At 45.5% G+C, this 72,089-nt stretch overlaps 1 long non-coding RNA gene across 1 annotated transcript; it reads left to right on the forward strand.

Moving 5' to 3' along the window:
• The first annotated feature begins 20,406 nt into the window (after window positions 1-20,406).
• LOC122683908 lies at window positions 20,407-38,456 on the forward strand. Its single transcript, XR_006337870.1, has 3 exons — window positions 20,407-20,553; window positions 37,310-37,312; window positions 38,446-38,456. It is a non-coding gene; the product is annotated as an uncharacterized LOC122683908 (long non-coding RNA).
• Window positions 38,457-72,089: the final 33,633 nt, after the last annotated feature.

Below are 72,089 nucleotides of genomic sequence, written 5' to 3' on the forward strand. Positions count from 1 at the left end.
TGGAAACAGTGACAGACTTTATTTTGGGGGGCTCCAAAATCATTGCAGATGGTAACTGCAGTCATGAAATTAAAAGATGCTTGCTCCTTGGAAGAAAAACTATGACCAATCTAGACAGCATATTAAAAAGCAGAGACATTACCTTACAGACAAAGGTCTGCATAGTCAAAGCTATGGTTTTTCCAGTAGTCATGTATGGATGTGAGAGTTGGACCATAAAGAAATCTGAGCACTGAGGAATTGATACTTTGGAACTGTGGTGTTAGAGAAGACTCTTGAGAGTCCCTTGGACTGAAAGAAGATCCAACGAGTCCATTCTAAAGGAAATCAGCCCGGAATATTCATTGGAAGGACTGATGCTGAAGCTGAAACTGCAATACTTTGGCCACCTGAAGAACTTACTCACTGGAAAAGACCCTGATGCTGGCAAAGATTGAGGGCAGGTGGAGAAGGGGATGATAGAGGATGAGATGGTTGGATGGCATCACCGACTCAATGGACATGAGTTTGAGCAAGCTCTGGGAGTTGGTGATGGACAGGGAAGCCTGGTGTGCTGCAGGCTATGGGGTCACAAAGAGTCGGACACGACTGAGTGACTGAACTGAACTGAACTGAAAGCATGTACTGTGTTTCTAGTCAAGTGGAGCATTTACATAAACGCAAAACTTATCCACATTTCAGTTCTCCTGATGTGGCACCAAGGCAGGAGTGGCTCCATCTTGGGCTTAGAAACTTATTTCAGTACTGTTTTAGTAGGTGATGGTTGGGTCTAGGCTGTGAGTCACACCCAGGCTTCTGTAGGCTGTGGTTTGAACAGCCATTCCACTTTCAAATCCTGAGCAGCACTGGAATGATCCGAGCCATGTGTGCGATGCTGAGCCTAGAACCGAGGCAGAGGTCTGTCCCTCAGTCTAGTTTTAAATTCTTCGTCTGCTGCTGTAGGTGAGATCCGTGCTAAGGCACTTTGAGGCTGAGCCCCGGAATTGTTTAACACTGTGTGGGGGTGCTTTTCCAGGCTCTTCTCCCTCCACACTCTTTTCAGTACTCTTCAGGTCCCTAAGGTTCCCCTTTTTGATCCCTGAAAACCTAGGGTTTATTTATCCTTCTCTCCTGTGCACTTCCCCAAACTGTGCCCACAATTAAGGCCAAGTGATGTGAGTACATAAACACATGAAAAAAAAGATACTCACCCCATTTTCTTAAGGCCAGAGCTCCTCCGATGAAAGAGGAAGCTTCCTTCCTTTCCAGGTTAGGCTACTTTACCAGCTGTTGTTACTCACGAGACAACTTTGCTGCCCCTTGAGCCTGAACTAGGGAGTTTCTTCTGGAGTTTCTTGCTCCATCCAATGCCCGTGTCTAAGTTTCAGACCGTGAGAAATGGTCCAGTGCATCAGTTTGGTGGAAGTCTGCATTCTGGTCTTCTTCCCCAATCCACCCGGTAGTATGAATTTGCTAGAATTCCCAAATAGCTGAGGCCAGCATTCCATCTGGGTCTTAGAGATGAATTCAGTGGGGGTTGGGGGGTGCCAGGTGAAGTGTGATTACTCCATCCTACCTGGAACTCGATCCCTAACTCATGTGCTCAGCTTGCCTACTTCACACCTTGTAATTCAAGCGCTCCCCCTCCTCTACGTGGACATGAACTTGACAGGGTTTCCACATGCACTACTCCATGTGTTTCTCACACGAGGCTCAGCTCATATTATTCCACAGCTTTCACAAAGATGGAAATTCAAAGAGCCTAGAGCCACATAGCTGGCATGCCTCAGAAGAGACTCAAATGTGCTCCTTCAAATTCCAGGTATAGCCATTTTAGTGCCTCTCCTTGAATTCTTTATAAGCAACACAATCCTCTGGGACACATCTTCTTATGGGACCGTGACTCTTCTCTTGGGGCAAAAAAATCACAATTTCCACATAACCCAGAATTTTCTTTCACTAGACTTGAATGTTAATGATGATGATGATTTAAGAGTTTGAACTAGGTAAAGTCCAAAAAATAATTATTTGTGGAAAATATGTGTATCTACCCTCCTATAAAAATCCCTTATCAATATGTCCATTAGGACAAAAGTATAACTACTGTCATACCTAATTCCCAGATCTTGATATTTATGTATTTATTCTTCATATAGCCCGCATAGCTTACCCTTGGGGAACTTTATAATGAAGACTATCAAGATCTCAGATTGGGTTTATCAAACTGTATTTCTCTAGTAGAAAATACCATTTCATTTCCTTGGAGTCTGACGAATAAGTAAAAACTGAGATCTTTTTCTTTTATAGAAAAAAAATATATTACTGCCAGTGGAAGGCTAATAGTAATTTTTAAATTTCTAAAACAGAATACAGAAATTAATCAATACGTATTTTCCAATTTTTGTAAATGTGTCAACCTTCCTAAATATCTTCTTTTCAAATTGAGAAGTAGAGATTTTATATATACATATATATTCTTTTTTAGTGAAATTGAAAATGGAAATTTCAGTTGCTTAAAACTCTGAAAATGAAAACTCACTCACCAGAATTCCCCTGATGAAACTCGCTGGAGGCATTTGCTGTCTCTGAATTTTAATAACCCTCTTTTTAAAAAAGCTTTCTTTTCTATCACCCACATTGAATGTGAGCATTTGTTTTCAAGCTCTTGTTTTGCCTCTGCGTAATAAGAATAATAAATATGGCATCTCTGTCTTGCAGCCCGAGGCTTAGAGAAGTATGCCCCAGAAAGCCTTCCACATCCTTTGATAAACACTCCCAGAGGGCTTCCTGCATGCCTTGGAAGCTGCCACGGGTAGTCTTTGCATTTTTTCCTTTCTAAAAGGATGAAACTGAAAAATGTATTACAGAAGGAAAAGAAGAAGATTTGGCATGCGATTCCTTAATGGAATATCAGCTTTGGCACCGGAGGGAAGAAAGCTATAAAAGGGATTCAGGAGAATCTTTGTTTTAAATAAAGATGTGTGTTCTCAAAAAGTAAGGAAGGAGAAATGATCTAACCCTTCCACCTCTGCTTCGAGAAAAGAGCCATGTATCACCACCATGTCAGGGATGCACAGATGGTCCTTTGGGAGGGTGGGGGGCAGTGACCTGCCTTCCTTCCCCTCTCTGCCTCCTCATCTCCTGGGTGAATCCTCACTCCCATCCCTTCCAAAGAACCTCTTGGCAAGAGTGAGTCAGAGGCATTATGGGGCAGGGCTGCTCGTGTGAATAGATTTCTCGATGGTTATGTCCTCCGTTGTAAGGTCCTCGTCTGCTTACCAGAGGACACGGTTGTCATGACAAAATAAAATATACACGACAGCGACGTGGCTTGGCTGACGTCCAGCAGATGCTCACGGTTCCTCTTGCATTTGTACCTTAATCCAAGGAAATCCAAACAAGAAAAAAATGTCCCTGTGTGCCAAACCACGTCGTCTCCAAAGTCCCTTCTGATTTTTAACATTTTATGAATTAAGAAGACTATTAGGAGTGACATTTAATGCAAATTATTAATTATAACACGTATGTTGAGTTAGTTGCTCAGTCATGTCGGACTCTTTCCGACTCTGTGGACCCATCAGAGCCCTCCAGGCTCCTCTGTCCATGGACTCCTCCAGGCAAGAGTACTGGAGGGGGTTGCCGTTCCCTTCTCCAGGGGATCTTCCTGACCCAGGGATCGAACTCTTGTCTTCTACATCTACTGCACTGGCAGGTGAATTCTCTACCACCGGCACCACCTGCAAAGCCCCAATATATATTTTATATTAAATATAACATATACTAGTGATATCAAATTTACCAGATTCCTCTAGCATGTTTCATATATAATATACGCCACATTAATACATATATAAGGGAAGCCCTGGTGGCTCAGATGGTAAAGAATCTGCCTGCAATGCAGGAGACCCAGGATTGATCTCTGGGTCGGGAAGAGCCCCTGGAGAAGGGAATGGCAACCCACTCCAGTATTCTTGCCTTGAGAAGCCCACGGACAGAGAAACCTGGCAAGCTGCAGTCCGTGGGGGATGCAAAGAGTCAGACACAACTGAGAGACTACACTTTCACTTTCATTGCATATATATTCTATATATACATATCTCCAAACATATATGTGTCACGAAATTATGTGTACATATAATGCATGTGTATATGTGTGCAATGTATATGTATGTGTATGTATATATATATGAATATACACACACGAGATGAGTACTTTTATAGTGTTTGATTACTTTGCAAAATTGTTTTAAATGGTTTATTCTAAGTATTTAAAACATTTACTCTTTGAATCTCATTGAAGCTGAACTACTTCATTGAGTCCACAGTTTCATTAAATAAAGATTCTATTTAGCAAAGAAAAGCTTTAGGCTGGTCAAATTATAACTTCTGAATCAACTGGCACTTAAATGCTGAAATCTAACTCAATTGCTAATCAAATTTCATTTTAAACCAAGGAGGAACAGGGGAAAACAACTCAGACTTCTGTTTGAAAACTGAAACTATTACTTTGTACTGAACCATTGTTATGATAATCTAACCATCACTTAGAACTGATGAAGAAAGTGAATTAAGGTTGGCACCATGACATTCATGTTGGATGTTATTACACTAGCGTCTGGAGAGACAGATGCATCCATTTACTGATCACGTTGATTGCTAGGACAGCAAGTCCTGGAAAGACCACAGAACTAAGGAGACTGGGGCTGGGAACCCCTTCTGTCCTGCAGGGGTCAGCCCGTGCAGACAGCCACTTCTCATTGGTTTTCTTCTGAACATTACAGGGAAAACTCATCTTTTGTCTTGATTATTACAGAATTATAGGTTCTTTATAGAAAATTCAGAAGTAAAAAGAAAAACAATTAACTTATCCCTATCTCATTACCTTGATATAACCAGTGGTAATGATTTGATAATTTGGTGCATTTCTTACAAGTGTCCTTCTATGAGAAAAATACATATGTATATACACATGTACGTAGAGACAGACACATAGATTTATGTTCTGAAAGTGAAGCTTGCCTAAGTTGGTGCTTGGCTTGTTGGCGTGTTCGTCCGTTCGCACATCTGTAACACGAGGGTTTCATGTGTGTGTGGTACTCGGATGTCCATCCCTGGAACTGAGGAGCACAGCCTGGACAGGAGGCCATGAGCCGTCGGAGCCGCGGGTGTGGCGTCAGGAGCCCCGGAGGAGGAAGCCTGTGCCTCTGCGTGCTGAGCCCCTGCTGCTGGCCCAGTCTACGTCTCTGCAGCCCCCTTCATCACCATGTGGCTCTCGGTTTAAAGGCAAGGAGGTGAGTGGGAGGTAAGCCCATTGCATAGCTCTGCAGACCTGCAGTGTAGACTCCTGAATGTTTAAGTTAGCTCATCTTAGAAAGTACAGTTTTTATCAAGATTGAGCCCAAAGCATGTTTTCATCATACAGCCACATTCTTCCACATTCAGCGGGTAGCCCCTGGCAGGTCTTAAAGTTGTGAAGCTGAACTGGAGGGGCCATGCAGAGCTCCTGTGAAAAGGAAGTGCAAGTGTTAGTGGCTCAGGCATGTCCGATTATTTGTGATACCAGGGACTATAGCCCGCCAGGCTCCTCTGTCCATGGAATTCCCCTGGGGAAGAATATTGGCTGGGCTGTCCTTCCCTTCTCCAGGGGAGCTTCCCAATCCAGGGATTGAACCCAGGTCTCCTGCATTGCAGGCGGATTCTTTACCACTGAGTCACCACCGCTGCTAGATACACAAAAAAGCTGATTCTCTGCCATCATCCAACAACTTCTGGAGCAGGAGACTGGAAGTAATAAAAAGCAAATAAGAACAAGGGCAATGGATTAATAATTTTTTATTGATAATGAGCAGGGGATTTTCTGAGGTGATCCAAGATCATATAGAAGAGATGGAAAAAACACTCCTATAAACGACACAGCAACACGTATTTTACTTTCAAACACAAAACAGAACTCAAAAGGCAGCAAGGGAAAAGCTGAGCCTAAAGCTCTTTCCTATTTATCCCTCCCAGCCCATCAGGGTTGATTCATGTGCCCCTGAGTGCAGGGCGTATGATGGGGTCTCCTCCGAGGAAAGAGAAACAGTAAATATGCATCACTCTGAATAGCGCTCGCCATGGGGCCCCCGAATGTGAATGCATGGCCATCTCACAGCTGGGTGCTGCCACCTCCAGTGTGGTCCACAGAGCCTCCCTGCGTGCCCTCCCACCAACATCCCGGGGAGCCCCGAATCCCCACACTCGAGGTGGATTCAGCGGGATCAGTCTTCTTAAACTGCTGTCAAGCTGAGGACAGAAAAATGTCATTGTTGCTTTTGTCCCATTTCTGTTGTCATCAGCACAGCCCGTCTGGATCTCTGCTGCTACTGCCGGCTACATGCTTTGTTCTTTAACCCGTGAGGTTGTCTTTATATATATATTTTATGACTATCTTCTGGACTCTGACTAGGACCCAGGCGTAGCGCTAAGGACCTCATACACGTTACTTGGTGATGTGGTGAAGTCGCTCAGTCACATCTGACTCTGCGACCCCATGGACTGTAGCCCGCCAGGCTCCTCTGTCCATGGGATCCTCCAGGCAAGAACACTAGAGTGGGTTGCCATTTCCTTCTCCAGGGGATCTTCCCGACCCAGGAATCGAACCCAAGTCTCCTGCATTGCAGGCAGATTCTTTACTGACTGAGCTATGAGGGAAGCTGCATTACTTAATTGGATGCAAAGAACTGACTCATTGGAAAAGACCCTGGTGTTGGGAAAGATTGAAGGCAAAAAAAAAAGAAGGTGGCAGAGGATGAGATAGTTAGATAGTATCACCGACTCAATGGATGTGAATGTGAGAAAACTCTGGGATACAGTGAAAGACAGGGAAGTCTTGCATGCTGCAGTCCATAGGGTCACAAAGGGTCGGACATGACTTAGAGGCTGAACAGCAATGACTTCATTGGATCTTCAAAACAACCCAAGGACGTAGAGTGATCGTTATTGCCCCATTTTACAGATGGACAAGCTAAGGTTCAGGAAGGTTGAATTTCTCGATCAAGATCACGCAGTTAGGGACTGTGCATGCCTGGCAAGCAGTAATTCCTCGTTAAATAGTAGCTGATACTATGGCTGTATCGTTGTATGATTGTTCTCGCTCTTATTTTTTAACAGACTATTTTTTAGAGCACTTTGGGCTCACAGTGAAATTAAGGGCAAGGCACAGAAGGTTCCACTATGCCCCCGTCCCCCACACAGGCCTTCCCTGCGTGTGCTCCCCAGTAGCTTCCCTGGTAGCTCAGTCGGTAAAGAATCTGCCTGCACTGCAGGAGACCCAGGTTCGATCCCTGGGTAGGGAAGACCTCCTGGAGAAGGAAATGGCAACCTACCCCAGTATTCTTGCCTGGAAAACAGAGGAGCCTGGCAGGCTACAGTCCACGGGGTCACAAGAGTCAGACATGACTTAGCGACTAAACCACCACCTCCCCCATTGTCAACACCCCACACCAGCTGGTACATCGTTACAATTGATGAACCTACATTGACCGTAATTGTCACGCAGAGCCCATAGTTTGCACTAGGGTTCACTCTCAGGGCAGTACATCCTACGGGTTTAGACAAGTATTCAGTGACATGCCTCCAAGTCACAGCATTGTGCAGAATCGTTTCACTGCCCTACAAACGCTCTGTGCTAGCTCTCATCCTTCCCTCCTCCCAAACCTTGGCAACCACCGGTCTTTTCGCTGTTTCCGTAGTTTGCCTTTGCCAGAATGTCACAGAGTTGGAAGCATACAGTATGTGGCCTTTCAGATGGAGTCTTTTCACTGAACCATATGCATTTAAGTTTCCTCTGTGTCTTTTTGTGTCTTCAGAGCTTATTTCTTCTAGTGCTGAGTGAAGTTTTATTATCTGGATGCAATACAGTTTATTTATCCATTCCCTGAAAGACATCTTGCTGGCTTCTAAGTTTTGGCAATTATGAATAAAGCTGCTATAATCATGGGTATGCAGGGTTTTTGTGGACATAAGTTTTCAATTCATTTCTGTAAATACCAAGGATCATGATTGCTGGATCATATGGTAAGAGTTTGTTTCGTTTTCCAAGAAATGACCAAACCGTCTTCCAATGTAGCCGAACCATTTTGCTTTCCACTAGCGATGGATAAGAATTCCCATTGCTCCATCCATACGCTCCCCAGCCTCTGGCGGTGTCAGTGTTTCGGATTTTGGCCATTCTAATATGTGTGTAGTGGTATCTCATGGTTATTTTAAATTGCAGTTTGCTAATGAGATCAGATCATGAGCTTCTCGGCATATGATTATCGTCATCTGTATATCTTGTTTGGTGAGGTGTCTGTTTGGGACTTTTGCCTATTTTTTAACCAAAATTTGTTTTCTTGTTGTTGTATTTTGTGTCCTTTGTATATCTTGGATCAAAGTCTTTTATCAGACAGGGCTTGTGCAAGTATTTTCTCCCTCTTTGTAGCTTGTTTCTCATTCTTTTGACAGTGTCTTTCTCAGACCAGATATTTATTTGCTTGTTTGGCTTTCTTTAATTTTTAAATGAATTAAATTGGCGGGTAATTGCTTCATAATGTCGTGTTGGGTTCTGCCATAGGACAGTGTGAATCAGCCATAATTATGTGTATATTCCCTGTCTCTGGAGCCTCCCTCCCCCCTCCCACCCCACGCCTCTAGGTTGTCACAGAGCTCCAGACTGGGATCCCTGTGTTAAATAGCAGCTTGTTGTTTGGAATTTTAAATGAACCCTGGATTATCAGTGATTTCTTCCAAGGATCATGTCATTGGTGCTGTGTCTAAAAAGTCATCTCCGTACCCAAGATCACCTAGATTTTTCCTGTTATTTTCTTGCAGTTTTATAGTTTTGTGTTTTACACCTTGGTCTACCATCATTTTGATTGAAATTTTGGTAGAGTCTGTGTCCTGATTCATTTTGTTTCTTGTTAATATCTTAACCATTTGTAATTTTCTCCATTGTATTACCTTTATTCCTTTGTTAAAGATACAGTGAGTGTATTTACTTGGGTCTCTGAGTTACTTTATAAAAGAGACTTTAGGAATAAACAGTAACTTCTTATCAATTGGACATGTTGCAACACAATTGCATTGCAAATTTCTCTAGATGGTTGCTTGTTTTGTTCATGGGAAATATTAGACCAAAGGTTTTTAACTTCTAAGAGCATGATCCATTAATCATTTAAGTCTGTATTATAAAATACTATTCTGTATTCTCTTTGGACTGTTTCATCTTCTTTTTATATTATGCTGATCTACATGATAGCCATTTTGTATGATGCAAAGTAGGAAGATATCAAACTTAAATTTCCCATATTGAGAGTCAGTTTTTCTACAATAGACAAAACATGGTCCATATTCTCCTAGCTTCATTACAATGAAATCTGTATCAAACATTTACCATAAGGAGGAGTTTTCCACAAATGTTCCTCATGGGTTTTATAATGTCTGTACCTTCTACATAAATGCTGTAATTAGCTTGTCCAGTTCCTTAAAAAGTCTGTTGCTACGTTGATAGGTATTCCTTTGATCTATAGATGGATGTGAGAGATGCTGACGTGTTCACGGGCTGAACTGCCCCCACTCAGGAATCCAGTATGACCGCCCTGTAACTCATACTCCTTTACTGTTTTCCAAAAATGTTTGTGGACTTCATGTGCATTTCACGTATACTTGAGGGATGCTTTTATTTTGGTGGAATTGGGATTTTTTTGTTCTAAAATGTTCTAATTGCTGATTTCTGCACAGAGACAAGTTGCTGTTTATAGTCCTTGTAGCTGGCTGCTTCACACGGTTGGCAAAGAGCTTCTAAGCCTCCTCCCAGCTTTCCTGGACGGCTAATTACACGGTTGGTAAATGTCACTTTCCTCCGAGGTATTTATTTATTTATTTTATTGTCATCACTGTGGTTAGAACATGGTCAGCGGGGACCATGAGCATGAAAAGCAGAACTCCTTGGCAGACACATGATTCTAACATCTCTTTTTAGGCACATGGAACATTTAGTTCAGGAGTCTAGCAGGCAGCCTGCGTCAATTTAAAGAACTCTCCTTCTATTCCTCCTTTGCCAAGTCTTTTTGAAGACACGGTGGTGGATTTTACCCCACGCTATTTTGGCATCTGAGATAATCATATGCACATAAATTTCCTATTTGAAATGCTAATGTCATTAATTCCATTAATAGATCACCCAACCTTTTAATAACCTTGAAGGTAAGTATTGTTACACCTCCTCTGGCTGATCACCACACTGATGCTCGGAGGAGGTAATTAACTCGCCCGTGGTACAGCTACAAAGTGATGGAGTTGAGATGAAAGCAGGCTTATCTGGCTCCGAAGCTTCCAGATTTATCCTGGCCGCAATCTCAGGGCTACAGTATTTAAGCAACCCTTCAGGCTGCGGACACAGCTGTGCTGAGAAGGAAGAACTGCAAGGGGATATATGTGTGGGAAGTGTCCCTGGAGGGAGCCTGTGGGCTGCCTGGGGGGTTACAGACTCACCTGGGGCCCCGGGGCAGCTGTGGTCCAGTCGGTGGGCGAGCGATGGGGGGATTCTTGTAGGGATTCCTCAGCCCCTGCTGTCTGAAATGTCTGCAGGGCCCCCTGCCCCTTCTGAGAGCCCTCCCGGGAGCATCTCCCAGCCCAGTACCATGGCCTCATCAGGGGCAGGGGAGGGGAGGGGGGGAAGATGGGTCCCGCTTTGGGCCAAGGATGGCCGATCTCTCTCACTCCTCCCACTCAGCGTGAGGCAGCCAGCATCCTCCCTAAGCTGTGGGCCTGACGCTCGCTGACACTGGCCCCTGGTTTCTGTTGCGTGGGATGTAGGCAATTCCAGGAGTGGAAGCCCCACCCTGGACCTGGATCTTCTTCCTCCCCAGCAGTTTCTTTCACTCATCACAACAGGGGCCTGGGCCCCTCTGGTTAGCACGCTGACCTCCCCACGGTCAGCTTGACCATCCCAAGGGGAGGTTTCCATCATCCACTCGTTCACCTCGTACACCACCACCGCCCCCCCACCCCTCCACCCACCCAGGCACGCTGGCTGCTGAGCAGACAGGATAAGGAGAACCTACATCTCACCCAGGATGGGAACGTGTCTCAGATTCCTACAAGCTTGGAACAGTCAGAACAAAGCTGGGGGCTTCAGTTTGCTGCCTTCCCTGACCTCCATGGGCTTCTGTCCTCAGAGTTAGTGTGACATGCAAGCCTTTCCTCTTCAAGGGTTTACAATTCAGGCTTGATGTTATTTAGTCAGTCATGTCCGACCCTTCATGACCCCATGGACTGCAGCACATCAGGCTTCCCTATCCTTCACTATCTCCCAGTGTTTTGCTCAAGCCCATGTCCATTGAGTCAATGATCCCATCCAACCATCTCATCCTCTGTCGTCCCCTTCACGTCCTGCCCTCAATCTTTCCCAGCATCACAGTCTTTTCCAATGAGTCAGCTCTTTGCATCAGGTGGCCAAAGTACTGAGTTTCAGCTTCAGCATCAGTCCTTCCAGTGAATATTTGAGGACTGATTTCCTCGAGGATGGACTGGTTGGATCTCCTTGCAGTCCAAGGGACTCTCAAGAGTCTTCTCCAACACCACAGTTCAAAACCAGTTCAAAACTGTGGTCTCCACAAACACAGTTCAAAAGCATCAGTTCTTTGGCACTCAGCCTTCTCTGTTGTCCAATTCTCACATCCGTGCATGACTACTGCTATGCAAAATTTCAACTTGTCTCCAATGTGGGTGCACCTAAAGCAGCATTGATGTCGCCCTAGTGACCATGGCGTGAGTGTATGCTTGCTAAGTTACTTCAGTTGTGTCCGACTGTTTGCAACCTCGTGGACTATAGCCCTCCAGGATCCTCTGTCCATGGGGTTCTCCAAGCAAGAACACTGGAGTGGATTGTAGACCTTCCTGCAGGGGATCTTCCCGACCCAGGGATTGAACCCAGGTCTCTTGCATCTCCTGCACTGGCAGGCAGGTTCTTTACCTCTAGTGCCACCAGGGAAACCCAGAAGCCGTGGCAAGTAAATATAAAAATTGGTGGCTGCAGGGACTAATGGGGGTAGGAATACGTGTGGAAACACGCTTGCTCACACAGGCATGCACACGTGCACACAGACACACACACAGACACACGAGCACTGTGCAGTAAAACACCAGCTCGCTCCGAGCTCGGGCACACCCGGTGACTCTCATTTAATTTCCTCGCTGCCGAGAAGCTGGTGGGGGGCTCTCGCCTCTGCCTGATCTTTATTTATGCCTTTCTCTTGGTTGCTTTCTCCCGGCGCTGGTGCGCCCGGGTCGAGCTCCGCAATCACGTCCATTACGACCCAGTGGCAGCAGAGCACGCTGCGTGCTGCTGGATGTCGGGGAGAGGGAGCAGAGATTTACTGAAATGGTGTGATCTCATTGTCTCGATGGCCTTTTGCAAAATGAGGAAGGAAGTCTTCCAGGCGGCGTTTCATCATTACCGTGTGTCTGGTTCTCACCTTCGTCTTTCTGACGTCTGCTCTGCTGGGTCTCCCAGGACAACGCAATCCCTCCAGATGGCAAGCCCTGGGTAGGACCTGTCGCCTTCCAGACAGCGGGCAGTGCCCAGCCCCAGAATCCAGGCTCGCCTCTGAAAGATCTCAACCATGACAGTAACAATAGAACTTCCAGTCCAGGCTGAATCCCAGATATAAAGATTCCTCTTTGACCAAGGGCTGCTTTTCCAGCAATGCCATGTGCTTGTCTCAGCCCAGATTTCTTTTCTCTGCATTCCATGTCTACATGGTCAACACTCCCCAAAACACCAATCCTGCTGTAGAGCCAAGACACCCAGATGGAGCCCGGCTGCCCTTGGTGTCGGGGGCCAGTGTCACTCCTGGACCCCATGCTCAGCCCTGTGGTCACCAGCGTTCATGTTCTCCCAGCGCTGAGCACAAGCTGTGTCTGCCAGGCCGAACCCAGCCCTGCACCCTCCCTGGCCATCCCCCCCTCCTCCAAGGCTGCCAGACACTGCTGGAGGTGCCCGGAATCTCCCACCAGCCGAGTAAGGGCGCAGAGACCCTTATCCTGCCTGGCCGCGGCGAGGTGAGAGGCAGGCGGCAGGAGCCATGAGCGGAGAGTCTGGGACCAGCTCCCCGGGGTACGGATCAGGGAAGCCTCAGCTGGGGGTTGGTGCGCAGCTCAGCGTTTCTCAGTTAACCTCCATGCCCACGTGTGGTCCTGCTGCTCCCGCCCCGGCGTGGGCCGCGGTGGGAGGCTGACCATGCATTCTGCAGAGGGCTCGCGTGTTCCTCTGAATTGCCGTCCCCCCAAGCTCCCTCTTACGTCCTCAGGGTCCGAGTCAGAAGCTGCCAGCTGCATTAAAGCCAGCACGCAGCAAGGGATTCTCTGAATCATGCCCACCAGGAGACGTGGTCCACATCCAACCATGAGACCCTGACGGAGCCGCTGGGTCTATGACGCTCTGACACATGCAACGCCGACCCCCATGGAAGGAAACATCCCTTCAGATTTTTAGCACCTTAGCGAGGAGAAGCTCTGATGTCATCAAGGAGCTGCGGGGGTTGGGGGGCACCCGCCGGCCTCTCCACCTTATTGAGTCAGCATCGCAGCTCCCCACTCAGTGAGGGACCACTGCCCCCAACATCTCAGGGAGGCAACATTTCCAGAGGTGGCAGGAGACCCAGGCCCAGAGGAATGACCCCCTTCCCCTTCCAGGGGACCACCCCATCGCCCACTGTGGAAGCCTGGCCTCTGCAAGCCCAGCCTGGCTCTCAAAGCTGTGTTCTCAGAGGATTTATAACACAACCCTGCACGGTCTAACCTCTCTGGTTCACGTCAATTTCCATAGATATCTTCAGTAGTTCTACTTTCCTTTCTTACACCCTCCAAGTGTTCTTTAGACAATGGCAATCTCAAATATGAAACAAGCCGCCTTGTCTGCAGAACCGAGACAAGTCCACAGACATCGAGAACGGACAGGTGGTTGTCAAAGCAAATGGGGGCAGGGGAGGGAAGGACTGGGGGTCTGAGATGGGCAGGTGCAGACTGCTGTATACAGGATGGACGAACAGCTGTCCTCCTGGACGGTGAAGGAGTCTTTGGGCCTTGAAAAGAAAACAACGATCTCAAAGGCCCTTGCTGAATCATCTAACTTCGGGGAGAACAAAACCGAACTTTACGTCCTGCTCTGAGGCTGGTTGCATCCACCTGGGACTTATCACCCTCTGCCCAGAAACCTCCCACCCCCTACATCTGCCTGGGACTTATCACCCCCTGTCCAAATGCATCCATCCAGCTCTGAGGCTGGTTGCATCCACCTGGGACTTATCTCCCTCTGCCCAAAACCTCCCACCCCCTGTTCAACTGCAAATGCATCTCAACTAAAGATTACCCAAAACGTCCCGCCTGACCAACGTTTCCCTGATCGTTTCCACAAACCTCCCTTTAAATATGAAGCCTCCCTGATCCCTCTGGCGCTCAGCCTGGTCGTTAGGCCGCCTGCCGCCCCTCCTTGCCTGAATAGTCACCTGCCTCCATTGAGGTCGTCTCTACTTCTTTTCAGCCTCTGCCCAAACTATACCTTACAGACAGAACAGGGAACTCCAGTCAGTATCCTACGACAAACCAGAGTGGAAAGGGAAAAAAAACAATCCCTGAGATTAAAAAAAACCAGACAGGCCATAGGAGCCGATCAGGCTCACCGCCTCTATCTTTAGCTCCCGAGGCCCTCCTCTCCCTTTCCCCTCACGTGTCCCCCACCTCCTGTGTGCGGAGGAGAGACCAGTGTTCTGCCCCCTCGTCTCAGCTTGGGGGACCCAGAGGCATTCCTCAAGGAGAGAGTCCTGCTCACGTCAGGGACCCCTCTTCGGGCAGTAGACAGTGATGGACACGCCAAACCCGGGACATAATTTGGGGAAAAGCCATCACCATGCTTTTGTTTCTTTCTGGGTGTTTGCCCATTGATAAAAATGCTGACTAAGCAAGGAGCTCGGGGTGAAACAGAAGTCAGAATTCAGGCCCTGGGGGAGCAGCCAACCCAAGCAGCTTGGTGACTTCCTCTATTTTTTGCTTAAAAAAAAAGGCTGATGTCACCCTGACCTATTTTCCTCATTGTTAATTTATAGAGGAGCCATGGAAGAGAAAATTCATGAAGACAAGGACTGTCAGGGCTGGAAGGAACCTAAAAGGCCTCTGTTTCTGTTTCCATTCCCTCATGGAGGCGGGGGAGGAAGCAGAGGTTGAGGAAAGGCAGCGAAGTCAGGAGCAGGGGTCTCCCCAGGAGCGGGGCCCTGGTCCCAGCCCAGAGTCTCTCTCTAGACAGAGCGGCCGCTGGCCCCTGACTTTGGCTTCATGCCACTCCCCTTGGGTGCTAGCTTGTAATAGATTTCCTCATTTTAAAATAAACCTTGAGAGGTAGACTTACAGATAATCTTCGGATTTTCTTTTCTGCTGGGTGTGATTCTAGGGTCATCAAATTTTCAAAAGGCAAAGCTTGGAATTTTAAGGGAAAATGGTAAAATTTTACAATTTTGAAAGATAGCACAGTTGATTAAAATTACCCCTGTGTCCCTTCTTATCTGAATGAGGGGAAATTTGAAGAACATCCTTGATGGACAGTGATGTCCTTTGTCTCCCTTCAAGGCCATCACTATGACATGTGGGGTGGAACTTTCTTCCTGCCCCTCAGGGGTCTGAAAAGTCTAAGAGCCAAGGAAGACCATTGTATTATGTGTGGAATAGAGACTGAGTAATAATATTTGGAGAAGTGAAATAAACCCTCATCTTTTGATGTTTATTGCTTTCTAAAGAAAATCCTTATTCCTTTAATTCGCATGACTCCATTAATAATGTCTAGCTATTAAAAAGAATTTCTTTCGGTAGAAAAACATTATTCTTTATGTGAATCAATTATTTCCTGTGCTCAAGTCACCTTGGGCCAGAACATAATGAATATTTGTGAGATGGGAAGGTCAGACATACTGGAACTGAAATTCCTTTCAGGGCTGAGAATGAACGCTGCCCAAGACTAGGAATCCTGAGACGCGTGATAGCATCAGGCGTCACGGAAATGCTGACACAATGATGCCACATCCACCAGCCCCCTTACCAAGAGATCACAGAGTCTCCAGATGAGTGAAGGGTCCCTGCTCGTTAGAGGTTTATTGAGGCTTCCTCAACCAGGCACCCCCACTTTAATGTCCCACCTGTTTCTGTGTATCTTTCCCGCAGACTGATGGAGAGATGAAACAGATGCCTGGTGGGTCTTCAGTCTTTCTTAGGACAGGACTTGTGCCCAAGAGCCTCAAGTCACTCTAGACATGGCCCAGAAAGGTAAAGTGTCAGCACAACATGCTGGGAAATCACCCACCTTTGTTCCTTCCTTTCATGTAAAAAGAATGATTGATAACGGTTCAAGAAATAAAAGACAGCCCCTATTTAAAAAAGGTCATTAAACGCAAAAACCACAATGAATAAAGTGCTGCAATTGTAAACTAATGGTGAAGGCAGCTCCTTTCCTTCTGGGAGGGACCATTCCTAGAACAGGAGGGCTGGCAAGGCATCTGCAGAGATGAGCCTTGAACACAGCCGCCCCCTCAGAGGTGCTCACGGATCTCCTCCCCACTCACCTTTACTGAGGCAGCCATTCCCCGCCCCAGCATCATCACAGAGGCCTGAGTGCTGAGTGCAACCTGTGATCTCCCTGACCCGGTGCAGACTGGGGAACTGCCTCACTCAAGGTGCAAGCTAGGACCTGTGATCTCCTTGACCCGGTGCAGACTGGGAAACTGCCTCACTCAAGGTCCAAGCTAGGACCTGTGATTGCCCTGACCTGGTTCACACTAGGAACACTGCCTCACTCAAGGTGCAAGCTAGGAAATGTATTTGCTCTCAAAACAGCCCAACTGATGAGCATGCGAGGAAGGGACCACGTGAAGTTTATGTATAGGGTCCGGGTTCCTGGGCACCGGCATCACCAGGGGAGCAAGACCACCACCCAGTCTTGGCACCTCACATCCGCTGCCTGCACTGCCAGCCGCCCCAGACCTAAACACAGAGAGGCCTGTGAATGCAGTCCTGTCCAGGGCAGCCTCCAGAAGTTGGGGAATCGGGTTTCATAGACCCCCACCCATGTCCTCTGCCTGACTTTCTGTAGAAAAAAACTCTAGTCCAAATAAATGTAACCAGAGAAGTGAGAGAATGCAGAAAGGCAAACAGTTAAGCAAGACAAGATAATACTACTTTAGCCACTAAACCAAGTCAAGGATCTTTAGTTCTTCCTCGAGGACTAGAGATAATATTCTGAGCCGTGTCCTTGGGGCTTTGGGGGTACCCCGAAACCCCACCAGGTGGGAGCAGTTAACGGTGTGTGGCCCACAAGCACGCAGAGGCCGGATGGGTTGGAACCAGGAGGTTGACGACGCTGACTCCGGATTACTTCACCACCAACCGAGCAGAAGAACGTCCCTGAGCTGATCGCGCCCTGCTCCTTGAACACTCCTCACGACCCTCTCTAGGTCGGGACACGGAGTTTTGAGGGGGTTAGCCTGCTGTGACTTCCCTTTGCATGCCAAAGCAGTAAAGCTAATTTATTTCTTCTTCTTCACCCAAACCCCCATCTCCGTGTTTCTCTTCGGCTCCTGTGAACAGAGGACAAATTTCAGCAGCGCTCAGCCCCAAGTGGAGCCTCTCCCCAGGGTTCTGCCCTCATCCCTTTTCTCTGGCGTCCCTCCCTCGGGGGCATGTCTGTGCTGGGAGATGGGCAGTAGTGGACTGACCTCTCCCCAGCCGGTCCCAGGGAAGCTCTGCTCCTGGAAGCCCCCCTCTGACATCTCCATCTCCAGGGTGTGCTCACACACCGCAGCTAGACCAACCTCCCCGATGGTGTCTGCTGCACCTCCCACCTTTCATACCCCCTGCCCCGTCACACTGATCTCTGCCTGGGCGTGATCCTGACCTCCACCTCCCCCCCATCCCACTTCCAGTGAGCTGCCCAGTCCAATGAAGGCTCCTGCCCGAGATCCCAGCTGCCACACACTTCTCCCTGAATTCCCGCCCTGCCTGCCAGCTGCTCCTGTGGATATCAGGCTTCTCCAGGAAGCGCAGACTATCTCTGTGCACACTCATGTTCTCTTTTTCTCTGAAGCACATCTAAACAGCTCATGACTTACAGCGTAACGTACACAGAGAGATAGGTAATTGAGAAGAGTTAAAACATCACACAAAATGCGGCTGCTCTTTGCAACATCATTACAAAACAGGCATTAGACTAAAATAAAAGTGCAGGTCCTCAACTATCCAAAGATTCTATGAGATGGAAGATAAAAACCTGAGTATCAGTGAGCTGCATATTCAGCTTTGGGAGCCCGGTTAAGCCTGGATGGGGCCACCATTCACGAGTTCCTCCTAAAGAAAGAGCTTAGCACTCCTGCTTGCTTAGTGCTAAACTTGGAAATCAACTCTGAATATTCATTGGAAGGACTGATGCTGAAGCTTCAATACTTTGGCCACCTGATACAAAGAGCCGACTCACTGGACAAAAACCCTGATGCTGGGAAAGATTGAAGGCAGGAAAACAGGGTGGCAGAGGATGAGATGGTTGGATGGCATCACTGACACAGTGGACATGAATTTGAACAAATTCTGGGAGATGGTGAAGGACACGGAAGCCTGGCGTGCTGCAGTCCATGGGGTTGCAAAGAGTCAGACGTGACTGAGCGACTGAACAACAACAGAAAACTTGCAGGAGAAAGAAACTAAATGTTCAAAAACAGCGAGTGTGACGACACGCGTACTCGGAGGCCAGGCGGGGCAGAGAGAAAACATGAAATCGGGCTTTCCGCTGGGCTGTTAGTTTAACAAGCTTTTACAAGTCTGCCCTGAATCTCAGGAGGGAGGGGTGCAAAAATTGATTGCATAGTTCCTCATTTTAACCACTTGGGACCCAGCCCAAGGTCCTTCCTCTGGCATTTATTGCTGATCTGGAAGGGAAAGGCTACAGTGTTGCTGTGGAAACCATTATGGGAGGAACAGATAACACTTCTATCTGAACCAGAGAAGATGCATCCAGGCATAAACACAGGCTGGCGTCGGAAGTCCTGGCCATGCCCACCCCTTGCCTTCCCTCTTCCTGCACCATCTCAGCTTCAGCCTTGATCCCCTCTTGCCCTGCGCCCTACCTAACCAGTTACCTGGTCTCCCAGCAACCACTCTCGGCATCATCTCCCACTCCTGTTCTTCAGTGAGCTGCACACGTGTCCAATCATTCCAACCCTGCCCTGGCGCGAAGACCCCGCCGTGCAAACATCTCTATTTCCATCCTCTCAGCTGCTTCATGCCCCTCGGGGTGCAGGTCTCCTTGGCAACTCAGTCCAATTCTTCCTGCCTCAGGGCATTTGCACCTAGCACCCCTCAGCCTGTAACATCCCTGGTGGTGAACCAGGAGTTTCTATTTTGTTCATCCTGATATTCTTGATCCCCAACAGAACTGCTGGCAATGTGGTGTTGGAAGCATGAAGGCAATAAGAATGCACCGAGCTGGGGGAAGCTTGCAATGATCAGGCTAAAACAGACAGTGGGGAGCATTTGGCTCAATCGAAGGGAAGTGTCTCAAATCCTGGGGAGTCCAAGGACAGATAAGAGAAGGTAAAGGTTTCTAACCTTGTCAGTGTTGGGTGACTGTGCTTAGTCGGTCAGTTGTGTCTGACTCTGTGACCCCATGGACTGTAGAGCGCCAGGCTCCTCTGTCCATGGGAATTGTCCCAGCAAGAATATGGAGTGGGTTGCCATGCACTCCTTCAGGGGATCTTCCTGACACAGGGATCGAACCCAGGTCTCCCGCATTGCAGGCAGATTCTTTACCATCTGAGCCACCAGGGAAGCCCAAGAATGGTGGAGTGGGTCATCTATAACGCTCATCAACTGGTTTAGTAAAAGGGGCCCATCTGCAGAGAGGGCTTCCTAGTTTTACAACTAATGATAATGATGACCATCCAACACATGCCTCTGGACGCTTATCCCCTTCTCTAAACTTAATTTGATAGGTTGTTGTTTTACAGTGGCTAAGTCATGCCTGACTCTTTGTGACCCCCATGAGCTGCAGCACACCAGGCTTTGCTGTCCTTCTATATCTCCCAGAGTTTGCTCTAATTCATGTCCATCGAGTTGGTGATGCCATCCAACCATCTCATCCTCTGTCGTCTCCTTCTCCTCCTGCCCCTAATCCCTCCCAGCATCAGGGTCTTTTCCAATGAGCTGGCTCTTCATAACAGGTGGCCAGAGTATATACTGGAGCTTCAGCTTTAGTATCAGTCCTTTCAATGAATATTCAGGACTGGTTTCCTTTAGGATTGACTAGTTTGATCTCCTTGCAGTCCAAGGGACTCTCAAGTCTTCGCCAACTCCACAGTTCAAAAGCATCAATTCTTCGGTGCTCAGTATTCTTTATGGTCCAACTCCCACATCCTTACATGACTACTGGAAAAACCATAGCTTTGACTATATGGACCTTTGTCGGCAAAGTGATGTCTCTGCTTTTGAATATGCTGTCTAAGCTGATCATAGCTTTTGTTCCGAGTGTCTTTTGGTTTCACGGCTGCACTCACCATCTGCAGTGATTTTGGATCCCAGAAAATAAAAGCTGCCACTGCTTCTACTGTTTCCCCATCTATTTGCCATGAAGTGATGGGACCCAATGCCATAATCTTAGTTTTTTGAATGTTGAGTTTTAAGTCAGCTTTTTCACTCTCTTCTTTCACCCACATCCAGAGGCTCTTTAGTTCCTCTTCACTTTCTACCATTAGTGGGATATCACCTACATATCTGAGGTTATTGATATTTCTCTAGGCAATCTTGATTCTGGCTTGTGAAACTGATGGGACAAAGGTCTTATTCCTTGGTATTTTCACAGACAGAGGCTGGGGCACAGGAGAAAATAAGCAATTGTTTAATTGATCCCTTTGCTATGTTGCAGCTTTATGACTTCATACAGTAAACTCAGCCAGCCTCTATCGTTTGTGCTAGTAATCTAATTCAGTGTCTACTGGTAAAAGTTCACCTTGAACGTGGGGATATACATCACCTCCGTTTCTCAGAGCAGCTCCGGTGTGGTAAGAGCCGAGCAAAGAGGCACCTGGACACAGGGGTCCCAGCCATCACCTGGCCCAGGTGCTGAACCTGCAGATTCAGCCTCCCCGGGGCCGTCCTGGAGTTCCCAAAGCTCTGAGGGGTGAGACTGTGATAGAAATGGACGGCCTTGAGTCTCCTGGGAGGTGTATCATCAGTGGCGCACCGCTAATAGTAACGGGACTGCGATGTGCTCAGCTACTCCTAATAGCACATGCTTTCATTCTAGTCATGACTAGAACAATTAATCACACAGGATATAACCCAGACTTCCAATTTCCACGGTGCTATCTATTAATTTTAAATTAATGCTGTGCCCTTTGTCAATGAGCTGCAGGTGCTTCATAATAAGAGAATAAACATAAGTACATAATGTAAGAACACTTTTGGCATCCACTATTTTTTTCTTTTTTACAAATGAGAGATGAAGCCAGCTTCCAGCTCTGATTTAAATGTGAAGTCAGAGCTGCAGCTTCTTCTTTTTATTGAGAAGAAAGAGCCCTGGGTGGGGGGAAGGGATTGCCCCCCATCCCCAGCCAGTCTCCCCCAGTCACCAGCCCTGTGGCCCTGGGGGGCTGGCCCCACCCTCCACGCGCCAGCTTCATTCTGCTGAGCAAAGTATGAGTGGCTTGGCTTTGTTCTCTCATGGGTTTTTTGCAAGTATCTTGTGAGATTGTAGTTGTTGTCCAGTCGCCAAGTTGTGTCCATCTTTCTACAAATCCCTGGACTGCAGCATGCCAGGCTTCCCAGTCCATCACTGGGAGTTTGCTCAAACTCATGTCCATTGAGTCGGTGATGCCATCCAACCCTCTCATCCTCTGCCGTCCCCTTCTCCTCCTGACCTCAATCTTCTCCAACATCACAGTCTTTTCCAGTGAGTCAATTCTTCACATCAGGTGGCCAGAGTATTGGAGCTTCAGCTTCAGCATCAGTCCTTCCAATGAACACCCAGGACTGATCTCCTTTAGGATGGACTGGTTGGATCTCCTTGCAGTCCAAGGGACTCTCAAGTGTCTTCTCCAACACCACAGTTCAAAAGAATCAATTCTTCAGTACTCACCTTTCTCTAAGGTCCAACTCTCACATCCATACATGACCACTGGAAAAACTGTAGCTTTGACTGTATTTTCAGGCTTTATTATCATAGAGCCTATTTTTCCCAAACTATACTAAAAAACTATAAAGACTATAGATTATAGGAATTACAACTTTATACAGAAAAATCCATATAGAAAAAAAGTGCCTTGAGATTCCTCAGTCTGTGTTTAGAATCTCAGCTAAAACCAAGGTAACTGTCTCCAAATAACTTGCCTGAAGCCCCTTGACTCCAGCCCCTCTGATCACGTCCCTGTTTTCCTTTCCTTGTTCTGTGTAAAGAACAAGAAAGCTGGTTGCGGGCATGATAGTGAAATGGTTGGGTCCCATGAGTCATTTTTAAAAGGATTTGTTCATTTCAGCACATTTGAATAGGGCCCAACTCTTACTTTATATGAATCTCTACTGAAGCATAACAGATATGCCTGAGTAACAACTGAGACTTCATCTGTGTGTGCATATCAGTTATCTGTTTCCATGTAAAAAAAATTCTGCAACCATAACAGCTTAGGACCACTGTATATATATATCTTATATCTTTAGTTTTTTTTTTAGATTAAACTTTAATTGATATACAAAAGCATACATTTAATACACACATCTTTGTGAGTATGGAGATATGCATGCACCGATGATTGAGGGCAGGAGAAGGAGGCGACAGAGGATGCAAGGGTTGGAGGGCATCACCGACTCACTGGACATGAGTTTGAGCAGGCTCTAGGAGACAGTGAAGGACAGGGAAGCCTGGTGTGCTGCAGTCCATGGGGTGGCAAAGACTCAAACTTCACTTAGCAATTAATTGAACAACAATGACACTAGCACAACACCCATTGTACCCACCACTTCCAAAGCAGGTTCTTGTGTTCTTTTTTGTGTGTGTGTGGTTTCTTTTTTTTTTTTTGGTAAAAGCATTTAATATGAGATTTATCTTCTTCACCTGTTTTTAAGAGCACAATACTGTATGAATTCAACCACACTGTACTATCCCACAGGGTCTGTGGGTCAGGAATGAGGAGGGCACAGCTGATTGACTGGGTCCTCTCATTACAGTCACAAGCCTGCGAAGGATTGGCCGGAAGTAAGTTCGCACTTGGAAGTACTGGGAAGGACCCACTTCCAAGCGCCCTCAGGGTGTGGGCAGAAAGCACTCCTTGTAGCTCTCAGCTGGGGCTGCCCTCAGCTCTTTGGCCAGTTACTTCCTCAACCAGCAAAGGCTTCTCTAGAGCCAGTCTGCTTAGACCGCTTCAGATAATACGGTATAATCCCGGAGATGACTTTTGCCATATTTAGCTGTTAAAAAGCAAGTCATATCTCTCACCTGTATTCAGAGGTGTAGCTACCTTCTGCAGGGGATGAGGAGATGCCTTAGAGATCTGGCCTCCTTTAAAGGGCATATACATCCCACCCCGTGTGAAACAGATGGTTGGTGGGAAACTGCTGCGTAGCAGGGGGAGCTCGGCTCAGGGCTCTGTGATGACCTGGGGGCTGGGACGAGGGGAGGGAGCCTCTAGAGGGAGGGGACACACGTCTACTGGTAGCTGATTCACGCTGATACAGCAGAAACCAATACTGTGTTGTAAAGCAATTACAGTGCAATACAAAGGGGACTTCTAGAAGCTCCAAGGCAAAGCCCCACCCTCACATAAATAATCACCAAACTTTGAATGGTTTATTTCTACAGTTTTCTGAAAGTAAGGCTTACCTGTATGAGAAGGCTTTTAGATGGGAGCATGTTGCAAAAATGAACCCTGCGAGAGGCCAGTGTCACACACACACACACACACACACACGCCTGATTCAGTGTATTGTGACAGGCTTCTACCAACGTGATGTGCAGGTGTAGGGGTGGAGGGGTCCCAGATCGACAGGAGGGGGCTCTTTCTTGCACTCCTGCATGCTCAGTCACTGGCTGGGAGCTGCCTGGGGTGACTCCGGGGGACCCTCCTCCTCCACCCTCCTGCTGGGCGCAGCGGAGCCAGAACTCAAAGCCCATTTCCCTGATCTCACACTAAACGGACCACGTGCTTTTCAGATGTTATTCCTGTGCTTTAGGCATTCCACTAGAATGCTGAAAACACACTCTAATTTTTAAGGCTTCAACTAGGCAGTGCTTTTTTTGAGAGCTTTGATTTACAAAATTGGGAGTTGGTTTACAGTTGATTTCAGAACTTTCCATAACGGAGTCATGGGTAGGGAGAGGGTGTTATTTAGTTTTCAAGACTCCAAGATCATTTCACTGGGAAGCTAGTCGAGACCTCCCCTGGGAAATCACATCTAGGGAATTTTGCTTTCTTGGTGTTTTATTAGGTTTTGTTTTATTATTTTGGTTTTGGGATATTGAACACGTAACCCACAGGATTTTCTTATATATATATTCTGATTGTGTATATATATAGAGAGAGCAAGATGAGGAAGGCATATACACATACATATGATATATGGTCTATATTCAGCTTATGTGCACATCTATACATATGTATATATGTATGTGTGCATATTTTTTTGACTTTTTAAGATTTTAAGTTGGAAGCAAGTGAAATAGGAAAAGACAAGTCTCCTGATGCCTCAAAATCCTACTTCTAAGGATAACTGTTTCATAGACAGAACAGACTGTGATAGGTTGTTTTGTAACCTAAATGAATGAGGATAAAAATTATTCAGAAAAGAACAATTCTGAAGGCAAGCCTTAGTCATTTATAACTAAAAATGTTTAGTAAGAAAAGCTTATCATCTGAATGTATATTTTCTTTAAAGCAGTTGGGGGTTTTTCTTAAACCAGCCAGTGGGCAGTGGTTCACTGACCCTCACAGCAACTGTAGGAAGCAGGAACTGTTAGTGCGTCATTTTAGAAGTCAGGGACTCAGGGCTTAAAGAGAAGATGGGACTTGCCCTAAACTACATGGTCCAAATGTGAGCATGTGCTCAGTCGTGTCTGACTCTGTGACCCCATGGACTGTAACCCGCCAGGCTCCATGGGATTGAGGTCCATGGAGGTCCATGTAACAGAGGTCCATTGAGGTCCATGTAACAGAGGTCCATGGGATTCTCCAGGCAAGAATACTGGAGTGGGTTGCCATGCCCTCCTCCAGGGGATCTTCCTGACCCAAGGATCAACCCACATCTCTCGTGTCTCCTGCATTGGCAGGTGGATTCCTTACCACTGCACCATCTGGGGGGAAGCACTCATGGTCCCGAGGTTTAGCATTTTTTCTCTGTTTTTAGTTAAACTTATTTGTAAACATGTAAGATGATAGAAGCATGGGTATTGCAGAATAGAAGTTGGAGGTAAGGATACTAACCATGAAAGCAATCTAAAAGGCTTTCACTCTTTTAAACAGTTTTCCCAAGCTATTTTAAAGAACAACCTATGGAAAGCTGAAGGTAGCGACATGGTTGATCTGCTGATTATATCCTTCACATTTTCCCACTTGAGTGAGGAGAGCTGATCTTTGCACTTGTGAGCAGAACACATTTGCAGATTAAGGATCAGGGTTTTAAGTGGTGCCGTTTGAGGGGTGTAACTGAAGAACAGCTGGGGCAGAAGTACGCCATCGGTGCTGACACGGCCACAGCCTGCTCCTTCGGGGCACCGTCTACATTTAGGGAGGCAGCGTTGGTCAAGAAGGGAGCTTTCTGTCACACAAAGCCTGTGTGGGATCCTGCACCATAAGCGGAGATGCACAAGCCGGTGTAGTGACTACTAACCAAGCTGAGCAGAGCAAAGCTCATGAAATTGTCATCACAGGTCAGTTTGGGTCCTGTGTGGAAAGAACGTGAGACACGGTGCTGAGATGCATCCTTGCAGCTGCACTAAGGATTCTCTTTCTGATCCGGCAAGCTTGGCTCTTGTCAAGGGGAGTGCCATGTTTGCAGTGGAAATGAGAGGCGCTTGTGACCCTGTGTGGCTAACGCCTGGGTTCCTCTTTACAGATTTCCACTGAATGCAGCATTCTGATGACCTCCACACGGTAACACAAAACCAAAGTCCACAATGTCAGAAGCCCGGAGCTCTCCTGAGCTTACTCAAAACCCAAAAGACACCTAGCTCACTCTTTCCAGAGGAGAATAAGCCATAGTTTAAGGAAGCAGGCTCCAAATGGGCCACTAATATTCAAATCAGAGATTCTGAGTCTGACAAAAGAGCCTAATTTGGGAAAGACAAGAGCACCATCCTCAATCGGGAAAGCCCATCCTTACGTGGAGAGGGCCATCATTACGTGATCAAAATACCCTTCCCCCACCCCCCTAGCTTGATGGATATAATTGACATTTAACATCATGTAAGTTTAAGATCAATTATGTGATGATTTGATGCATGTATATACTGTGAAATGATCATCACAGTAAAGTCAGTGAACACCTCCTATACAACAAGGTTAATTGTTTCACCCAACATAATAATAACCTTTCTCTTTTGGTTTAAGAACATTTAAGATCTACTCTCCTAGCTACTTTCAGGTATAAAAAAATTTCTAACTACAGTCACCATGCTGTACATTAGATTCCTAGAACTTACCATATAATTGAAAGTTTGCACCCCTTGACTAACTTCTTACCATTTCTGCCTTAATGCCAGCCCCTGGCAATCACCAAGCCACTCTCTATTTGTTCAGCTTTTTCAGATTCCACGTGTGACATTATACAGTGTTTGTCTTTCTCCGTCTGGCTTACTTCACTTAGCATAAAGCCCTGAATGTTCACTCATGTTGTCACAAATGACAAGACTCCTTTCTTTTTTTATGGCTGAGTAATATTCCATTGTGCTTCCCAGGTGGCTGTGTGATAAAGAACCCACCTGCCAATGCAAGAGATGCAAGTTTGATCCCTGGGTTGGGAAGAGCCCCTGAAGAAGGAAACGGCAAAACACTACAGTATTCTTACCTGGAAAACCCCATGGACAGAGGAGCCTGACTGTCTATAATCCTTGGGGTTGCAAAAGGGTCAGACACAATCCCCAACTAAGCAAAAACAATATTCTGTTGCACTAATATTATACCTACACTTTTTTGTCTCCAACCTGTGTCAATGGACACCTTGATTAGTTCCATGCTTTGATTTTGGATTAATGCTGCAATGTACATTGGGGTGGAGATATCCCTTAAAGACAGCGATTTCGAATCCTTTGGTTATATACCTAGAAGTAGGATGACTAGATCATTTGGAAGTTTTACTTTTAATGTTTTAAGAACCCCATACTCTTTTCCATAGTGACTGCACTGGTTTACATTCCCACCAACAGTGCAGAAATGTTCGTTTTTCTCTGTATCCTCTTCAGTTCTTGTTGTCTCTTGTCAAAATGGTCTCTCTAACAGGTGTGAGGAGTTATCATGTGGTTTTGATTTACATTTCCCTGTTGGTCATTAATGTTAAGTATATTCGATATAGTTCTTGTCCAGTTGTATGCCCTCTTTAGAAAAATTTCTACTCAGGTCCTTTATCCATTTCTATCATTTGCCTTTTTTGCTATTGTGTGAGTTTCTTATATATTTTGCATATTGACCACTAATCATTTAACTGTCTTGCAAATATTTTCTCCCACCGAGAGGTTAATTTGTTTTGCTGATTGTGCCTTTTGTTGTAACTTTTGCTGATTGTGCCTTTTTAGTTTGATATAGTCCCACTTGTCTATTTTTTCTTTTGTTGCTTGTGCCTTTAGAATCATATTTTAAAAATCATTGGCAAGGCTGGTGTCCAGGAGCTTTCTGCCTACGTTTTTTTCTAGGAGTTTTTATTTTATCTAAGCCTTAAATTAAGATTTCAAGTAAATTATTGTGAGGATTGTAAGATATTGCTTCAATTTCATTCTTTAACATGTGAATATCCAGTTTTCTCAACATCATTTATTGACTAGATTGTCCTTGAATAGAATCTATTGAATAGATTCTTGGCTCTGATGTCAGACATTAGTTGACCATATCTGTGTGCGGTTATTTCTGAGGACCTCGGTTCTCTCCTGTTGGTCTACGCATGTTTCTGCGCCAGTACCGTAGGGCTGATTCTTACGTGCGTATGTGCTCAGTGGGTCAGTCGTGTTTGCGACCCCATGGACTGTAGCCCACCAGGCTCCTCTGTCCATGGGATTTTCCAGGCAAGAATACTGGCGTGGGTAGCCGTTTCCTTCTCCAGGGCATCTTCTCCACTCAGGGATGGAACACTCGTCTCTTGCATCTTCTGCCTTGGGAGGCAGGTTCTTCGCCACTGCACCACTTGGGATAGCTTCATAGTATTGTTTGAAATCAGGAAGCATAATACTTGCAGCTTTGCTCTTCTTTCTCAGGATTTCTTTCCTCTGTGTTGGAACAACAAAAGTCTGATTCGTGTTTGTTTTACTTTCTGTGAAAAATGTCATTAGCATTTTGATGATGATTACACTGAATCCATAGATGGCTTATAGACATTTTGATAGCATTAATTCTTCCCATTCATGAATGTGGAATATCTTCCCATTTATTTGCCTTCTATTTCTTTCATCAATATCTTATACTTTTTAATGTCTTAAAGTTTTCATCTCTTTTGTAAAAATTTGTTTCCATATTTTTGATACTATTGTCAATAAGAATTTTTCCTCTTATTTCTTTTTCAGATAGTTTGTTGTTAGTGTTTAGAAACCTGATTTTTGTATGGTGATTTTGCATCCTGCAACTTTACTGTATTGGTTTATTACTTCTAAGAGTTTTTTGGTGGATTCTTCAGCATTTTGTTTACATAAATTCATTTAATCTGCAGTTAACAATTTTACTTCTCGTTTTCTTACTTGGATGGTTTTTAACTTCCTTTTTGCCTGGTTACTCTGTCTAGGGCTTCCAGGACTGTGTTGAATACGAGGGGTGAGACTGGGCACCCATGTCTTGCTCTTGATCACAGAGGAAAATCTTTCAAACTTGCATCAAGTATGAATTATCTGTGTTCTTGTCATATGCGGCCTGCATTATGTTGAGATATTTTCTATCTTAATATGTTAACAGCTTTCATCGTGAACAAGCATGACTGACGATAACAGGTCCAGGCCAACCTCAACAATCAGCCAAGTAAGGCATCTGTTTTTACAAACACAACTTGTCGTTAATTGTTAGGAGAATGGAGAAATGCAATCATTAGGAAAATGGTCAAAGACAATCATCAACAAAGAAGTGATACCTGAAATTTAATACTGAAGGTGGAATAGGGTGTTAACATGGTCTCTCCACTCTAGTAAAATAAAATTTCATGTATGCTGTGATAAAGAATCTACCTGCAATGCAAGAGAAGTAGGATAAAACTCTGGGTCAGGAAGATCTCCTGGAAAAGGGAACAGCAACCCACTCCAGTATTCTTGTCTGGAGAATCCCATGGACAGAGGAGCCTGGTGGGCTATAGTTCAAAGTGTTACAAAGAGTTGGACACAACTGAGTGCACAATGCATGGGGTCACCAAAAAGTTAGAGCATTTGTTCTTCTTTTATACCTAATTCAGAAGACAAGGAGGGCATCCACATGAGAAAAAACCAGGATTCCTGTAAAACTCGAGTCACTTAAACTGCAAATGGCCTGCCTGCTAGCATGTGAGTCACGGAGAAGAGCATTTTAACAGCAGGGGGAAATCGCAACAGGGAAACACTCTGTTTATAAACTAAGGAGAGAGTGCATACATTTCATGCTCATTTTAATGTCTCAGGTGAATGCTTGTTTCTGTACATATCTGAGCCCTTTCAGTTTTCCAACATTTACCCATTCTGCAATGTAAGCAGTCTTTTTATAGTGACAGAGCGCTTCCACAATGCTCACTTCAAGAGGAAATATGCATTTCACTCCTGGCATGATCTTTGGTTTAATTTCCAATGATGGAAGTCCAGGTGGGAAATAGAGCTCACTCTTCAATTTCAAGGCAATTCTGTTTCCAATGAGGCAGAGCACTCATCAGACACCTTCAACCCATCTGCTTACTGCAAACCGAGCTCCAAATCTCTGAGACAGAATTGTTGCAGGAAGGGGGGACCCCTTCCAGGGCTCGAAACTGGGCTCTTGTCTAACACTCGGAAATGAACTGTCCGAGGAGACACATGTGCTGAGAAAGCAAGAGATTTTATTGGGAAAGGGCGCCAGGGTGGAGAGCAGGAGGGGAAGGGAACCCAGGAGAACAGCTCTGCCGCGTGGGCTTGCATTCTTGGGTTTTGTGGTGATGGGATTAGTTTCCAGGTTGTCTTTAGCCAATAATTCTGACTCAGAGTCCTTCCTGGTGCTGCATGACTTGTTCAGCCACGATGGGTGCCAGCGAGAAGGATTCTGGGGGTCGGACATGTGGTGTCTCCTTTTGACCTTTCCCAAACTCTTCCGGTTGCTGGTGGCTTATTAGTTCCGTGTTCCTTGCCAGGATCTCCTGTCATAAAACAACTCATGCAGATGGTTACTGTGGTGCCTGGCCAGGGTGGGCGGTTTCAGTCCATGTGCTTTGCCTCACGGAATCAGCCTGGTTGTCATTAACATCTAAGCAAAGAAAACCGTCAGATTAGCAATCTAATTGTGATGGAATCCTACACTTGGCAGGATTCTACAGCGCTGTCGCTGTGGGTTTAATTTCTAAAACTGGTCATCTGGCAGCTGCCACCGAGGGCCGTCCCTGTCCAGTGTTGGGACAGAGCCTCTGGGAGGTTAGCTGGGGCCACCTGGCTCCACGCACGTCATGCCAGGACCTCGGAAGGAAGCGTCTGGTGAGACGACCCTTCAAGTCCTTGGGTGCCTGCCCCAACGCACTCTCTGCTATGCAGTGTTCATCACACAACATATTAAAAGAGCATAGCATCACTCAAAATACGGAGAGCATCTCTGCGGAGCTTGGCGCAGTGGGTCAAGAATCTGCCTGAAATGCAGGAAATGTAGGCTCAATCCCTGGGTCAGGAAGATCCCTTGGAAGAAATGGCAACGCACTCCACTATTCTTGCCTGGAGAATCCCATGGACAGAGGAGCCTGGCGGGCTACTGTCCATAGGGTCACCCAGAGGCAAACATGACCGGGTGACTAAGTGCATGGAAGGCGTTGAGCGGGGCAGACACAGGCGATGGGAGAGCCTGCCTGCAGGACGGTGGGTGAGAGGCCGGCTGAGCGGGGACGGCGTGAGGCCCACTCTCCTGGGCGGGTCTGCAGGGCCGGGGGTGGACACGCGGGGACTCGGACGGGTCGGTTCTGACGCAGACACTGGGGGCCGGGCAGGGAAGAGCAGGGTCTGTGTGTGAGCAAGGAGGCGGAGACAGACACACTGCTCACACGCCACACACACGCACACCGTGGACACCACATGCACACATACACTGTGCCCAACACACCACACACACCCCACGCACACCACACTATGCACATAACTTCACACATGTAACATACACATCACACCACACACACACACACCACACACCACATACATGTTACACACCATACACACACACACACCACATACAGCAGACACACTATGCACATCACACCACACACACAACATACATGTTAGACGCCATACACACACACACACCACATACAGCAGACACACCGTGCACATCACACCACACACACAACATACATGTTACACACTACACACACCCCACGCACACCACACTATGCACATCACTTCACACATATAACATACATGTCACATACCATACACACACACACACACACCACATACAGCAGACACATTATGCACATCATACCACTCACATAACATACATGTAACGCACCATATACACACACACACCACATACACCAGACACTATGCGCATCACACCACACGCACAACATACATGTTACACACACACACACCACATACAGCAGACACACTATACACATCACACCACACACACACACACCACACCATACAAGCAGCACATACAACACACAACATACACACTACACACATGCGCATGCCTCACACCACACACACCACATACACACACCAGAAACATTCCACACCATACACAATAGACAAAACACAATCCATAATCCACACACCACATCCACATACTCAGTGCATGCACAATACGTAATACAGACCACACACAGAGTACACATCTCACATGCAACACATCACACACACACAGTGCCCCAAACTACACATACACTGACACAGTACATAGCACACACACATGCCAGAAACGCCACTCACTGCACACAGAATATTACATGAGGTGAAACTTAGAATCACAAGTTCCAATGCGCACGAACAAGAGAAATTCCATGAAAATTCAAGCTTCACAAACTTGACTAAAGGAAGCAGGCATTCAAAGTGAAAGTTAAAGTTGCTTAGTAGTTTTGGGCTCTTTACGACTGCATGGACTATACAGTCCATGGATTCTCTAGGCCAGAATACTGGAGTGGGTAGCCTTTCCCTTCTCCAGATGATCTTCCCAACCCAGGGATCAAACCCAGGTCTCCACACTGCAGGTGGATTCTTGACCAACTCAGCTATCAGGGAAGCCTAGGCATTCAAAAGAACACACAAATAATGGAAAAATCTTCAAAAAAAGAAGGAATGATGTCTAAGAGTCAAAATAAGAATGGTAAAGCAAAAGGCTGATATGAAACAGGCAGAAACAGATTTTTAAAGACCAGTTAGAAAGTACAAAAATATAGTTTCACAAGATAAGTACTGGATAACAGAAAATCATTAGAGATTTAAAAGACAGTACCAAAATATGGAACCTAAATACTAAGAAATAAAGAGATAGAACACATGAAAATGATCCTCAAAGGGTTAAAGGTAAAGTAAGAGGCTCCATCACACCAGGAGGGAGCATTGCCTGCAAGGTGAGCAGCAACGTCTGTAGTGATGACGGCTTAGGACTTTCAAGTAAGTAGACAGTTCACACGTGTGTTCAGAGCACATGGCAGAAGTGCATATTCAATCCTTAGCAGAATGCACTTTAAAAAATCTATATCTAGGTGCATTCTAATAAAACTGAAGATCCTCAAAGGTCAAAAGAAACTTACAAACACTTTGAGAAGAAGAAAAAGATGTAAGCCACAGAAGACAGTAAGCTCTTAAATAAATGTTAAAATTAAGCACACCTCAAAAAAAAAAGCAATGAAAGAATTCAGTACATCAGTTAAAGGATGTAGCTCCCACAGAGAGCATGATTGCTAGTATCACATCCAAAGTGCAATTCCAAGCACAGTGTCACATTTCTAAGAGCCATACACTCATGTCACAATTATGCTGGGTTCCATTCACCCGTGGCTCTGTCTACACCTCAAAGTCTGTATAAACAACTTTCAGTTTACCCCTCCAGCCTTGCTCCCTCCACCCCTAAATACCTGTGACCCCAGAGCCTCTGTCTCCTCCTCCTCAAGCTCAAGTCCCACGCAGCAAACCCTCCCATTGGTATAAGAACCCTAGTGTTAGTTGCTCGGCTTTCTAATTGAGTGCTATTTGCATCCATTGTATCCTAGTGACTGTAATTCCTTTACATGTCCGGGTAGTATGTGTCTTCAGTGAAGAAAGAAAACGTGATTTGTATCTATATTGTATTTTGTAGGCGAGCCTCTATCAGTGCATTTAAATGTCAAAAAACTATGCAAATAGCTTTAAAACTATTTTATAATTTGCACAAACCTTCGGTGTAGCTTTATTTAAAAGTTTAAATGTCTTTTAGCGATATTTGGGAAAACTAGTGGGCAGGTATTTTGGTTGGGCTGAGAACCACGAAACCCATTATACTTTTTTCAACATAAAATGAAGTGCTGGTTCCTGCTTCCCAAAAGTTGGTAGTGGATTAGATTAGGGAAATGAGAGGTTCCTGTGTTTGTAATATAGTCATTCTCGCTCTCACTGTAGATGTGTATTGTCGCTTTCTGCTTTAAGAGTTTGTTGAACAGCAACGAAAGAAACTAGTCTGCAGAAATCTCTGCAATGGACCCAACTTTGTAGGAGGGCTTCAGGGCCCCTCAGCCTGACCCTGTCACGCTGTGACTTGTCCATTGTTTCAGGCTGGGCCCCACCTGATTCTTGGTCTGGGTGTCATTTCGCTCCACCACTAGGATCTAGCTACCTCCACTCTAGCTTCTGAGATCAGTCACAGTGAGAGTAGGAGAGTGCTATGTCCTGCCCTCCAGGATCCAGGAAAGAGCTCCCTGAAAAGCCCCACTCCTTCTGATATAAACTAAAATGTTTCAGAAAAGAAGCCTCATTCTTCTACAGATGAAGTAGATAAGACTTTCTTATCTATGAAAAGTCCCAACACATACTTCTCAGTTCCCATTCTTTGCCTCTAAACGATCAGCAGAATTCTTTATGCCCACTGACCAATCTGAAAAAAGTTCCTGACTTGTCCCTCCAGCTCCCAGGCCTCTGCACTCTAACCCACCCTCACTGAGCCAGTGTCCCACTTTTCCCAGGGATCTGCCACCTACAGGAAAACGTCCCCTGATCAGCGGTCCCCTTGAGCCACCCGGCCCCCACACCTGGTTCTCTGTCACCGGTTGACCCGCCTCCACCTGGACGCCTGCCCTTTGAGACGCCTGTAGGTGTTAGGGTCAGAACACTCCCTACAGCAACAGATCCTTCCCTTACCGCTTTAATCCCTTAGAGCAAAGGCTCTGCTCGCTGTTAACCAGGAATTTCAAGCAGAGATCTCGTTGGAGCAAAAGCAAACAAAAAGCAGTGTTTCAGTTTGGGGTTTGTTGGGACGACAGCCTGGGAAACACTCGCATTGTGTTCCACAGGACTTCAAGGGGGGGGAAGCTCACAAAGGCAAAAAGCAAGGTTATGTAAGTTGTTTGTCAAGAATTAGGATTGGAGGGACTTCCCTGGTGGTCCAGTGGTTAAGCCTCTGCTTTGCAATGCAGGGGACATGGGTTCAATTCCTGGTCAGGGAACTAAGATCCCACATGCCATGGAGCAACTAAGCCCACATGCTAAAGAGTCCAAGAGCCACCATGAAGATTCTACATGTGGCAACTAAGACTCTGCACAGCCAAAATAAAGAAAGAAAAGAAAAGGTTGGCAGTATTAAAGGGAAAAAAAAAGAAGAAGAATTAGGATTGGTCCTGTAAGAAGTAAGTGTGCTTGTTAAGCAAGGTTTGGTTGGGATTGAAATGATTACACATTTCTGAAGGGACTAGCTAATAACATTTTGCAAATGACTACCCGCATCCTTGAGTTTGGTGCCATTCAGAAAGTTCAGGTTCTCCTGATGCAGGGAAGTACCTGAATCCACATCCCTGGACCCACCAGCTCCATTTCGGATGCCTGAACCATAGTCACTTCATTTGGATTTTTCAAATGATCTAAAATATATCATCATATCCCAGGTCCAGAATTGTTTTTACCTGACATCACTCACCCACATCTTTATAACTTGGGCCATGGGTCTAGGGCTTCCTTGGTGGCTCACTGGTAAAGAATCTGCCTGCCAAGCAGGAGATGACGGGGTGGGGAAGCTCTCTTGGCGAAGGGAATGGCAACCCACTCCAGTATTCTTGCCTGGAGAATCCCATGGACAGAGTAGCCTGGTGGGCTACAGTCCATGGGGTCACAAAGAGTCAGACACGACTGAGCGACTAAGCAACAACAAGCATGGGTTTAAGCATTTATTCCTAAAATTCCCCCAGGACTGGAGTTCCACCCTTAAATTCTCAGCTCAGGGGCCAGCACGTCCCCCACTGACAGATGCTGTCTCAGCCTGTGAGAACTGCCATCTGTGCTGTCTGCCAGCCTCCAGCTCAGAGCCCTGGGGATCAACCTCTGCAATGCGGCTAATGCCCATGGCCTCAGCACTACACTGTCTCATCCCACATGTACTCATGACATCATGAGCACCGATGCCCGGGGCAAGGCCGGGCTTCCTTCCTGCCTGGCAGCTGCGGACATGGCCTGCCTCAGCCTCCCGGGTAGGTCTCATCTCAGACCTCATCTCTTTCAGCCTCTCACCTCTTTAGAGGCTTCCCAGTCTCAGTGTACCTCAGAACTTAGGAAAAGCATTCATTGCAACACTTCTATTCAAAATAAGTACTGAAAGGGGGACATTCACAAAATCTGTGGATGCCAAAACATTTCACAGGGTGTATAACATTAAATCAGATAATGAGCAATGTAATTGCCCTTCCTTAAAGCAATGAATTTTAAAATTTAGTCCATTTATATGATGAACCCTTATAAAACATTTAAATAAGCAATTTAGATTTTAATGATTCAATACAGTTAGATCTCAAAAAAATATGCTGCCTTTAAACATCCTGGCTTAAATTGCTTTAAGGATTATAAATATTAAATTCTCAACAGACTGGCCTTCTCTCAGATAGCAAACTATAAAGCATGTAAGATATTTTGGCAACTACCTTTTCCTAAGATTAATATTTTGTGAAAAACTAGAATTAAACTGTGATTAGCTTTCCATCAGGATGTTCACTGCTTTCTGCTATAGTAAAGTGAGCAACTGAAATGAACTGAACTGAACTGAAAGTGAAAGTGAAAGTTGCTCAGTCATGTCCAACTCCATGACCCCATGGACTATACAGTCCATGGAATTCTCCAGGCCAGAACACTGGAGCGGATAGCCTTTCCCTTCTCCAGGGGATCTTCCCAACCCAGGGGTCAAACCCAAGTCTCCCAAATTGCAGGCAGATTCTTTACCAGATGAGCCACAAGAGAAGCCCTAGTAAACATCATCTAAATAATTTCCTCATGCTTGGAACCCAGGCATAAACTCTGCTGAAATAATTTAATTTGGAAACATAAGGTCATCCCATAAGTCATCTGTACTCATGAGAATCTGACTGTTTTTCCTTTGAATGTTTTTTCCGATGACTACCATCAACATAAGCTTGTGTGGGTAAATGACACTTCATCGCCTGGTAGGCTACAGTCCACAGGTAGCAAAGAGTCGGACACGACTGAGCGACTTCACTTTCTTTCCTTCTTTAAGACTGAGCAGAAAATGCACAAGATGAAACAGGTATGGAAGCTCTAATCCCCATACCTGTGAGTATGGCCTCACCTGGAAATACCCTTTGCAGGTGATCAAGCTGAGGTCATGGGGATGGCCCTTCTCCGGTACGGCTAGTGAACATGTAAGCGGGGGGACTTGGACACAGAGACGGCATGCTCTCGGGGCGGACACAGTGAGGAAGCGGGAGTTATGCAATCACAAGCCAGGGAGTGTCCATGACTGTGAGCAAACCACCAGAAGTCAGCAGAGAAGCACGGATCGGATTCTCTCTACCACTTCAGAAGAAGCCAGCTCTGCCTTTGTTTCAGACTCCTGGCCTCCAGAACTGTGAGACAGTTTTGTTGTTCAGTAGCTCAGTTGTGCCTGGTTCTTTGACACCCCAGGGATGCCGGGCTCCTCTGTCCATGGGATTTTCCAGGCAAGAATACTGGAGTGGGTTGCCATTTCCTCCTCCAGAGGATCTTCCAGACCCAGGGATCGAACCTGTGTCTCCTGCACTGGCAAAAGGATTCTTTACCATTGAGCCACCTGGGAAGCCCTGTAGGATAATACCTTTGAGTACATTAAGCCTCCCAGAGGTGGTTCTTTGTTACAGCTGCCCTAGCAAACTCACACACATGCCTTTCCTTTATCTTCTTCGTTTTCAGCATTGCTTTGCCTGTTGCTTTGCACACGCTTTACAATTAGTCACTTCTAGGACCTCATACAGGAAGAAGAGAAGTCTCCTTCCATTTCTGTCAGCCCCCACACTGACCTTTCACTCACTCTTTCACCTGCTCACTCTTGTCCACGTCCACCTTCCACCAAACTGGACCAGTGACAAAATACTCTGTCTCGCACCTGTCATCACTAAAACCCACTGAAGCAACTTTTTTTCCTCATTAAGAAAACTTCACTTTAATATTGCCTTATTCGTGAATTTTCTTTTGCAAAGTCTTTTGCATTAGTTACGTATGTTTACCAATTATTTCACTCTTTATTTATGCTACATTGGGAAGTCTAGAGGAAAAACATAATTTGCACCTGAGTTTGTACAATATCATTGCATACTACAAACAACTGCACAGTCTAATGAGTTCATGAAGTGTTAAATAACTGGGTATCTGGTATTTTAAGTTATTTATATTGTGGAAAAATAAGTGCAGAGGTGTTAAAATTGTTTTAATCATGTTAGAGTAAAGAGGTGACAGTTTTGGTTCCCCTGCAACGTTATGACGTTTGCTGAGTCGCTTCAGTTGTGTCCAACTCTTTGTGACCCCAAGGACTGTAGCCTGCCAGGCTCCTCTATCCATTGGATTCTCCAGGCAAGAATACTGGAGTGGGTTGCCATGCCCTCTTCTAGGCAATCATCTTGACCCAGGGATCAAACCCTCGTCTCTTACATCTCCTGCATTGGCAGGCGGGTTCTTTACCACTAGCACCACCTGGGAAGCCCATATTTCTGTCCATTTATGGCTAACCTGTCCTCCCATGTGAATCATAGGAGCCAGCAGCCCCAGTGGTCCTCAAAGCATCTGTGCTGGGCAGGGACACTGGATGCAGACCGTGATATACCCCAACAGGGGGTCACAACAGGGAACCTTCAGTTTGGGACAGAACCTCACTCCACCACTCCACTTTTAAGAGAAATGTTCCAGCTTGCTGTTGAACCCTTTGGTTGGCAAGCTGCATGATTGACATGCCAACCATCAAATCCATCATCGAATGGAGAAGGCATTTAAGAAACAGGCTTTGATTAAATTCCAGAAGCACAGAAAATTGCGTGAGCATTTGCCTCAGAGTCTCACGGAATTTGTTCCTTCTATTGCCTCCTGTCTTAAGACTTCACACCAAGCTTCCTATGGCTGCCTGACTGAGGAATACAAATAACAGTCAATCTGATAGATGATTTTTATAATTTAGTGGCCCTTACCAGTGGTTGATGGCCGCAATATTATAGCATCATAGAGAGATGCTCATAAATGACCAGGGTTGAAGATAAATTCTTCCCATGGCCAGCGCTTCAAGCAATACAGTCTGTGGTCCACTTTTCTCTCAACTAAAGCAGAGCAGAACAAAGTTCCATGCTGGTTTCAAGCTTCAGTGAGTGGGTTGGCTGGAGGTCAGGCATTTGGAATGAATTGGCCGAAAGCCTGGGGAGGAGGTACAAAGAAGGGCCTCTCAGGCTGGACCCAGGCTGTGAAGATGTCTAGAAACTGTGAATACCCAGAAGAGGGCTCCACTGTGGAGGAGGCTATCAAAACCAAGTGGACAGATTTGCAGCGACATGGACAGACCTAGGGAGTGTTACCCTGAGTGAAGTCAGACAGAGGAGGAGGGATACCGTATGAGGTCAGTTATATGAGGAATCTTTTAAAAATGATACAAATGAACTTACTTAACAAGCAGAAACAGACTCATGGACTTCCAGAACGAGATTATGGTTGCCGGGGGCAAGGATGGGATAGTTAGGAGTTTGGGAAGGACATGGACACACTGCTATATTTAAAACGGATAACCAGCAATGACCTACAGCACATGAAACCCTGCTCAGTGTTAAGCGGCAGCCTGGATGGGAGGGGAGTTTGCGGGAGCATAAGCGAAAGCAACAAGGAAAATCAGGTGGACAAGAGTCCTGTTCCCTTAGGCGTCCTCTTCCGTCAGCCACACGGGCTCCAAATGGAACGGCATGACATTCGCTACAAGGCAACGCGCGGCTCGGCAACATGGAGTTCCTCTCACTGACGCCGGCCTGGCCCCTGTCACTCATGAGCTTCTACCCCGACAATACCACTGTGTCCTGACACGGCCATCATTCCTTGAGGGCACCATCCAAGCCCTTGTGCCAAGTTAATTACATGAAATGCCTTCCATCGTGGAAGGAGCGTTGCCTGGTCTTTTCCCAGCTAGAAACAGAGTTTGGATGTGGATTTGAGTTTCTGACTTGCAGTACCTCTGCCAGCACCACGTCTGGGGATGTGTGAACTGCCCGATCCACCAGTGTGGTACCTCACCATCACACTCCTAACACAGCGAGAAATGTTACAGCAAGTCATACAGCCATGGACCCATGTGCCCGGAATCCCCTGGTTTTAATAATACAGAAACTTACATGGTCAGATTAAACAGTGAATAGCTCTGCCAAGTCTTTAGTTATGGTTCCAGTTAAGAAAAAATATCCTAAAAATCTGCAGAACTATCTCACAGGAAGCAATGTTTCCAGAAATCCAGTGAGCACATTAAATGGTACTGCTTATCTCAGAGGCAATATGTATGTACTGGAAATGTATGGGTTAAAAATTGGGGATGCTCCTTTTATACTTTCCTCTCACTATTACATCTAATAACAAACTTCACTGAATAAGGGGTCTTAACAGGGTCAACTTTGGAGTAAGGCAATTGAGGCAACCGCCTCACGTGTAAAATTCAAGGAGTGTCAAAAACTCATCATCAATACAAATATTATTTTAATGCAATTAAAAATATATCTCTGATGCATAAAATATCAAAAATTTAAATAAAGATAGGATTAGTAACCTGGGATAATTGACCTTTATTTAAAATTTTCACTTGGTGAAGAGAAATTGTCCAACAGGACAGTTCTCAGTTGAAAATGAGATAGCAAAGAAGTTGATTTTGAAAATATTATTGATGCATTTTGTTTCCATTAAAACCAGAAGAGTAACATTATAATAAGCCATGCTTTTGACACAAATATCATATTTAAACATGTTTCAAGTTCCATTATACCTATGTTCAATTTTTCAATAATTTTTCAACTAATTTAATGTTCTAGAAAGAATCAACCATGAAAACAAAATACATGGAATAGCATATATAAAAGTGCATATTTTTCCTGCAGGCTCAAGTGTGGTTTGGCTTATATTGAATCGTGGCTTCATTTCAAATTTTAGTATTTTTGTTCATCACGAATTTTTGGCATCAGTATTGATTTTTAGAATATTGCAATAAAATATTATTTACCTTGATTAGAGTTTTTTGGTGTCCCTTAAATTGTGTGGTTTAGATAATTGCTTCCCTTGTCCCTCTTGAATTCCAATCCTGGGACTTAGTTCCTGTATCCTGGTTTTTCAGAGAAAGAGATCAATAAGATCTATAGTTAAAGATTTATTATAAGGAATTGGCTCACACAGTGATGGAGGCTGAGAAATGCATTCATTTAGCTGGAGACCCAGGGAGGACGATGGGTGGTTCTAGTCTGAACGCAGTGAACTCAGAACCCAGGAGAGCCAGAGTTTCAGCGTGAGTCCAAAGATCAGGAAAAGACGAGTGTTCCAACTCAAGGCAGTGGGAAAGGAGGACTCTTCCCGTTCTCTTGGGAGTGCCAGCCTTCTACTTTCCATTCAGGTTGCCCAAGTCAGGGAGGGCAGCATGCACTCCTCAGTCTTTCAATTCAAATGTTAATCTCATCCAGAAACAACCACACACCACACACACACACACACAGAATGTGGTTTGACCAAATATCTGGACTCCTCATTGTCCCATCCAAGTTGACGCATCACGCTAACCATCACTGTTTCTAGGGGAGCATTGATCCCACCAGGACACACAGCAACGGCTCCATTGAATCAAAGTTGAGACTATGGCTGTCTTGATGCAACATGATTCTGTATTTGCTGGAGTAAGTGATTCATTCTGATCACCAGGAAGACCTAGTAGGTGTTGCTGTTTAAAACCCAAGGAATCTCCTTTGTTCACTTCAGTACTTTCATGGAGGTAAATATAGATGGAAAACTACAACATCCTAATAAAAACAGAATCACTGAAGTGTAAGGTACTTAAACAATAAAAGTTTAGGTTGCCCCTTATTGCAGAAAGCGAAGAGGAACTGAGGAGCCTCCTGATGAAAGTGAAAGAGGAGAGTGAAAAAGTTGGCTTAAAACTCAACATTCAAAAAATGAAGATCTCGGCCTTCGGTCCCATGACTCCATGGCAAATAGATGGGGAAACAATGGAAACCGTGACAGACTTTATTTTCTTGGGTTCCAAAATCACTGCAGATATTGACTGCAGCCATGAAATTAAAAGACGCTTGTTCCTTGGAAGAAAAGCTATGACCAACCTAGACAGCATATTAAAAAGCAGAGACATTACTTTGCTGACAAAGGTCTGTCCAGTTAAAGCTATGGTTTTTCCAATAGTCATGTATGGATGTGAGAGTTGGACCATAAAGAAGGCTGAACACTGAAGAACTGATGCTTTTGAACTGTGTTGTTGAGAAGAAGGTTCTCGTCAGTTACCTATTTTATGCGGAGCATCAGTAGTGTTTACATGTCAGCCCCTATCTCCCAATCCTCCCGCTGCCCCCCTTTCCCCTCTGGTATCCATACATTTGTTCTCTACCTCTGTGTCTCTAAAAAGTAAATAAATAAAATAAAATTTAGAATTTGGTAAAACAACAAAAATAAAGCCAATAGTTTCCGAACGCCGTCTACAGTCTTAATGACTGTGTGGAGGGGTTCAGCTTCAGAGGGGCCAGGACCTCTCCCGGGCCCCAGAAGAAGACCTCAGGAAGGCAGCAGGGGGGCACTGGATGTCAGAGATTAAGGGCAGCGCTGCTCCGAAGAAGGAGGGGCTCTGAGCGCACAGGCGGGGTATGGGCCATGCCTGCCTTCTAGGCCTGGCCCTAGGGGATCAGCATCTCTCCTGATGTTCCTCCTTACGGAACTTTCTAGAGCTTTCCTGGCTTCTCTCTGAGAGCAATTGCTTTCTGCGGTCAGAAAAAGAGACGAGACCTCTGTGAAGTAAGTTACCTTGCCATATGTTAGACAACAGGTAAAGAGGGTTGAAACACATGCACTATTGAGAAGATTACACAGAAAATCAGGAGTTCATGGCAGAGACTATAATAAGGCTGGGGAGTCCCATCGGGTCCAAAAAATTGTAGCAATTTAGCAATTTAGGGCGGAGAAGGCAATGGCACCCCACTCCAGTACTCTCGCCTGGAAAATCCCATGGACGGAGGAGCCTGGTGGGCTGCAGTCCATGGGGTCTCTAAGAGTCGGACACAACTGAGCGACTACACTTTCACTTTTCACTTTCAAGCATTGGAGCAGGAAATGGCAACCCGCTCCAGTGTTCTTGCCTGGAGAATCCCAGGATGGAGGAGCCTGGTGGGCTGCCGTCTATGGGGTCACACAGAGTTGGACACAACTGAAGCGACTTAGCAGCAGAAGCAGCAGCAATTTAGGGAACTGTCGCTGAGAAAGAGAGAAAAATGAACTGCTTTTCAGATCTCCAACTACAGCGGCAAAATACACGACAGGCCTCTAATTGTCATGCTGTTTTAAAACAGCATGTTTATTGAAAAAGATTAAAATTAAATAGGGAAATAACAGAAAATGACAAGAAAAACAGACAAGCTATTATTTCCCAGCCCAAGTGGATGCTAGTTCTCATTGGATGGTCAGTAATCTGTGACAACACCTGTTTACCCAAAGGTTCAATTTTCAGCAATTTCAATTTGTATTAGCAAATAGCCATGACAGAGCCCATGAATTCAGTCCTTTATACCCACCTTAGATTGGGAAATTGTACGTGAGACACAGGGTCTTTTTCTTTTGTTTATCTGTACTGTCTGTGTGCAGTTCTGCAGACCGCTGAGCTGTGTAACAAATCAGCCAGGTTATTGACTTAAGTCAACAGTTCTATTGTTTTATCATTCCGGGGGGCCAGAAATCTGACACGGCTCTCCCCAGGCTAAAATCTAAGTTTGGCAGGACGTGGTTCTTCCCGGAGGCTTCAGGGAAGAATCAATCTATCTCCTGCTAATCCGGAAGGTTGGAAGAGTTCAATTCCTTGCAATAGGAGAGGCCCGTCTCCTTGTTGGTTGCCAGCTGAAGGCCATTTCCAGCTTCTGGGGGCCATCTGCCTGCCTTGTCCACCTTCAAGCCAGCAATGATGCGCTGAGTCCCTCACATGCTTCCAGACCTTCTTGCTTCACCTTTTCCTGGTACATCCCTCTGACAATTACTCTGTCTCCCTCTTCCACTTTTAAGTTTCACACAATTACACTGAGAAAAAAATCCAGCCTAATCTCCCTATTTAAGGAGTAACCTTAATTCTATCTACAAAGTTCTTCCATGACAAAACATGTCCATGGATTCCAGGGATTAGGGTCTGGACATTTGGGGGCATTATTCATCCTGCCACATCTTTCAATGAAAGCAGCATTCATGTGGGTCCAATTATGTCAAAATTCACATAATTGGATTGCACATTCTTAAGACACTAATTCATTTTTCATACCCTCTTTTCTACTCCCAAGAGGCATATGTTTCCAGGATAATGGCAAAGACAAAGCACTCTAAATCTTGCTGGTACATCTGCCCTTGGGGACAGCAGCACAGAATCCAGACAGCCTCTCTCCTTGAGATCCTTCACTAACTAAAATCTTCTCTGAGCCCATCCTCAACATTCTCCTGATCACCCCACCTGTGGTCTCTTCATGGTCCAGGGCAGAAAACTGCAGACAGGCAGAGCCTCAGGCTTTCTTTGGAACCAGCTTCGGGCTTATGGACCCAGAGCCTAGACAGAGGGAAGGGCTTCACTGATATTTGATGACCGAATACAGCTACCCACTCTGCCCATTCAATTAGAAGACCTGGGGACTTGAAGGGATCTCAACTCTCTGCCTCCCAATTGCTGACCACTTATTTATAAAAATCATCATGGATATCACAATGGAAAGAACCATTAATGCTATAAAGGAAAAATTTTTGGTTGTTGTTTTGATTTGTAAGATCCTCAGTGCATTTTTCATACCCAAGGGTGATTAGTTAAAGGCAAAATCAGCAGTCCCAGACTGTCAAGGAAGCAATGAGTTGCCCGTATTCCAAGTTGAACTGCAAATACCGTCAAGTTGAGAGAGCAAGCATCAATTCCTCAATTGCCTATATGCCTGGAGTCTGTGTGTTTATGTGACCTAGACAAGTCAAGGTCGTAGCTTCTAACCTAAAAGGGAGCTGTGACAACTTGCCCATTTCATCTGATCGCCAGAGAAGGTGATGGGAATTGGGGGTTAAAAGTAAAACCAGGAATATCCTGAAACCCATTAGAAAAGAGATCAGAAGATTTCAGTGGGAAGGGACCCCATGAAACAAAGTCAGAGGGCTCAGGGGATACCTGAACACAGGAGTTTCTGTTCAGACAAGGGCATTTTCGATGTCACTCTTGAAAACATAGAATTTCAAGGTCCCTGTTCCAGTGGAAGGTTCCCTGAGCTATGTCATTGGACAAGGTGTCGGGGATGGCAGCCTATTCGACATTCCAGGTCACACTCCTCTCCTTTCTACTGCCCGTGTAGTAAGCTTCCTCTTTAGAGAAGAGCACCTTTCAACTGAGTCTCCTGGGGATGGAGAATGTCAAGGGGCACTCCACTTCCATACCATTCTTGCCAAACATGCAGAACGTCAATATCACCAGGAGAAAACGTCAGGCAAACCCACAGCCCAGGATTCTTCCACGTGCGGACAAGAGAGGCTGCCCAAGAAATGCAGCGGGAGGTGCGAGGTGCACGGCAGTGGAGTGAACACTCTGCAAGGTAGACGTCTGGGGCGTGCGTGCCCCTGAAGCTGCTCCTGTGGCTGTTTTCATCACGGGGACTGTGTCTTACGGGAGCTGGGAGGCCACTGTGGGAGGTAAACCCAGCTTTGGAGAATTAGCAGTGCAAAAGGCAGTTGAACTGGACGTGATTCAATGGTTAGAGTAGAAACAGGGGTAGACATTGGTGCCAGCGGTTTAGTCGCTAAGTCATGTTCGACTCTTGCGACCACATGGACCGTAGCCCGCCAGGCTCCTCTGTCGTGGGGCATCCCCAGGCAAGGATACTGGAGCGGGTTGCATTGCCTTCTCTAATGGCCATTATTGGACATACAAATGGCTTTTTGAAGGGAGGCGTGGGCTTGGCCAGAAAAATGAATAGTATGTTCTGGGAGTGTTCTGAGAGATAAAAAGACAAGACAGCCTGGAGGTGCCGAGGCCAGCCCCTAGGTTTGCAGAACAGTCTCAGTTCAGAGGACAGCCGCATCTCCCAAGTAGCCGGATATAGTGAGCAAAGGTGATCACCCCTCTGTACATCATTTCTACTTTTGAGCCACATATATTCATTTCTTACAGCTGCTCTAACGATCACTGCAAACTCGGTGGCTTAAAACAATGAACACTTACCATCTTACAATTACGGAAATCAGGGTGTGGGCAGGGCTCCCTGAAGCTCAGCCTTTGCTTCTTCCAGCTTCAGGAAGCCGCCCCATGCCTCGGCTCCTGCCTGCTTCGCTCCAGTCCTTGCTTCCACTGTCATTGCTGCCTCTCCCCCACGGACCCTCCTTCCCTTTTGAAAGGGAGCCCTGTGATTACGTGGATGGCCCACTCACATCATCTAGGTGGACCTCAGCTTGTGAAGTGGAGGCCAGCAGAAAAGTTTCAGAGGACCTCAAAGACAAGCCTGTGAGCTGGACTTTCCTCAAGAAGAAGCTGGAGTGATTGACAGCATTTACAATAGGCTCCTGGCACGGGAAAAGAGCAAGCCAATAAATGACTGTCTTCTGCCAGGAAAGGGACTGGGTTCAAGGAAGATGACTGGGACTTTGGACACCTTGCAAAGATCCAGGCACTGGAGTCCCTCAGCTAAGAAGAGTAGTCCCTCTGGGAGAGGAGGATGGGGCAGAGGGAAGGACAGGGAGGGGCAGATCTGGGGCTGGGGACACACTGGGGATGAGGAGGAGGAGGGGCTTGGAAAAGCTCATTTTCCTGCGAGTTACAGCAGCTACCAGGTGGGCCCGGAGACCCCAGGCAAGGACATGTCCCTGACACAGCCCTGGGAGGTCTGTTCCCAGATACTGGGATAATTCGGCCTGTTTGCATTCTCTTAGGGCATGTTTATCATACTTTTCTATGTTTTAAATTTTAAATGCCCACGGAAGGACATACCACCTTTAAGAGCTGGAAGGAAGAAATCTCTGGTTGCTCTGTTTGCTTTCCATTTCCATCAAAGAGGACAATCATGAAGACCCAGTAGAAAGCATGACAAATCACAACTAGAAATGCCACTCAGGCAAGGTGATCTTACACCCAAGTCTGATAAAATCATGTGGAGACTCTAGTCAAGATTAGAATGGACCTTCCCTCTGCCGTGTCTTCCCCAGCCCCCCTCTCTGTGACATTGACTTGCACCTGCTTTGATCATGGGATGAGTTTTTTCCTTTAAAAAACTTTGACAACAATGAGATAAGTTCCAAAAAAAGCTAAACTTAACATCATGATAAAAAATCAAAAAATTTGTTATTGTACTAGTTATAAAACCAAGCTGAGTTTTCTGAAATAGAGCATCTATATTTGCACTTGCTACATCACATGTCTTTCTCTTCTCACTTGGGTAACACCCAATCCCATGCACAAGTTAATTGGAAATATCGACTCAAACTCACCACGGGATCATAGGCTGGGTATTCAAAACTATCTGACATCTTTGTCTCAAGTAGTTTAAAAGTTATCAGTTCCAATAGGGATCTAAATAAGTCCCCTATTGTATATTCAAATGAAAACCCAACAGGCAGATGGAAATGTCCATGTGAAACCCTGCTGGCAGAATTGCAGAAAAGAATTCTCATTCAATCTCTTGGAAATAAACAGGATAAATTCAACTTAGCTTCTCGGCAATATAAGACACTTAGCCAGATTTTCATTCCAACCATTTTTTCTTGGTAATATGTTTACATGTTTGTTATCTTTTTCTCTTGAAATTTCTTACTCTTTTCATCTTTATAAACATTTTCCAAATATAAGGAAGTCTTTAAAAGGTACGAGGAGCTCTGTTTTTTTGGAGTGTTTGCACAGAAACTCTCATCCAAATTATTGTGATCTTCACTTTCAGTTTAAATGGAATATTTGAGTTGAACCAGATACAAAAGACTCTCGAGACATAATCTGCTTTGCGTGATGTGAGCAAAACCCGCTTCCAGTTGTTCTGTCTGTCCCCCTCCCCCACCCAGCCCGAGCAGAGCTGAGATTCCATGACCACCTCCACAGGAAGAAGCCTGAGAAAGGACATTTTTGTCAACAAGCCCCTCTCCATCTGTGACAAGAACCTGGGAGTCCCAGCTCGGTGTGAAACATGTTGTCTGGGGCCTTGACGATCTAAAACATTTTGAAAACTAATTCCTTATTTTTTTTTTTTTTTTTGCCCGCTGTACATAAATCCCCAGAGGAACTCAGAGCCCCCAGGGCATGTGGTAAGAACAGAAGCTCTCAAAGTAAGTCCACCGGGAACAACAGGAAAGACACAGAAATAAGACTAACGCTCTCTTTGCTAGAATAAACCTGCTCCATTAAATCTCACTTAACACAAAGAGTGCCATAGAAGCACGACACGGTCCAACAGCCAGTGCTGAGGCTAAGAGCCCCGCAGGCGTCACCTGGTTCCTTCCCTGCCTTTCCTCTCCACACTAAGAGGGCTTTTCAGACGTCAAAACAGCAGCAACAAAATATTCCATTTACGCACAAAAAGACACTGTCTTTCAAAAGTCGTCAGAGCAGGCTTTGTTTTCCCCTTTTGTCCAAAGAACAAAAGCACTCGAGAAGCACTTCACTCCGGGTCTCACATCACCAGCAAGGGCGTGGGTTGCCGCATCAACACCTGCCTGGGCGGGAGGTGGTACCCGACCCCCGGGGGGCAGCCTGTGGGTTGACACTGGTCCCAGGATGCACGTCCTCTGTTGCCCCCTTCTCGGGAGACAACAACAATGGCCCGGGGAGAACCCAGCAGGCAGGACACAGGAGAAGGAGCTATGGGGTCAGGGCACTTTGGAGGAAAGACACTCCTGAGGGCATCATAGGCAGCTCCACGTGTGCACACTCAGCGGTCACACGGGGCTGAGCTCCCGAGAGTCCTGTGTTTGCTTTGCACTCTGCTTGTGGCCCTCTTGAAACACTGAATATCATTAAGAAGGGCCCTGACTTCTCATTGTGCTGGGCTGCCCAGCTCTGTGGCTGTCCTGGGGAGGAGGCAGAATAGCAGCAGTCAAGACAGGGGTGTGAATCCTGGCTTCCGACCGCTCTGCCCTCTGGAGCATCCGTGTGATGGTCTAAACCCTGGGTCCTGTCTCTAAATCGGAGGTCAAAATGCTTGCTACCTCATGGCTAGTATGCTGAACACGTGCGTGTGTGCTAAGTTGCTCAGTTGTGCCTGATTCTTTGAGAGTCCCGTGGACTCTATGTAGCCCACCAGGCTCATCTGTCCATGGAACTTCCCATGTAACATGAAACCAAAGTTGTGAGTGTGCAAACATAAAATAATCCTGACTCACACTTGTACTGTTTCCTCCTCAATCTGGCATGTCTCTGTCCTACTTCAACTTTTTTACGAGTTAGATTGTGCCTCATTAAACTTTATTTTGTAATCCATTCCTGTGCTATAATACACGGTTTAGAAAATGTTGCTCTAGGGGCTATTTTATTGTGAAAAATTATAGTTAAAGAAATACATTCAAGACTATTGGCTAATAGTTAAAGCTGTGGTTTTTCCAGTAGCCATGTACTGATGTGAGAATTGGACCATAAAGAAGGCTGAGCACTGAAGAATTGATGCTTTTGAATTGCGGTGTTGGAGAAGACTCTTGACAGTCCCTTGGACAGCAAGAAAATCAAACCAGTCAATCCTAAAGGAAATCAACCCTGAATATTCATTGGAAGGATTGATGCTAAAGCTGAAGCCCTAATACCTTGGCCACTGTGAAGAACTGACTCATCAGATAAGACCCTGATGCTGGGAAAGATTGAGGGCAGGAGTAGAAGGGGACCACAGAGGATGAGATGGTTGGAAGGCATCATGACTCTATGGACATGAGTTTGAGCAAGCTCTGGGAGTTGGTGATGGACAGGGAGGCCTGCATGACATGTTTCAGTCCATGGGATCTCAAAGAGTCAGGCATAACTTAGCAACTAAACAAAAACAAATTGGCTGAATCATCCCCGGTAGCTCTAGTGGTAAAGAATCCACCTGCCAATGCAGGAGACGCAAGAGACTCAGGTTCAGTCCCTGGGTTGGGAAGATCCCCTGGAGTAGGAAACGGCAACACACTCCAGCATTCTTGCTTGGAAAATTACATGGACAGAGAAGCCTGGCGGGCTGCAGTCCATAAGGTCACAAAGAGTAGGACACCACTGAGGCACACACAGCCAGCCGGCACTGGCCGAATCACAACCCCCCCTCAAATTCATATGTTGAAGCCTTAACCCTCAAAGCTTAGACTGTGACTATATTTTCAGGTAGGCATTTGAAAAGGTGGCTTTTTTAATTTAATTTTTTAATTGGAGGAAAATTGCTTTACAATATTATATTGTTTTTTGCTATACAACAATGCAAATTAGCTGTAATTTTATAGTTTTTTATACTCAAACATATTCAGAAAATTCATGTTTCAAAAATATCCTTTGTGCAATTAATTTAATGTTTTTGTTCTTTGATTGTAATGGGATAGATTCTTTAAAAAGATGGGACTGCTGGGGCAAAGGGTGTGTGTCTATCAAATTATTAGAGATTTATTTCAGAAAGCTGTAGCAATCCTCATCTTAACTAGCAAGGGTTTTTCGTCTTATTCTCTGAATCCGTTCAGACCGGAAGATATGGTACTTGGTGTGTTCTGCTAGTCAGCTGCATGGAAAATATGAGGTAAGATCGATTTAGCTTTCGTTCTCCTGCAGGCCAACGATGTTGAGATTTCTGACTCTGTATTTCCTCTCCTGTGTATTCCTTGTCCATCTCATTGCTCATTTTCCCAGTGAGCTGTCTTTTTTCTTGCATATTTACAGGAGCACTTTTACTGCCTCATATAAGTGAAATGGAGAAGGACTCTATGAGGACTTCCTAGGACAGACAGCCCACCCTGTCCTTGGCCTGTCTCCTGCAGTAAGAGGCCACCCCCTGCCTGGAAGCACTTTGCTTCCTTGGGTTCCATGCCAGTGGCCCTGGAGGTGAAGGATCCTGAATTAGTTTACCATGATGCAAAGAAACTGATCCTTAATGCTCTCTCCTTCTTTGGTGCCTGACCTCAGGCTCTTTGAACAGAATTTAATAAAACAGTACAAAGAAAAATGCTCATAAAAGAATAAAGATGTAGGCTTGCTTTCACATCTTTTCACACTGGATGTTGGGGGCATGTTTTGGCTGCAACTGCCCGACTCCAAATCACAGAGACTTCGTAGAGAGGTGAGGGCCAGCTCCGATGTGGCATCACGGATGCTGGTTGCTCCTCTCCCTGATGGAGGGCAGGGAGAGGCAGTCCTCAGGGGGGATAGAGAAACTTTCTACTCTCTTTTTCTAGGACTTTTAGAGTGACTGATGCTTATGGGACCATGCAAAGCGTGAGGCATTTTAGAACTGAAGACAGAGCTTTGGTGCTTTCATATGCACACATTAGCGTAAGGAAGAGCTTACCAGCCTTGTGTTTTTTTCGATTGCTTTTGTTGTCCGCCCGCTAAGTTGTGTCCAGGTCTCTGTGACCCCAGGGACTGCAGCACGCGAGGCTTCCCTGCTCTCCACTCTCTCCTGGAGTTTGCTCAGACTCAGGTCCATTGAGTCGATTTTTGGCTGTGCTGCGTCTTTATTGCTTCACAGGCTTTTCTCTAGTTGCAGTGAGGGGGGGCTCCTCTTGAAGGGTTGTTGCTGAACCACAAAAAGACGCCGGGATTCTTGGCCTCTGGAGGAGAAGAATTCAACCCGGGGCCAGAGACGAGGCTTGATCGCTCAGAACTTTTGTGTAATAAAGTTTTATTAAAGTATAAAGGAGATAGAGAAAGCTTCTGACACAGGCATCAGAAGGAGCACCCCCTGCTAGTCTTCAGCTGGGTGTTATATAGTCACCAGCAGTCTGTTAATGAAAGAAAGCAATGGCTTAAAACTCAGAATGGCATCAGGCCCCTCATCCATGAGACATATTTTGGGATAATCTTGGCACCAGACAAGTCATCCCGGGCCATAAAATGATTAACTTGAATCTTGTAGAAGGGCAGGTTATCATACAAATAGTTTTGTTTGCATAGATTAGGGGAACAATGTCTGAGTATAACATAACAGTTTGTCAAGTCATTTCTAAGCCTTTAGAGTCTGGGGTAAATGCACAGTATATTAACATAGCTTAAGACAAACATTTCCATAAGAAACGTGCATTGGTTAACTCAAGGTTTGAGAATCATTAGCTTCAGGTGGAACCAGGTGTGATTATGGCAACACAGTATTTTAAGAGAAACCTCCTTTTAAATTTGTATAGGGAAGGGGAAAAAAAAAAATATATATATATATATATAGTTTGTTTCCTCCTGCCGCTTAAGAGAGAGATAAAAATGTCTGACACTTGCAGCCTGTTCCCTCCACTTGGAGACCCCTGGCCTTCCTGCCTGTTACCCTCTCACTCTAGTTGCAGCGTGCAGGCTTCTCACTGCAGGGGCTTCCCTTGTTGCAGAGCGCCGGCCCCAGGGCGCGTGGGCTTCCGTAGGTGCAGTCACGGGCTCAGTAACGGAGGCTCTCCCGCTCTAGAGCACAGGCTTAGCAGGTGACCCACAGGCTTAGTGGCTCCAAGGCATATGGGGTCTTCCCGGATCAGGATCGAATCCATGTCTTCTGCACTGGCAGGCAGATTCTTTACTGCTCAGCCACCAGGGAAGCCCCCAGCCTTGTTCTGATGAGTAAATCTTTCCCATTCAACACCATTTCTCCAGAAGTTCTATACAGGGATAGAGAAAGGAAAGCTGAGTGGATGATATGTTATAGAAGCAAGTTATCTCCTGTCATCAGTTACCTAGATATGCTCTGGCTGCTAGGATTAGGATATGTCTGTGTGCACTTGTGTGTGTCTGCATACGTGCATGCCTGTGTATATACACGCGTGTGTGCCTGCCTGTGTGTGTGCCTGTGTATGCCTGTATATGTATCTGTGAACGTGCATTGTGGAGGTGGGGGGCAAGCTCTATGAAGTCAGTTTAGCAGAGATCTAGCTTCACTTTATAAACTTCCCTGGTGGCTCATAAATCTGCAAAGCAGTAGATCTGGGTTTGATTCCTGGGTCCGGAAGATCTCCTGGAGGAGGGCAGGGCAACCCACTCCAGTATTCTTGCCTGGAGAATTCCCAAGGACAGAGGAGCCTGGCAGGCCCCGGTCCATGGGGTTGCAAAGAGTGGGACATGACTGACTGACTAACACTTCACACTTCACTTCATCTTCACTTTAGTGGTTCAGTGGTAAAGAATCCGCTGGCCAATGTAGGAGATATGGATTTGATCCCTGGGTCAGGAAGATCCCCTGGAGGAGGGCATGGCCACCCATTCAAGCATCCTTGCCTGGAAAATCCCATGGACAGAAGAGCCTGGTGGGCTACAGTCCATGGGGTCGCAAAGAGTCAGACATGACTGAGCCACTCAGCACGAGCTTCTTCACTTTAGGAGCCATAACGGAAGACTGCTATTTGATCTTGGAAAACCAGAGACACTTTCTGAAAGGCAACACGCAGAGTCACCGAGTGGCTTGCCAACATGCTCTGGCTGATACTTTGGAGGCTTGTCTGGCTCATCCTTTGATCTGAGGCCCTGGCTCTTACTGAGAGGCTTGTTGGGAATTAAAACCCAGGCACACAGGGTGTGGGAAAGCTTATCTCCCTGGATCCACCCCTATGTGTTCCTGGGACTCATCCACATGATATCAAATCTCAGCTCTCCAGATGCTGGGTTTGGGCATGTGGATATATGATACTACATTAAACAAGGATTCACAAACTCTGGTTTGCTGTGAGTGTATTTCATTTATGATCTTGTTTGTTTCTAAACTAATTTGAAGAGGGAGTGGGTGTAGGGCTGACCTTAAGGATAGGTAGGCACCATGACCGTAAGAGTCGTACCTTTAATTCTAGGATGTCCCGCAGACACTCTGCTGTTCCTTCACTGTACCCTCATGCCTGACAACGTCTGGTGGACAACAGGCAACGCACCCGCTGAGCCTCAGAGCGTGAGCAAACGGTGGGGCTGTCGGCAGGGCTGTTCTGCAGGCTGGCCCTTTATCCTCCCAGTCTGTGCCATTTTCTACCATCAACGTTCCTCCTTCCTAGATCTTTCTGTCTTATACTCTACTGAGCTGAACTTATAATTTTAAAATATTATAGTCATTGAACTGGAAATTGCTATTTCCCATTACTAATTTGCAAACCAAATAAGAAGAATTATTCTATTTCTCTCTTAAACAGCAAACAGAACTAAACAATTTACAGGATGAAGAAAGTAGTGTGTGTGCACAAGACTCTCAGTCAAAGAAAGCTCCCCAGTTCTTATAGAATCTCTACATTTTGGATCAAATTATCTATGTTTCAATATTGCGAGAGTTGTGTTTGAAGAGTCTCCTTGTCCTAAGAACTGGGCAGCTTCATCCCTATTTATGTCTCTAGAACCAGTGTTTTTCTGTTCCATGTCAGATAGTGATATGTGGTGAAATGAATGGAAACTTTGTTGTGATTTTTTTGAGTTGGGCTGTAAAGCCCAATTTTTAAAATTCACTTTCACAGTGAACTAGAGTTAGAAACAGAGAGAAAAAAAAATAGACATCCTGCCTTTTAAATATTTACTCTTTCACATTATGTAACTAGTAGAAGACTGTCCCTCTTCACAGCAGGTCAGAGTTTAAGAATAAAAACGTTCCTTAAGAAGCAGTTCCTGAACTTAGACATGACCTAGAAGTCAATTAGATACACATTATACTTAAAATGTAAATCACTGCAGAAGGTAACTGCAGCCATGAAATTAAAAGCCATTTGCTCCTTGAAAGAAAAGCTATGACCAACCTAGACAGCATATTAAAAAGCAGAGACATTACTTTGCCAACAAAGGTCCGTCTAGTCAAAGCTCTGGTTTTTCCAGCAGTCATGTATGGATGTGAAATTTGGACCATAAAGAAACCTGAGCGCCGAAGGATTGATGCTTTTGAACTGTGGTGTTGGAGAAGACTCTTGAGAGTCCCTTGGACTGCAAGGAGATCCAACCAGTCCATCCTAAAGGAGACCAGTCCTGAATATTCATTGGAAGGACTGATGCTGAAGCTGAAACTCCAATCCTTTCGCCACCTGATGCGAAGAACTGACCCGTTAGAAAAGACCCTGATGCTGGGAAAGATTGAAGGCAGGAGCAGAAGGGGATGACAGAGGATGAGAGAGTTGGATGGCATCACCAACTTGTTGGACATGAGTTTGAGCGAGCTCCGGAGTTGGTGATGGACAGGGAAGCCTGGCGTGCTGCAGTCCATGGGGTCGCAAAGAGTCGGACACGACAGAGCAACTGAACTGAACTGATATTTAAAATACACTTTTTCACAGGAGGAGAGATTAAAAAGAAAAAACAAAAACAAAAGGTTTCCCAGATCTCGAAAATAGATGGATGCTGGGGAAAACAGCAGAGGGAAAAAACAGTTTCAATATCTATTTCTTGATGTTTCCACATAGCTGCATTGAAAAGAAACTATTTTTTTAGAATTGATGAAACCAATTTCCCCGAGAGTTTTTACTGTATTTTTTATCTTTTGCTGGAAGAAACGGCCATCAGCAAATGTGCTGGCATTAGCGTTCATGGTGCACTTTGCAAGGATTCCGTATTTTCAACAAGAGTAGCTTCAACTACCTCCCTGTCAATTAATAAAATTACATTAATCTGCCTGCAATGCGGGAGACCCAGGTTGGATCCCTAGGCCAGGAAGATCCCCTGGAGAAGGGAATGGTGACCCACTCCAATATGGACAGAGGAGCCTAGTGGGCTACAGTCTATGGGGTCACAAGAGTTGGGTATGACTGAGCAACTAACACATAACCTCAAGCAGGACAAAAAACTGCTGTTGCGTAACTTTTAGGAGCAAAAGAGACTCTGAGAACAATTTAATTTGGGGAAACAGAACGCAATGAGGCGCAAACGAACTAATTTATCCCTGAAGCCCATGAAGTAATTTTAAGGTTGGTGTTTTGGTAATCAGCCGAGTATTGGAGTTGCTGTTTTATGATTTGCAGTGTGAAAGCCGTGCAATTTGATTATGCTTTTCAGATGCCCAGGGAGCAGGCAAAACCTTGGTTCTGATCCAGGGTAGAGCTGAGTCTGCTGAAGGCTGGCTGGCATCTCTCAGACACCAGACTGAAAACAATTTTCAGGATGAAGTTTCAGAAAGGCCCGTTTATCTCCACGACCTTCACATGAATCACCCGAAGATCCTGCAGTGGGAAGGACCCTGCAGTCCTTGGGTCCTCCTGTCACGAGGCTTTGCACGCTGGGCAGCACTGAGCCTCCTCCGCGGTGTGACAGAATCAGCTCCGTGCAATTACCAGCCATCCGGGCCTGGGAGAGATTTAACGACTTGAGGCGTCCCTGGAGTTCTGTTTGCAGACTTCAATAGCCAGGAGGCTTGTCAGGCTCCTCAGCACGTCACGCAGAGCCCGGTGGAGGCGCTGCCTCCTCACCACTCGCTGGCTGCTTGCTTCTCCGGGAAGGCTGCAGTTACTGGAGTCTGCCCAACAACGGAAAACGCCTTCTCTTTGATTACCCAAGCTCTCCCATCAAATAACAGGCCTGTATCTTCAGGGCAAGCTACTCTATTTTTATTTCTTTAATTTTTTATACTATGATTGAATATTCTTTTATCTTGCATTTTATTTATTTACTCGCTTATTTTTTTGGCTGCTCTGCATGGCCTGTAGGATCCTAGTTCCCTGACCAGGAATTGAACCAGTGCCCTCTGCACAGGAAGGCAGGGTCTTAACCATGGACTGCCAAGAAGTCTCTGCTCTATTTTTCAAATGGAGAGATTTCTAGAAGAATTATTACTTATCCAAAATATTCTGAGATTTCTCTGCTTGTGTATACTTTCAACAGCATTGTCATAAATATATAGGGGTTTTATGAGCTGTTTCTCAAAAGAAACTATAGATCTTGATAAACTGTCAAAAATTAAATAGTTCTCTTCAACCACTATCTGATAAAGAAGTAGAATCTATTATCTCCTGGAAATACTCCTGATGCCTTTCCCAATGGCCACTTACGTCCTCCGAAAAGGTCACTATCCTGACATCATCACCATCAATTAGTTTTGCCTGTTCTTACGCTTTATATAGATGGACTCACTCAGTAGGCTTCCCTGTGGCTCAGACAGTAAGGAATCCGCCTGCAGAGCAGGAGACCTGGGTTCGATCCCTGGGTTGGGAAGATCCCCTGGAGTAGGGAATAGCAACCCACTCCAGTATTCTGGCCTGGATAACCCCATGGACAGAGGAGCCTGGCAGGCTACAGTCCATGGGGTCACAAAGAGTCAGACATGACTAAGTGACTAACACTTTCACTTCTGCTTAGTACACAGTCTGCTCAGTATCATATTTGTGAAATGTATCCACATTGTCGCATGTGTCAGTACTTTATTGATTTCATGGCTCTGTAGTATTCCTTGGCATAAATATAGCACAGTTTACTTATCCATTCCACCGTGGATGGTCACTGAGTTTTTTTCAGTTTAAGGAAATTTTCCATTATTACAAAGGATGTTACTATGAACACTGCATGCAGGTCTTCGGACGGACACCTGCAGACGTATTTTGTGGGCTGTATTGCTTATCTAACGATACATAACACACCTCCCCAGAGCTCAGTGTGCTAGACAATAATCCTTTGTTTTCCCCCAAGGTTTGGGAGGGACCCCACTGGGCGGTTTCTGCCTGCAGTCTCCCCTCTGGATGCCGCCAGCTGTCAGCAGGGACGGAAGGAGGCGGGGGGCTGTTGGCTGGGGGCGCAGTCCTGTCCCCGAGCTTGTCACTGAGGCTGGACACCCTCACCCCTGCCTCTCCCCAGAGGGAGTCATCCAAGTCATCCCGGACCCCTTTCCATTTTCTCTCTTTTTAAAAAAATTTTTTCATAATGGTATATATTTAACGGCGTTTATAATTAGTTATTATAATTTTTAAAATTTAATTAATTTATTTATTTTAATTGGAGGCTAATTACTTTACAATACTGTAGTGGTTTTTGCCATACATTGACATCCATTGTCTCTTTTCTCTCCTGGCTTTTAGCTGTTTCCTTCTGCCTCACGACAGGCCTGGCAATTGTTTACAGAATGCTAGACACCAAGTGTGGAAAAGCTACAGAAATAGGTGAGTCTCCTGTTGTGGTTATTTTCCTCTAAAGAAAATGTGCATTTCTTTCCTTAGAAGGCACTTGGATCTTGAGCTGTTGACTTCAGTCCAGACTTGGGTTAAGCCGGCTGACACTGAGTTTTACTTCCTGGTTCTGGGGTCCTTTCTGTGAACCTGGAAAGTTCTGAGGTCACCTTGTCTTCGGAAGGCCGAGCTTAGTCCTCCTTCCCTTCTCTCTCCACCAACAGCTGCTTAAAGGTCAGCAAAGGTCTGAAGGGAATGGAAAGCTTCTTGTTCTCCTGAAAGCATTTCCCTTGTTTCCATAATTTTAGCATATCAATACTGGATGCCTTGGTAACCTCAAACTCCAAGTTTTTAAACGAATTTTTTATTGTAGGTATAGTTGCTTTGCAATGTTGTGCAACAAAGTGAATCAGCTACACACACATGCACACACATATACACACATGCATACACACATACACACACGCACACACATACACACACATACACAGACACATGCACACAAACAGAGATACACACACAGACACGCGCACATATGCATACACACATACACACACACAGGCACAGACACACACACACACACATATCCCCTCTTTTTTGGATTTCCTTCCCATTTAGGGCAACACAGAGCACTGAGCAGAGTTCCCTGAGCTCGCCAGCAGGTTCTCGTTATTTATCTGTTTTATACACAGTCTCACCCTGAGAGCTCAGCTGGTAAAGAATCTACCGCGATTTGGGAGACCCCAGTTCTATTCCTGGGTCAGGAAAATCTGCTGGAGAAGGCATAGGCTACCCGCTCCAGTATTCTTGGGCTTCTCTTGTGGCTCAGTTGGTAGCGAATCCGTCTGCAATGAGGGAGACCTGGGTTGGATCCCTGAGTTGGGAAGATCCCCTGGAGAAGGAAAAGGCTACCCACCCCAGTATCCTGGCCTGAAGAATTCCACGAACTGTATAGTCCATGGAGTCGCAAAGAGTCGGACACGACTGAGAGACTCTCACTTTCATTTCATCAATAGTATATACACGTCATTCTCAATCTCCCACCTCACCCTACCGTCCCCTTCCCCCTCTTTGGTGTCCATAGGCTTATCCTTTAAGTCTGGGGCTCTATTTCTGCTTTGCAAGTAAGATCCTCTCTAGCATTTTTCTAGGTTCCACAACTCCAACTTTTGTGTCAGCAGCCAACCTTAGCTCAAGTGCCTAGACTTTGATCTGCTGTTTCTTACTCAGATTTTTTATTTCTGGGTCTTACAACACTTATGAATTAACAAATTCTTTACAGAGTATAGTGTCACAGAATGCTGGACTCATCTCAGTGAGTTCTCTGCTACTGCTGCTAAGTCGCTTCAGTCGTGTCCAACTGTGTGCGACCCCATAGATGGGAGCCCACCAAGCTCCCCTGTCCCTGGGATTCTCCAGACAAGAACACTGGAGTGTGTTGCCATTTCCTCCTCCAATGCATGAAAGTGAAAAGTGAAGTTGTTCATTCGCTCACTCATGTCCAACTCTTAGCGACCCCATGGACTGCAGCCTACCAGGCTCCTCCGTCCATGGAATCCTCCAGGCAAGAGTACTGGAGTAGCTTGCCATTGCCTTCTCCAAGGACACTGCAGTTTCTGGCCTCCTGAGTAGTTCTCTGACTCACTTAAGCAACTCTGAGAGATTTCTTTCTCAAGATTTTCTGATGGTTTTCAGGAGTAGATTAATCTGAAAGAAGATGTTACAACATCACCAGAAACAGAATCTATTCAGGTTTGTAAACCAGATGTGCATTTGGGTTGCTGGAATGTTTAAAGAGAAGAGTCTTAAATGTTGCAGCAGTCAGAATAACACTCCCATCAAAGGTGTTCACGTCCTAATCTCCAAAACCTGCAAGCATGTTAGATCATACGGCAAAGAGGGATTATGGTGAAGATAGAATTAAAGCTGCTGATCAGTTGATTTTGAAACTGGAAAATTGACATGAATTGTCTACAGCACCTAACAGAATCAACAGTGCCTTTACAAGTAAGAGAAGGAGACAGAAGAGAAATTAAAGTAACAGAGATATTTGAAGACGGAGGGCCATGGACTAGGGAATGCGGGTAGCTTCTAGAAGCTAGAAAAGCAAAAAGCACAGATTCTCCCCTAGGCTCCAGGAGGAACACAGCCCTGCCAATATCTTGATTCCAGCCCAGTGAGACCTCTGACTGACAGATGTATATGGTAATACGCTGTTTTAAACCACTCATTTTGTGGTACATGTTACAGCAACAATAGGAAATGAATGCAAGTGTATTCCACAGGGTATTATCCAATGTAGCATTTTTTATCTCCCCCAAGAAAACTGTGAGTCAGCTTTTACCCCCCAGGACCACCCACCGCAGAGCACCCCAGGCTGGCTGTGTGATGGCGGGGGATGGCTGTGTGGCTGCAGTGACCCTGCAGCTTTGGGAGGACCAACAAGGAAGTCAAGCTTTTATTAAAATCGCACAGAGCTGGGGCATCAGTCAGCTGGCTGGAAGGTAGAGGGTAGAAAAGTATGTCCTCTTGGTTCAGACCCTACGTCCTCCAGGCTCTGCCCTTTCTCATGTCATGTCGCAAGTCAGCACTGTCCATGCTGACTCACGTCCATCGAATCAGTGATGCCATCCAGCCACCTCATCCTCAGCTGTCCCCTTCTTCTCCTGCCTTCAGTCTTTCCCAGCATCAGGGTCTTTTCCAATGAGTCGGCTCTTCACATCAGGAGGCCAAAGTATTGGAGCTTCAGCTTCAGCATCAGTAGCCCTGAATCCCAACTGTCCAACTTTCCAAAACCCCCGGTAGTCTGCAGGCTTCTAAAAGACAGGCATTATGTCTTATTCAGGGTTATGTTTCGACTGTAGTGAGAATGATGGAATGGATAATCAATAAATATTGGCTGAAGTAAATTTCATTAAGAAGAGTGGAATGGATTGAGGAATTGAAGACCTCTCAGGGGAAGTCGGTAGGGAAACTTAATAAGGCTTTGTGTTCACTATCATAAATAATAAATGCATAAATTAAAGGTAAACAGTATTGTTTATAGTCCACTCTTAAAGAGTAAATACTCAACAAGTTATATTTATTATCGTGTGTGTGATGTGCTCAGTTCTGTCTGACTCTGTGACCCCATGAACTGTGGCCTGCCAGGCTCCTCTGACCATGGAATTTTCCAGGCAAGAATACTGGAGTGAGTTGCCATTTCCTATCCTAGGGTATCTTCCCCACCCAGGGATGGAACCCACATCTCTTGCAATACCTGCATTGACAGGCAGAGTCTTTAACACTGGGTCACCTAGGCTTCCCATATTTATTATTATTATTCTTTTAAAAATATTCTGTGCAGACTCTAAGCCACTGGCTGTGTCTTGCTTCAATTGCCAGTGTCCACTCTGTTCCCTGCCCCTCTCTCCTTCATAGACCAAATTGTAATTTGAGAACACTAAAATTCAAGTTCTTGTGGTTTGAGGAAAATGTAGAGGGAAAAATTTATATAAGCTAAGACTTTTCAAGGAGAGAGTAGGTTTGCAGCCATGAAATTAAAAGACACTTGCTCCTTGGAAGAAAAGTTATGACCAACCTAGACAGCATATTAAAAAGCAGAGACATTAAAAAAATAAATAAATAAATAAAAAGCAGAGACATTACTTTGCCAACAAAGGTTCATCTAGTCAAAGCTATGGTTTTTTCAGTAGTCATGTATGGATGTGAGAGTTGGGCTATAAAGAAAGCTGAGCACCGAAGAACTGATGCTTTTGAACTGTGGTTGTGAGAGTCCCTTGGACTGCAAGGAGATCCAACCAGTCCATCCTAAAGGAGATCAGTCCTGGGTGTTCATTGGAAGGACTGATATTGAAGCTGAAACTCCAGTACTTTGGCCACCTGATGTGAAGAGCTGACTCATTGGAAAAGACCCTGATGCTGGGAAAGATTGAAGGCGGGAGGTGAAGGGGACGACAGAGGATGAGATGGTTGGATGGCATCACTGACTCAATGGACATGAGTTTGAGTAAACTGGGAGTTGGTGATGGACAGGGAGGCCTGGCGTGCTGCAGTCCATGGGGTCGCAAAAAGTCAGACATGACTGAGTGACTCAACTGAACTGGCTTGAGGTTTGTCTGGGGAGTGAGATATATAGATGATATCAGTTCAGTCACTTCAGTTGCTCAGTCATGTCTGACTCTTTGCAACCCCATGGACTGCAGCACACCAGGCTTTCCTGTCCATCACCAACTCCCAGTTTACTCAAACTCATGTCCATCGAGTCAGAGATGCCATCCAGCCATCTCATCCTCTGTCATCCCCTTCTGCTCCTGCCTTCAATCTTTCCCAGCATCAGGGTCTTTTCTAACGGGTCAGTTCTTCGCATCAGGTGGGCAAAGTATTGGAGTTTCAGCTTCAGCATCAGTCCTTCCAGTGAATATTCAGGACTTTATGATATTTTTTTCTGGGAGCCTCTTTCCTACTTTAATTTTAGGGCAATTCAGAAAGCAAAGGGGACTCTGTAGAACCCATGACTATGAGGGAAATGAAACGAAACCTGAGGGCGTGGTGTTAGAATATTAAGGTAAAGTGTTCATGAACATGGGGGATCAGGAATATTTGGTGGAAGCATCGACTAAAACACACAGTCAGAACCTGAAAGTAAGAGAGTTATTTTATTTGGTGGGAAAATGTTTAGGACTCTGAGCCCAGGAGACATTATCTCAGTAGCTTTGAAAAAACTGCTCCAAGGAGGCAGGAGGGGGAGTCAGGCTATAGACAAGTTTGCAAAAAAAGGAGCAGGCAGTCTGGATATCAAAGATCAGGTATCACGCTAAGGAATTTAGCATTCTAAGTATTGGAAAATGCAAGCCTCTGGGCTCACTGAATTCATTCCTTTCATATGCACTTAGCTATCTGGGGCCAAGCCTGTTTCTTTGTTGACCTTGCTTCTTGCGTTCCCCCAGCTCCCCAGCGATCACCCTGTTGGGGTGGCAGCATCTGCTGGATCACAGTTTGGGGAGCCCTCTTTGACATCTGGAGGCCAGAAATCACTGCTGGCTGTGACATTCCTTGTTTATTGATACGGCGGGGGATATTTTCATTTCATGGAAGCTACAAATAAATCAGAAAAAGCCAGAAGTCAGAATCAGGTGAGACAATATGCAGAAATAACTGGAGTCAAAACAAGTGTTTCATGCAAAGCCAGGTGCGAGACAGGACCTGAGAACCAGACTGAGGGCAGAGCTCATGGCCCAGCAAGACAGCGGGGCATGTCCGGGAGGTCTGACGGGGCAGTGGGGCCGGCAGTGCCCGGGACGCCCTCTGCCCTCTGCTCCATGCTGGGGACGGCTCCTGTGGAGTGGGGATTAATTCTCATAAGCCAAACCTTGGCTCTGATAAAGGGTAACGAGAAATGGAGTGTTTCCTGCCATATCGGTAAGCAAGGAGGTCACAGTCATCAGCTGTTCTGGCCCTCCAGATGTGAACTCCAGAGCTCTCAGGAAGGGGAAGAATACCTGCCATCCAAGAGCCATCAGCTGCAACCACTCCCTGCAGTGAGCCCTGAGGAGCTCCAGGTGTGAAAAACGGGATACTGGTCCCAGATAGCTGAGCCGCATGTGCAAAGAACAACCTCAGTGAGACCAGACTCTTGCATCTTCCCATACATAGAAAAGCACTAAATTCCTTAATTTGGGATATCTGGTTTCTTTTAATCAACAACAATCTCTTGATGTTCAGGCTACCTGCCCTTTGTTGTAAAATTTCTGTATAATATTCCTCCCCTTGCCTCCTCGGAGCAGTTCTCTTAGGGTCCCTTGAGATGCTGTCTCCCAGGCTTGGAGTCCTAAAACTCCTCACCAAATAAAATATAACTCTCGGCTTTTATGTTGTGACTATTTTTTAAGTCGACAGAAGTGAGCAGATACCTATTGAAGGAGTCCTTGGGCCTAGAAAAGAAAATGACCATCTCAAAGGCCCTTGCTGAAGCAAAGCCGAACTTTAAGTCCCACTCTGATGCTCCAGGCCGGCTGCATCCACCTGGGACTTATCATACCCTGTCCAGAAACCTCCCACCCCTTACATCTACCTGGGACTTATCACCCCCTGTCCAGAAACCTCTCACCCCCTGTTCAACTACAGATGCAATCTCAACTAAAGATTACCCAAAACGTCCTGCCTGACTGACGTTTCCCTTATCACTTCCACAAACCTCCCTTTAAATATGAAGCCTCCCTGATCCCTCTGGTGCTCAGCCTGGTCGTTAGGCCGCCTGCCGCCCCTCCTTGCCTGAATAAATGTAACCTACCTCTGTTGAGGTCGTCTCTCCTTCTTTTCAGCCTCGGCCTGAACTATACCTTATACCTATAAATACCTGGTGAGGTGACAAGTTTGGGAGAGGAGACAGGTGTACGCTGCAAAGTCAGGCAGCAGTCATGGGATGGGGTGGCCATGTGGAGAAGTCCTGAGAAACTCATCTAAGAGACCTGCTTCATCAAAGTGTCTCAGCCACCCATGCTGACATTTTTTTAGCACAATCAAGTTCTTAGTAACAAACAGACAAACAAAATGTTCAAAACAACCTGAAACATTCCTGGACGTATTTGAATGTAAGGAATTTAACTAAGATAGAAAGCAAGAAGCAAATAATAACATTTTGTTGTTGTTCAGTCGCTAAATCACGCCCGTCTCATTGTGACCCCAAGGAATGCAGCCTGCCAGGCTTCCCTGTCCATCACCATCTCCCGGAGTCTGCTCAAACTCATGTCTGTTGACTCAGTGATGTCACCTAGCCATCCCTTCTCCTCATGCCCTCAATCTTTCCCAGCATCAGTGTCCTTTCCAATGAGTTGGCTCTTCTCTTCAGGTGGGCAAACTATTAGAGCTTCAACTTCAGCATCAATCCTTCCAATGAATATTCAAAGTTGACTTCCTTTAGGATTGACTGGTTGGATCTCCTGGCTGTCCAAAGGACTTTCAAGAGCCTTCTCCGGCGTCATAAAATTCTTAGGTCACATGTAAAATGAATGTTATAAGATATCCTTTTTCAATAAAACATTTGGACGTTGAGGTCCAACCAATAGGGCAGAGAGAACAAAAAGGTCTGGTAAAATACAACAGATTTCAGGTACCTAAAAATACCTCTGAATAAAATAAGCAGAAAGTCTCCAAAGTGGAAATCGGTGTCAGCAGTATTTATGGGTTGGTGCTTATGAGCTCTTTAGTAGAACCATTTCTGTGCTGGGCCAGCATTCATTACCACCGTTCCGTGGAAGCCGACCCAAATAATGGCATCAGACCTGAAAATATTTTTGCTTTCTTAGGTGTCTTTTCATTTTGAAATTAACGTGCAACAAATGAAGGCAATTTGTATTAATGCATGCTCTATCCATAATTTATTTTTATCAGCTCTTTCTAGAATCCAATGTGCTTAGCAAATTTGCCATCATAGCCTGGGCATTGTAATAGGGAATTCTAAACTGCAGAGATTGGAAATCAGATATATTTTAATCATCAACCTTTTCCTGCAAAATTTACTGTGCATAGCTAAAATCAGGGACAGGAAGTCATATCCCCTAGCCTTCTCCCTCTCCTTTTCTACTTTTCTACATTGTGCAAAGAACTGAATTGTTGGCTCTGGTTCCTGGATGCACGGCCAAAGGAACAGAGCTTTTTCTTTTGAACATGCAGTGCTTGTTGACACCTGATGCCTCTGTGCACATACCGTTGGTCACCCGTCCCAGTTGTCTCCATGCTTCCTGCATACACGGGGCCTTCATAATATCCCACTGTTATTCTGAGCTGAATGCTTGAGTCAGAGCTAGAACTTACATTTAATGTAGCCCTTCATTTGAAGAGCACCTATTAAACAAACGTGTAGTGGAAATAATATTTCAAGCAAATGCTCGGAGTGTTTAGATGAACACTGTTTTCAAGCACCTCCAAGTGTCTAGAAGCATCTATTTACTTGTAAACACTTTGCATTCTAATTGGAAGTCACTCTTCTTTCTTTATTAAGTAGTTTCCTTATGAACCCCTTTTAGATGCATTGTTTCAAGTGTGGCTCTGTTTAATACCTGCGCATATGGAAGTAACATATAAAGGCTCCTTGAGAACTTTTATCATTCAAATTCCAACTAGATAAAATGCAAGCCATTGCATTAATGTGTGTATGTATTAATTCACACAGGAATACCTATGTGTGGGGGAGTTGCTCTGTGCCAGGAACTTGGACACACGGTGGGGGGACACTTTATCACCTCCACCTTGCAGTAATTCAGGTGTAATGTGTGAGGGTTCCAGTGGGGATGCAAGAGGCAAGCATGAAGCTGTATCTTCGTTCCTCAAGGCCATGACATATGCGAAGAGTGAAATACACTATGTACAAATGATCAGAATACCAGCTTTGCTTTATGCTCTGCAAATACTCCTCTAACACTCACCATCTCCAAGGACCTTCTACTTGCCAACTCTTCTGAGCTTTCCCCATCCACGTGCGGTAGGTACCATTAGCATTCTCACTTTCCAGAGAGTTTAAGGAACATGGTGCTATAAGGGAGCAGGGCCAGGACAGGTCTTCCTGACCTTCATGTGAGGCTCTGTCTGTCTTCATGAAATATTAATAAATGGCGATTACAGAGATGTTCAAGCTTTCTGCTCTCAGGACCCCTTGCTCTCCTAACATGTACCGAGGACTCCCTAACTTCAGCTGTGCAAACAGCACTAATGTAAACTCTCCCAAGGAAACACCCATGATCAAAATGATCTGGACTTCAATTGCTGCTGCTGAGAATGGCTGCTTACAATATTAGTGAAACTGTGACCTCTATAAAATACTTATTTATGTGGTTTAAAATGGCAAAATAAAACCGTTACATGTCAACATCCATCATATGTTGCCATCAAAAATAGCTATATTTTCCAAAACAACCAAAAATTAGTGAGAAGATGGAATTCTTTTTTAATATTTTTAGAAATTTTTTTATTGTCTAACTTAATAGAAGGCAGTTGGATTTTCAAGCTGCTTCTGAATTTAATCTACTGAGATGCCACAAGCCAAGTGGCCTTTAAATATTTTCACTACGCACTTGCAAAAGGATGAGCTTTTAAAAAGCAAGTAACATCTCAGCATTATAAGTTGCTATTATTATGGAAGTGGTTTGCACCCTGCAGATCCCTGAAAGGTCTCAGGGTGCGTTCCCAGGCCACACTTTGAGAACCACTCACTTGTTGATTGCAACCATGCTTCCTCAATATCACTATCAAGAGAGAGATCAAAAGTCTCAGAAGCAGGTAAAGATTGCTATGGAACTTAATTTTTCCCTAACTTTTCATTAAAAAAGCTTCAAACAATGAAATTGACTGGATTTTGTCACGAATGCCAAATGGTCATACCATATAATGGTCATATCATATACTGGTCATACCACATAATTGGTATACCATACAATGGTTATGTAATACCATGTAAAGTTATATACTACTGTATAATGGTTATACCATTAGCATTTTACTATTCCTACTCTTCTGCACATACAGACATCAACCCTGAAGGGCAGAGAAGAGTGAATAATCCACTGCAAGCACAAGTAAATGTTAAGCCTCATAATAACACATAGGGGACTGAGACTACACATCCTGCCGGGGAATTGCATTTGGCCTTTGATGATGCACTTTTGCCCATGTTATTCCGTCTAATCCGACTCTGCAGGATCTGGGCGTTGTGATCCCTAACTCACATAAGGTAGAGACGGGAGACGGAGACGTGAGAATCTCCTGAATCCAGGACCCAGAGGAAACTCAGCTCGGGAGGGGTCGTGGAGAGGGGACATGCGGAGGCCTGACCTGTACAGAGGGGCCCGTCCAGGGAGGGGGCCTGATGCTGCCCAGGCGCTCAGCCCTGTCTGCCTCTTTGCGGCCCCATGGACTGTAGCCTGCCGTACTCCTCTATCCAAGGAACTTTCCACGCAAGAATACTGGAGTGGGCTGTCACTTCCCACTCCAGGGGATCCACCCCACCCAGGGATTGGACTCTCGTCTCCTGTGTTGGCAGGTGGATGCTTCACCACTGAGCCACCGTCTGGGAGCCTCATTCTGGATGAGAGGGACGTGCAGTGTCCAGACTCAGACACTGGGGCCTCTTGTTGATTAGCATGATCATCCCAGCCCCCGGGCCTGATTCCCAGAGCAGGGTTCACTGTCTCTGCATTAGACCTGAGGATTTCTTCTTTCTGTGTTGATTCCCCTTCTCAAGTTCCGCTCCCTTCTCCCAAGACTGAAAAGGACGCACTGACTCCAACTAACATTTCTACAGGTGAGATCTTGGTCATGTGATGCTCACTAACAAAGTAACCAGATAATTTACTAGCTCTTCATGGGTTAGCACCACCCATCTGAGCAATGGACTCAAAACTGCCAGACAAACAACTGCTGTTTGATTCAATCTGGGAGAACCTCCGCACATAAAAGAAACTCATGTAATCCCCTTGGATTGTGCATGAGACTTGAATTACAGTAGGACATCTCAGAAAAAGAGATAAATAAACTACCTTCAAAATTGTAGGTCAGAGCATATCAGAGAGAACCCTAAGAGGGGCAACCACTGATGATGCCTCAAATGCCTTCCTTGCTAACGATGGTATCTGAGAGCAGTGTCCTCCACATCTCAGTGCCATGTTCTGAGATGGAATTCTCCGGAAAACAAGTCAAGTTAGTGTTTATCAGGGGATACTGACTGAGAGTCAGAGTTAGACGACATAGGATTTCTACAATATTTATTTGACAATCAAATTTATGTACATTTGTCAAGGAGGGAGTAACGTACTTGTTTATCTCTTCAGATAAAAAGAAAAAATGACTTCTTGGAGAAGACTCTTGAGTGTCCCTTGCACTACAAGGAGATCCAACTGGTCCATCCTAAAGGAAATCAGTCCTGAATATTTATTAGAAGGACTGATGCTGAAGCTGAAACTCCAACACTTTGACCACCTGATGTGAAGAATTGACTCATTGGAAAAGACCCTGATGCTGGGAAAGATTGAAGGCAGGAGGAGAAGGGGATGACAGAGGATGAGATGGTTGGATGGCATCACTGACTCAATGGACATGAGTTTGAGTAAGCTCTGGGAGCTGGTGATGAACAGGGAAGCCTGGCATGCTGCAGTCCATGGGGTCGCAAAGAGCTGGACACGACTGACCGACTGAACTGAACTGAACTGAACTGACCTCAGTTAGGGAGACTCCAGGAGCATCCATCCTTGTTCTCCAGGAGGCAGTGACATCGCTTCATCTTCTGCCCCTCCCCCCCTCCCCGTGGCGGATGATTCAGCAGGAACCACAGTCCCTTCCTTCCTTCATTCTGTGTTTGAGTCTTATAATCAGCAGAATAATGATCCAGCAAAAGATTGTGTGATCTTCCATCTTCAGTGCAGATAAAAAAATGTACTTCTTCCCCTGAGCTTGACTTACCAAACAGAGCTGGTGAAGGACTTTGTAATGAGAGAAACCGGGCTCAAGTTTGAAGAGACTGTTTCTTTAATTGTATTGTATTGTAAAGGGCTTTTCCTGGCGTAATTCCTGGAGATAAAAGAGGATCAAGGGCCAAGTAGAATCCAAAGGCGGTTTTCAACTATTTGCATAAAGCATACTGCTAACAGCCCACTATGCAAAGCAAATGGATGGCCACAATCAAGGAGTAAAAAGTAAATGAAATAAACCGTGCCTCTGTGGTAAGAAAATTACAAAATTGTGTGTGGAAGGGCTTGAATACAGGGAGGAGTGCAGAATGGGAATGGTTAGTGTTCTCCACTCACCCTCTGCTCACCCTCTGACCAAGATTCCTCACACCCCTGGTGGCAGGTAGGGGTCCCTGCCACAGACTTAATGCAGACATTCAGGGACTGCTCTTAGCAACAGCCCTGAAGGGGAAGGAGGGAAGCGGGCAGGACTGAGCAGAAGGCAAGTTTTTTTTTTTTTTTTTCCAATTTGTTTACTTTGATGGGAGGATAATTACTTTACAATATTGTGATGGCTTTTGCCATACATCAGTGTGAATCAGCCATAGGTATATATGTGTCCCCTCCATCCAGAACCCCCCTCCCCACCTTCCTCTGATTTGTGAGCATAGCACTGAAACATAGACATCACCGTATGTAAAACAGATAGTGCGAGTTTGACGTGACACAGGGCCCCCAAAGCTGGTGATCTGTGACAACGTGGAGGGGGAGAGAAGGTAAGTGTTAAATGCACTGAGTTTGCGAAAGCAGATGGTAGAGATAGGATGGCCTTTCAGAGCTATCCCCCGACTTCAGGGAAAGGAGATGGCCTTTCAGCCCCTTGGGTGAGACTTCTCCCTACAGGGAAATTTCTGAAGATGAATACACTGAGTCAACATCTCACACGCATGATGGACTTGAGATTTTGCTGTACTTGGAGACAGTTTCTCCAGATTCTGGTTAGCCTCAGTGCCTGGGGAGAGATAAAAGAAGGATATTAATGTGACAAACTAAAGCCTCCAACACGGCAGTGGGTTTAGGATCACAACTGATCTGTCCACCCATTAGGGACCCAACTGTCCCCTGCTGACAACTTTATATGTTGACGTCCTAAGTCCCTATGTGATGGTATTTAGAGGGGAACCTTTGGAGGTAAATAATTCAGATGAGGTCAGGAGGATGAGGCCCTGTGATGGGATTTGTGAGATGCAAGTTTAATTCCTGAGTCAGGAAGGTCCCCTGGAGAAGAAAATGGTAACCCACTCCAGTATTCTTGCCTGGAAAATCCCATGGACAGAGGAGCCTGGCAGGCTACAGTCTGTGGGGCCACAAAGAGTCGGACAAGACTGAGCGACTAAACAACAGCTACAACAAGAATAGAAAACAGAGATCTTGCTTCTTCTCTCTCTGCAGCACGTGAGGATAAATTAAGAACCTGATTATCTACAAGCCAGGGAGAGAAGACTCACTGTGAAAACCGAATCTGTGGATGTAATCATCGTGGATGTCCAGCCTTTGGAAGCTGAGATTTCCTGTAGCTGAAGCCACTCTGTTCATGATATTTTATGGTAGCTCAAGCTGACAGATTCATCATCTCTCTCTCCTATTCACTCCATGTTCCTTTCTTCTGAGCTTGCACCTCTAGTAGCTTAGCTGACTTGAAAGTATGACCCAATCCCTTGTGCTGGACCAGGCAAGTGACTGACCACACGGCCTTCCCAAGCTGTGGCTGCTGTCATGGTCCACCTACCGTGAAAACTGGATGTGGACATTTGCTTATGGAAGTGGTCAAATAAGTAAATAAATAAAGCAGGTCGTGTGAATCCATCCCTAGCAGATATCAATGATCAAAATGAATAAAACAAATAAAACAATCATTGAATACACTAGAACTCATCCAGAAGTAACTGGAAATTTATGACTGCTCCCTGGCTTGAGGGCACTGCCCAGCCCACTCTTCTATGACTGCAGACAATCGTGTGGGGGTGGGGGAAGGGTGGGGGGCATAGCTGAGCTTCATCAGCTAAAGATAGCAGCATTCAGAGCTCAGAACTGGGAGAGCAGCTGGAAATTAAAAAAAGGAAATTCTGCCAGCGCAGGAACCACAGGAACGAGACCAAAATTCAGAGCAAAAATTGCCTAGATCCCTGGCTGAGAGCTAAACTATGCAGGAGGGAAAGAGCCCCTCAGCGGGTTTAGCAGGGAGATCAGAGAAGAAAGAGAAATCTCCTCTTGCAAGAGAGCATGGTGCATGGCCAGATCACTGAGTCCAATGGGTTCCTTAACCAAGTTCACCCTCTAGGTCATGGGTAGGAAGTGTGAGGCCTCGGAGCCCAGGGCTCAAGGTC

The sequence above is a fragment of the Cervus elaphus genome, chromosome 25 (genome assembly GCF_910594005.1).
Source record: "Cervus elaphus chromosome 25, mCerEla1.1, whole genome shotgun sequence".
NCBI lineage: Eukaryota > Metazoa > Chordata > Mammalia > Artiodactyla > Cervidae > Cervus > Cervus elaphus.